This window comes from Falco cherrug, chromosome 16, assembly GCF_023634085.1.
Source record: "Falco cherrug isolate bFalChe1 chromosome 16, bFalChe1.pri, whole genome shotgun sequence".
NCBI classification, from domain to species: domain Eukaryota; kingdom Metazoa; phylum Chordata; class Aves; order Falconiformes; family Falconidae; genus Falco; species Falco cherrug.
This window is the reverse complement of record NC_073712.1, coordinates 9,753,489-9,823,314: the sequence shown is the minus strand read 5'-3', so window position 1 is coordinate 9,823,314 and position 69,826 is coordinate 9,753,489. Positions and strand designations below refer to the sequence as shown.

At 51.0% G+C, this 69,826-nt stretch overlaps 5 protein-coding genes and 1 pseudogene across 5 annotated transcripts; 1 reads left to right on the top strand and 5 right to left on the bottom strand.

Moving 5' to 3' along the window:
* Positions 1 to 9,033: 9,033 nt before the first annotated feature.
* Positions 9,034 to 9,972, bottom strand: LOC129737503 (olfactory receptor 10AG1-like). Its single transcript, XM_055728324.1, has one exon. The coding sequence runs from the start codon at positions 9,970 to 9,972 to the stop codon at positions 9,034 to 9,036; it is 939 nt and encodes a 312-aa protein (XP_055584299.1).
* A 3,097-nt stretch (positions 9,973 to 13,069) lies between these two features.
* Positions 13,070 to 38,780, top strand: LOC129737502 (olfactory receptor 14C36-like; annotated as a pseudogene).
* A 10,055-nt stretch (positions 38,781 to 48,835) lies between these two features.
* On the bottom strand, positions 48,836 to 49,488 carry LOC129737501 (olfactory receptor 14J1-like). The gene is given in 2 exon segments (XM_055728323.1): positions 48,836 to 49,176; positions 49,179 to 49,488. Coding segments are annotated over 2 exon segments (651 nt in total).
* Positions 49,489 to 55,372: 5,884 nt separating this feature from the next.
* On the bottom strand, positions 55,373 to 56,116 carry LOC102059686 (olfactory receptor 14C36-like). The gene has a single exon (XM_027802923.2). It carries the CDS (start codon positions 56,114 to 56,116, stop codon positions 55,373 to 55,375), a length of 744 nt encoding a protein of 247 aa, XP_027658724.2.
* Positions 56,117 to 59,453: 3,337 nt separating this feature from the next.
* LOC129737500 (acrosin-like) lies at positions 59,454 to 61,480 on the bottom strand. Its single transcript, XM_055728322.1, has 4 exons — positions 61,293 to 61,480; positions 60,670 to 60,953; positions 60,252 to 60,391; positions 59,454 to 59,795 (listed from the first exon to the last, which is right to left on the bottom strand). The coding sequence occupies exons 1-4, from the start codon at positions 61,469 to 61,471 to the stop codon at positions 59,454 to 59,456; spliced, it is 945 nt and encodes a 314-aa protein (XP_055584297.1). The 5' UTR covers positions 61,472 to 61,480.
* Positions 61,481 to 66,795: 5,315 nt separating this feature from the next.
* On the bottom strand, positions 66,796 to 68,878 carry LOC129737461 (acrosin-like; the record flags this gene model as incomplete). Its single annotated transcript, XM_055727925.1, has 4 exons — positions 66,796 to 67,268; positions 67,725 to 67,864; positions 68,143 to 68,426; positions 68,766 to 68,878. Coding segments are annotated over 4 exons (885 nt in total), but the record flags the coding sequence as incomplete, so codon positions are not given.
* Between the last annotated feature and the right edge of the window lie 948 nt (positions 68,879 to 69,826).

The following is a 69,826-nucleotide window of genomic DNA, read 5'->3' as shown; positions in this document are numbered from 1 at the left end:
AAAAGCAAGCCCTCTGATCCCATGGGTGGTTCTGGGGTCCAGATTAGGCTCCCACAGATACCACCGGAGAGTCCGCTAGGACTAATGATAAAATTTTGGGATGCGTACCCTTCTAGGCAGGGTAAGAGTAAAGTAAGATTGATACGCTACTGTATGGAAGTTTGGGGTGGGAAACAAATTAGGGGCGACCACCTCTACTGACCAGTCTTCGGGGCATCTGAAGACTGGATATGCCAGGCTTTGAATATATATGTGAATTCAAAAGACCCCTTTTGCCTGGAGGAAAGTGAGTATGCTTCCTTATGGATAGGGTCTGAAACTAGGGCCCTTTTGTTCCCATTAAAAGAAAACAAAGAGGGGAAAAAGAAGAATAATAGAAGTGAGGATGAGATCCCTACCTCCCCCCCTCCGTATATACCTCCCCCGCCCTCCCCCCCCCCCCCCCCCCCGCCCCCTGAGCCCTTACCACCTCCCTCACTCCCCTCCCGCTGCTATCTAGACCCTGTGAAAGTGTTAAAAGTATCGGGGTGAGTTTGTACAAAGCCCCGTCGCCCCTCGAAGGTGCGGCTGAGTCCTGCGGGACGCATGGCAGGGTGTTTGCTGTTTGCCTGTGAAGGCATGGTATGTAAGAACGCAGACTTAAAGCAACAAGGAGCAGATTTGCATTCAGGGTCAGAAAGAGTTAAAACAGAAGTGCTGTAGCAGAGGCAGGCTTGTGTAACCTGCAGAGCAGGAAGAGCATCTCCTGCCCCGAACCCTTCTGATGGTGGGGAGGAGGGGGTTGCTGTTGCTGACAATTGAGCAGAAGGACCTGACAATGTCACCCCGATTGCTGCAGCATTTGCAGCACAACAGGACCGGTAACGGCCCCTCTAGGGCAGGCAGCGGGTCTGAGGAGAGTAAAGGTGAATCTCTGATGGGGAAATTTAGATGTTTGAAAGTTGGTTGTGAATAGGCCTGGATAAAGGTTTGAGTTGATTTTTACTAAGGTAATCGTGATGTAGAAAAGTTGATAGAATAGGGGACGTGTACAGACGGTAAGAGAAGAAGATCTGGGTCGTGCTAAACTGGTAGAGGAGATGAAGCAGAGATGAAGCTGCTCTGCAGCCTCAGGATTTCAGGCAGGGAGAGCAGTTCGCTGCCGCTCCTCTCCTGCCCCTCCAGATGCCTTTGCTCCTGCTGCTCACTGCCTGCTTCCCCGGGAGGATGGGGGCGGGGGCGGGGGGGTGGTGATGGCTCACTCCCACCCATTGCCCTGCAGGACAGAGACATCCACCGCATCACAGACAGGGTCGGCCCGGCGAGTCGCTGCCTCCTCTTTCATGAGGGCAAGGGTATCACATAGTAAGTTTTCACGGTATTAACATTTCTCTTAACACAGGAGATAGGACTTCAGTAAGTTCCATGCTACTGCCAACAGTGTTGCACTGCAATTAATTTGAGAGAAATCTCAAATAATATCCTGCAGTAGGAGAGAAATTATTTTAAAATTTGTTTTGATTGTGCTCAGCTTATTTATTCAAGATTTTGTCAGCAAGCAAGCATTGCTGTTTTTCAGTCCTTGACAAAGCGGAGCTCTCCTATTACCATTCCTCTGTCAGAACTCCAAGCAAGGATTACAAAGTTGGGGAGAGAAAAAATCCTTTAATAGACTGAATTGACAGGATTTTTTTTTAATGTTTTCTCTTAAAATATAGATATACAGTGAAGGCCTGATGAAAAGGCATATAATAAAAGGATTACCAAAATTAGCATGACATTCAAAAAACAATCAAACTCTTTTCTCTTTCTCTAAGCATTAGTTCATATAGCTGCACTACTTTGAATAAAAATGAATCTTGACAGTAGTAATACTATAAACACTGGAAATGCTTATTATTTTTCTTGTGCTCACTGGAATCCGTATATAATACAAAACACTAACAGTCAGACCACAGAGGATGCCAAGTGATTTGACACAATGAGTAACTGCTTTATCTGTCTTTGTCCAGGTGTTACTGTACAAAACAAAATTTTCATGTGAGTCCAAAGAACAGCAGATGTTGATGTTGGGATGCTGCATATTCAGTTGTTACACTTCAATAATGACCTAAGTGGATGTCAGGAAGAATTTCTCTGGATAAAACCTTAAATTTACCAGAGGAGGGACCTAATTTGGCAGACTTTTAGTTACCACTCATCCTTTGTTTTTTTCTGTGTTCCCAAAGCCTTGCTGATGTTACAGATTTTTTGCACTTGAACATGATTGTGAACAAGAGTTGGCCATCAGGCCACAGATCAATAGGCAGTACTAATGAGAGCAAGAGTCAAGTTGATGTTGGTTCAGTCAGATTAAGCTTGCTCTTTGCTTAGCATGGTAAATGTTGATCTGCATCGATCATCAAGTTGTGTTCAGCAATCTCTCAATTCCTCAGGACCGCTACATTCAAACAGACTTTGTGCAGGAATCTTCAAACAAACAAACCCAAAACCTCCAATCCAAACAAAACAAAACTTTCATCAGTTCCAACTCCCTAACGTTTGGAGATTGTGTTAAAATATTTTTAGATCTGTGGGTGAAAAATTGGCACAGTGGCGCAGAGCGTCATCACAGATGAATTATCTTATATGTCTGTTTTTGGTTTTTTTTTGTCTGCTTGCAATTTCAGATTTTCTGGAAAGGAAATTGGTTCAGTATCTCTTCCAAACATTCTTGACACAGTGCTTTGCAAAGAATGACGAAAACACAGTCTATGCCATAGGGGGCAGATGATTAAAAAGAAAAGAAGCTTTGATCTGTTACTTCTGTGTCATTCAAGAGTAATACCACTGTAAATACTACTAAGATGTTACAAAAGTGTATATGAAATCAGAATATGCTACAAATATCAGAGGCAGAGACACAATAAAACATCAAAGAGCAATGAGAAAAAGGGAAAGAGATAAATGTAAAAAGAACTTTTGAGATAGACTAATGTTAGCACAAAGCAGATTAGTAGTTCTTAAGGTGGTGGGAGAAAAGATTCTGTTTAGTAGTATAGCATGTTCCAAAATAGAAATATTTTTGTGGCTACAATTTAAACTCGGTAAAATAGATTCGTTAGAGCTATTTGTTCATCTATGTAAGTGCTTTGTGAGCCACGTAATTTTAAAAAAAAAGCTTGATAGATATCAAATATATCTTGAACCTATGAGTTAGTAAGATCTATCCTATAAGTCACGTGTACCTAATTGCATACCTGTAGTTTAAACCAAGCCTCATCATTGCTGTTGGGGCAATGCACAGGACCTTAACGAGCTGCAGGTGAAACCCCAGGATGAGTTGTGGAGTTTGTGTTTGCTTTACAGAGTCCATGCTGACTACCCAAACATCCCGGCTGTTTCTGCAAAGCAGTGTTGGGGTACGCTTCCAACAGAAACCAGCCTAATGGGTTTTTTTCTAGGGTAACAGAGAGAGCGGCATGTGATAATCAGCCGCCACTTTCTGAAACTCATTATAGTTTAAAAGCTACGTTGGTGACTGATTCCAAATCTTTAGCTGCTGCTTCTGAAATGCTGAACTGCATTTCAATCTTTTGCACCTTGTTAGCAGCTCCATCTTCATCGTGGTACAGGCCAACAAATGCCCAGATACAAAGTTAAATTTCCACTAGTAGATAAGGGAAGCATCCTTTCTTTTTCTTTTTTAAATCTGCCGATCCATTTTTCCAGAAAATACGGTTCTTGATTTTTTATTCCTAATCCTATTAATCAAGTGAAATATTTTCCCCACTCCTTATTCCAACAATGTAAGGAAGTGATCATGAATAATTTTTGCTGGCAACACACGTTCCTTGAAAACAGATATTACTGTCCATATGCCTTTGCAGTAAAGTATGTCTACCTTACAGAAAACAGGAAATTAATCTTTTTCATCTTCTCACATTGAGCAAATATCACATAACAAAATATTTAAAGAGGTACATTGGGAAAGGATCTTGTTGAAGTAATCCCTTCCAGGAGGAAGTGATCATTACCTGGAGGCCACCCCCTTTATAGAAAAACCTATATAGATTTCCGCATATATATATATGTGGAATACATACATATATATTACACACACACACACATATATATTTCCTCAAAGAAATCTACAGGTACATACGGCTTATATCACAAGCACATATAGGCACAAAAGTTCAAGGGGACAAGGCACTCCCTCAGATTACAATAGCAATGATGGTAGTGAACCTGATTCTAAATATGTTATACTTCCTGCATACTCTAACTTTTTGTAAAACTCCATCCTCGTACACGCTTAGGCAATGTTGGCTGCTCTAAGCGACATAGTTTAACATTAGCAAATGTATGCAGGCAGAGTATGAAATTATGAAGGGGATTCAAGGCAAGAATGGGCTATACTATGCACAAAATGTGGAGAAGTAGGGGAAACATGCAGAATTATTCACAAGGTGAAAAGGGGAAGCTATTTCAGGCACTCTGTTTCAGAGACAATTCAGAGAAATATTTTAACAGTCTGCTTTGATAAATAACATCAAGCATACACACATAAAAAGCACACTGAAAAAACATACTCAAACATACTCCTGGAAGAGGATGTATTTTGGACTTTCATACCTCAAACAGCCACACATACGTTAGTAATTACATATGCATTCTCAAGTTCATATGCGTTCTGCTGTGTTTTGGAGGTTTATCTGATGAACTCACTATGAAAAAAAGGTATCATATAGGGGCTGGGATCGGATCTTTATTGTTTATTGTGATAACATAGTGTATTTTCACAGGGGTGTCTGGTTTTGCACTTACTTAAAGAAAGTCTCCAAACTATTTCGACTAATTTTGTTTTTCTAATCATCCTTTGTTACGGCTTGTAAACAGATCCCTAGCTCCAAACATAATTTAAATATATTGGGCTGCAAGTTCAAAATAATCATAATAAAAAAAAAAAACAAAACCAAACCAAAAAACCCCCAAAAACCCAAAACTGCAAGGAAGGAAAATTGAATTTCAGATAGTCTTTACTTACTACTAGACAAGGACTGTTCATCCAGCTTTGAGCAGAATAGTGGAGTAGATGGCCTACTGCAGTTCCTTCAAACCTGAATTACCCTATAGTCTTACAAGATTCTTGGTTTTGGGTATGTTTTCAGAAGTCCCTTATGATTTAATTTACATGGAATATCTTATTACTGGCTTCCTTCAGACTGAGTGGAAAGTCAATTGCTTTGTGACCTGTAAAATCACTCTCAATGTATTGTTGGAAATGATTCTAATCAGTTCTCTGGGATGTACATCTTATTTTTCTTGGATGAAAGCCCATGATTAGGAAAAAAAAAAAAAAAGACATGGACCTGGAGGAATAAAGACTCAAAGTCTAAAACTCATAATAGAAGAATGAGAACTCTTAGCCTGTACAGACTACTCTTCAAGTGTGGTTCTCAAAGGATATGGCAATGAGAATTCTTTAACCACTGTGCCTGAAGCCAAAAAACCCCCACAACAAAACAGGTTTATTAATATGCAGACTTCCCTCAAACACTGCATTTTGATGCAGTTTACACTGTATACAGAAAAGTTATTTAAGCTATTATTAGCAGCAGAACATATGTTAGTGCAATTGTATATGACTTTACCTTATCAGGAAGTGCATAACTAAAAGCAGCAAAAGCTATAGTTCAGATGGCTACTTAATTACTTGCTATGAATAGATCAATAAACAGCTTTGATTATGATTTGTTTGAATATGTTAATTAAGCAATTTATCCCTGAGCAGGAATGATTTTGCAAAATGCCATTATCCCCAAGAGACAAAAAGGTGCAAAAAGTTGAGTTGCACTATTTTCTGAATTTTCTGTTCTCTCTGATGCAATTTTATACAAAAGGGCTAGTCTATTCTAAGTGGTTGGTTGGTCATCTGAAAGTTGTAACAGAAATGTTTCAACCTAGAAAAGCACCGGTGGTCAAGGCCACAAATGCTATCCTGACCCCAGGAAATCTGTAGAGGTTTTACCACTGGCTTCAATACAACCAGGATTCTGCTTCCTAAGGAATACAAAAATGTAGATTTTATTTGATTTGATTTTATTTTTTTCATTTGCTTGTGTGGGCACCATAATGGAAAAATTTATATAGAAAGCTTTGTGGTGGAAGAAGCCATATGAGCACTTGGAGCGGGACTGTGAGATGAATAAGGTGTCATATTTAGCAAATAAGGCAATCCTCCGGGGTGGGGAAAAAAAAAAAAAACAAAAACAACCAGGTATGAAAAATTAGTTCCTTAGCTTAGAAGCTATAGACTGAAACCAAGAATACGTAGATTAGAAAGAAAATGTATTGGCCTCTTCCCTATGAACACACAAGTCATTGCTGTACTATATGTACAAACCATTACAGGTGTTATGCAAACACTGCGGTGCAATTTTTTATTACTGTCTAGCTTAAAATGCTTTGTTGTTTCTTTCTCTCACTTAAAGAAAAAAAAAAAAGAAAAAAAAAAAAACCAAAACCCACAAACAACCCATCTCAGAATGTCTCCAGAAACCTACTTTCCAGCCCAAAAAGCTGGCTTAGAAGGAGTTTCTAAGACAATTTATCTTTCCATATAAAAGGTGAAAATGTGGAAAGGTATCTGCAAAATACACCCAACCATTTCTAAGAAGCTTAAAAATGCAAATAGCTGGAACTGACTATTCCTTAAAGAAATCTTCAGTAAGTTATTATTTTGTGTGCTGCTTAATTGGTCTTTTAAATCCAGAAGCTAGGGCAAACACCTGCAATTACAGTATATATTTCCTTTATTATAATATAAATACATACTAACAAGTACAATTTGGTCCTGAAATAATAGCTTATACATTTAGAGGAGAATCTAGAATCTAACCCTGTACTCTGTGCAAACGACCAGCTTTCTGTGAAAATTATCTCCAGCTCTGTCCCCAGGTGAATTCAACTTCTAAATACCTGCCAAAGATACATCCATATACTACTTTTTTGAAACATATGTAAGAGGGGATCTTGTATCCATCAGCAGAATCTAATCACAATACTTCTAGTTTATTAACATGATTCAGGATCCTATATGTTAAGGCCCAAGAAAGAAGAAATCATTTTCCACTTGCAGAGTCTCTGTGCTACGCTAAATTAAGCAAAATAATAACAACAGAGACAAACCATGCATTAGAAATAGTCCACAAACAGCAGGGAGGAGGGAGAGGAGTAACAAGCATTACAGTACCTATTAACTAACGGAATGCTTATGGAAATAGGGATAAGAGGCACATGCATGCACTCTGCTGAAAGGGAAAAGAGAAATAGAAAGAGCTGTGCAGCACATCCTGCACAGGCGATGTCCCTGGTGTCCCAGAGGGAGTTGGCCATGGCTTTGGGTAGAGTGGTGGAGATGGAGCCCAGGTCGAGCAGTGAGAGGCTGAAAAGAAAAAAATACATGGGGGTGTAGAGGTGGTGGTCACAGCTTACAGTGGTGATGATGAGGCTGTTGGCCAGGAGGGCAGCCATGTAGATGCCCAGAAAGAGCCAGAAGGTCAAAAGCTGCAGCTCCCATGTATCTCCAAAAGCCAGGAGGAGGAACTGGGTGGCGCAACTCGTATTGGACATCTGCTGCCTCCAACCATAGGGTCCTGTTCAAGGAGCAAACATAGTGACAAGTCAGGAAAGACTACCGTGAGCCAAGGTAAAGCCCTTTCTCCTAGATCTGCCCCCACTGCCCCATGTCCCCGCCTCTGCCGTTCCTAGGAGAGCTCCCTTCAGAGCCGTGGCTGGAGCTGTGCTGAGTGCTGGCCGAGTGTGCTGTGAGGAGCAGGGGCTGTGCCCGCTGGCTGCCCAGCAGTGAGCCCTGCTCTGCAGCATGGGAACCGTGGGGGCAGGGGCCAGTCCTGGCCTTGGACTTGGTCAGACCCAACTGCTCCCAGCGCAGAAGGGCCTGTCAGCATCTGCTCTGCCCATGCTGAGCAACGGTCATGGCCAGAGTCAGGTCAGGAGGGTTTTGTGCTGTGCTCAGGGACAGCAGGGTGAGTGCTGAGAGGCAAGGGGACTGTCTGTGCCTTAGGGCAGTGTGAGGGAATCTGGTGTGTCCCTCCAGCTCCTTCTCAGCTGCCCAGCTCTGCTGGATGAGGAGGTACCAAGGAGCCTGGAACTTATGAGCTAAAGGCTGTGATAGCTTATAGAGAGAAAACTTGTATATTTTCAGGGAAGGCATCTGCATGGTAGGGCACAGTGGGTGGTGCCCCATCTACCCTGTGTTAGTGTTCTCCTCAGCATTCCTCCACTGCCCCAAGCCCCCTCTGTCCCTATGTCTCCATCCTGCAGCTTTCCCTGCCAGTAGCTCTTTCTCTGGCCCCATGGTTCTTCCCTGCCAGCGCTCACAGAGCCCAGCTCAGCCCCTGTGTACCCAGTTCTGCCCTGCAGCCGCTCCCTGTCTGAACACCTGAAAAAACAACAGGTCACCCAAACCCTGATGGAAAAGGAAAGGATATTTTGATGTGGAAGCTAGTGGGGAGTGAAGGCACTTGCTGAAATTCCTGGTAAACCTGTGTAATGCTTTAATAGTCTGTGCCCCTGGTCTTACCTCCACAGCTGAATTTCCATTCCTAACAAGCCAAGACACAGAGAAGTGGACGCACAGATTCAGGAAAGCACAGAGTGAAGCAGGGAACCCCTGCAATGAACATGCTCATGACGCGTCCCCTTGGAAATGACCTGGACCTGAGCTGGAGTTGTGAGTACCTCTGACCCATGCAGCACCCGATCACCAGCACAAGGACCTTGCCCTCAGTAGGGTTGCTCCTTCCACCCACAGCTTCTCCCCACAGCCCCATGGGAGCTCCTGGGCAGGGTGAGAGCTGCCCCTGGCAGACGGCAGAGCCCCTGCCCCAGCACACAGCCCCCTGGGCTGCAGGGACCCTGCTGGCAAGGACAGCCCTGGGCACCCCTGCCTGCACAGCCACCTTCACAGCCCTGCAGCCAGCCCTGGCACAAGGCAGCCCCAGTGGGACTTCTGGTACCATTTAGGAATATTTTACATACCCTGTGGTTTCACTTTGTCCGTAGGAGTCTCTTCAAGGCAATTCTCACTTCCTTATTCCTCAGGCTATAGATGACAGGGTTGAACATGGGAGTCACAATTGTGTAAAACAGGGCAAAGTATTTATCAGTGTCTATGGAATCCTTTGACCGTCGCTTTAAGTAGACGACTGTGGCTGAGCCATAGAAGAGCATCACCACCCCGAGGTGTGAAGAGCAGGTGGAGAAAGCTTTGTGTCTGCCCAGAACTGAAGGCATTTTCAGAATTGCCCTGATAATTGCAATGTAAGAAATAAATATGAAGGAGGCAGGAAGGACTGCAAATACCACGATGATGGTGTACAGCATCACATGGTTCCAGAAAGTGTCTGCACAAGCCAGTTCTAGCAGGGGGGGGACATCACAGAAAAAGTGGTTAAGGTCATGGGATGCACAGAAGGGTAAAGTGAACACCTGGTAGGTCTGTCCTACTTGCACTGGTACGACAGCCACCCATGACCCCACCACCAGTCTGATGCAGAGCACCCTGCTCATGGTCAGGGTATAGTGCAGGGAGTCACATATGGCTATGTAGCGGTCGTAGGCCATGGCAGCCAGGAGTAGGCATTCGATGCTGCCCAGCAAAACCAGGAAATACAGCTGGGCAGCACAGCCAAGGAAGGAGATCCTGCCATCTTCCCTCAGGAAACCCACCAGCATTTTTGGCAGAGTGACCGACGTGTAGCAGATCTCCAGAAAGGACAAGTTCCTCAGAAAGAAATACATGGGGCTGTGAAGGCTTGAGTCCACCACTGTGATGAGAGCAGTCAGGCTGTTCCCTATGAGGACCACAAGGTAGATTACCAGGAGGACTGTGAAGCACAGGCCCTGCAGGCCGGGCAGGTCAGAAAACCCCACAAGAATGAATCCAGATCCAACAGTGTGATTCTCCAAGCCTTTTCTTCGGGGCATTTTCCCTATACGAGCAATCCAAACAACAGGCTCTTAGAGGATGATGATGGCCTGTCCACCATCACATACGCTTCAAGCCTAGAGAAAGACTCCAAACACCAGCATACACGTGATTGCGGGATTAGGTGAGGTTGACCAAGGCCTGCATGAATGTTAGGGAATCTAACAGGGGTTGCTTGATGCAGGGAGCTTTGTAAAGAGAGGGGAGAATGGAATCCTTGAGCCTCAATGACTGGGTTTTGTCATCAGGAAAAAAGAATCTTGACTTCTTTTTAAAGGTGATTTTATTAAATAGAAGACCTGGTGACTGATGAGAAGAAAGGAATTAAATAGATATATACTAGCCCCTTCAAGAACAGTCTTTCTTACACTCCTTGTCCAGGTCTTGTAAGAGCTGCATTTAACATCAGAACATGCAGAAGAGATAGGGTGAAAAGGAGGATGGGGAGGAAAAGGGGGAAGATAAAGCAAGGCAAGGCTGGGTAAGGAGAAGCCATCAAAACAAAGCAAGGCAGAGTATGACTTGATTCTTAGACCTGAGTGAGAGACATGAATCCCAGCTCTCCTCACATGTAAGGGCTCATCCCCTGATGGCGTGTCCACACACTCAAATATCTGGGATACTCTTTTAAATCTGAATCATTCCTTTTTGCATGGTGACATGTGAATCTCCTCAGAAGTAAAACACAGTTCTATCTGCCAATGAATCCAGTGACATCGATGCATCCGCAGAACATCTTAGGTAGGTAGAGAAGCAGCAGCTGATGCATACATCACAAGTTTTCAGGGTGCTTAAAGACATTTTTTGCAATCAGTCAAAATGCTTCATGCAGTTTTCAGTCATACAGAAAAGAGATTAAAAGTGGGTGACCTCCCCACAACACCCAGTTTTTCCTGAGTAGGTCATGCTTTTAGAACTTCTGGAGTCCTGAATCATTTTAAATTTGCTGCTCTGTCTCCTGGATTTACGACAGCTTACAAAACCAACTGAGGACCCATTTGCTCCAATCCCAGCCCTGCAATGCTTCCCAGTCCCCTGCAAGCTCTCGTGGAAGCAGAGCGATGCTCTTGTTGTCTGAGGAACGGAGCCTTCCCTTTGTGTGTCCCACCTTTCCCAGAGCGTAGACTTCTCACTGGGCACACTTGAAGGGTGTGAGCTACAAGTGAGCAGCACCACAACCGCAGATTGCCTCTTACGAAGCAGAGACTCAGCTGAAAGATGTTGAAGTATCTCAGTTGGACATGGGGAACGAATATCCTCTTCCAGGCAGAAGACTGAGGATGCTGGCTGTGTCTCTCCAGCTGTCACTAACACCCTTTGAGAAGTCGTCTTAAACTCTGACGTATTAATGATGAGAACAGCTGGTCAGAACACACGTAATAAAAGCATTCAAAACAGCCAAGTGAAAAACACGGGGTGGTTTTCTCCAGAGAAGATTTTCATTTCACAAAAGCATGTCATCCTAAGAGTTTGATTCTCTTTCCAAGGTATTCCTGCCTTTTCCCTCTGGGTTGTATCTATCTCACAGAGGTGCCATTCAAAATTTCCCGGATAAAATTAGAGTTCACATGAGAGAAATGTCACCATAATTGTTTTCTAATCTAACTCCTTCTATAAATGCACAGAAAAATGCAATGCTTTTCTTAAAAAACAAACAAACAACACCCCCCCCCCAACAACTAACAAACCAACAAACAAACCAAACAAGACCTGTGAGATACCAACATCTATTTTAAACAAATGCTTTAATTCAAAGCAACCCTTCACAGGCAGATTATCCACATACCAGCATGTCCGGCTTGTTTCCAAAGTCCTCAAACATACAGACTATTCTTTTCAATTCTCAGATGTCTCAATGCTTCTCAAGATCACAGTTCAGGAGAGCTTTGCTCATAGGAAACTGGCAGAGTACTTCTTCCATGGTGATTGTCTCACGGGCAGCATTTGTCAAAGGTGAAGGAAGCCCATTCCAGTGAGCCCAGCCATGCTGGACAGATTCCTGTGGCTGCTTTTCGTGCTGTCTGTGCTGCCCCACTCTCTCAGCACTTCAGGGCATGCCCAAAGGGATTTAACATGGTCAGGAGCCAAGGGGTAGGAGCACAACTCTCAGTACATGATGCTGCAGGAGGCAGTGAGTGACCTTTTTCTCTCTAGCATTCCCCTGGAAACCATCTGGAGAAGGTTCTCTGGACACCTCTCTGTCACTCTCACCTCTTATAAGACAGTTAGTAAGCAGCCTCAGGAGAGAAGGTGGGGATGCTGGTGCTGCCGCTGCTCCCCCCTGGATGCTCACAGCACCATGAATGATTTTTAAAAGGCTGTCAGAATCATGTTCATTAGCCTGACTGGCAACTTCCAGTATAATTACATAATTTCAGGACTTTAAAAAGTAGAAAAAAAAAAAAGAGACATGAAGTTTAGGTGCTAAAAGTGCCAAACCTGTGGAAGGAAGTTAAACCAAACCAAAGAGAAGGGAAGCAGAAAATAAATCCATTCAATCTGTGCAGGAACAGAAAAGGCTTCCCTGTACCTCCACCTCCCTGGCTCCAAACCCGTGACTGTGCCCCATGTTATCCTCGAGACTGAGTTGGCCATGAGATGCTGAACTTTGTTCTACAGGAGAAATGAAGATGTTCTTCAAGAGCGATGCACAAAGGGAAATGAACTGAATTTGCGATGGGCCATGATATTTTTTTCTCTGATGTGAGCAAATCTACGTCTGAAGGGGAGCATGCTAAGCTTCCTGGGCATTTAGCACACTGAGAAAGAAAAGTGAATTTTCTGATTCCCAGTTAACAGAAACCTCTCCACAAAGAAACTCAAATGGTAATGGAAAGGCCCAGCAGGTCACTTAGCTCCTTTTTCCTGATGAGGAGGGTGGCATTCTTGATTAGTTTTAGTATTCCTTCAGCTCATTCTATCATGTTGGATACCTGTCTCAAAAATCAACCCACAACATTCCTTCCATAATGACTGTCCTGCTGCTAAGCCCCACACAGCTCCCCCATGATGGGATGGGGAAAAGAATTGAAAGGCTCAAAGTAAAATGTTCTTGTGGTTAATGCCTGTTTAGCCTTTGCCTGTTTTGTTTTCATCATGCTGTCCTACGTGCAGATCATCAGGGCCATGCTGAGGATCCCATCTGAGCAGGAATGTCACAAAGCCTTTTCCACGTGCCTCCCTCACCTGGCTGTGGTCTCCCTCTTTGTCAGCACAGGCATGTTTGCCTACCTGAACCCCCCCTCCATCTCGTCCCAGTCCCTGGATCTGGTGTTGTCAGTCTTGTACTCAGTGGTGCCTCCAGCAGTGAACCCCCTCAGCATGAGGAACCAGGAGCTCAAGGGTGCAGTGTGCAAACTGATGACTGGATATTATTCCAAACATGAACCCATTGCTCTTCTGCAGAGCTGTCATCATGGAAATCATTACAGACCTGGGTTGTGGTCTGTAATTATTGTTGATGTTGGTGTTGTGTTACCTGTAATGATGTCATGTCCCCTCTTAGTCACTGTTATCAATGGTACAGAATCCTCCATGCAGGCAGTTACTAGCTGCATCCCTCAGTGACCAGCACTTGGACCAACACTATTGAACATCTTTCTGATCCCCCTGTATGCTATGACTGTGTGCGCATTCGGCACCTTTGTGGATGGTACAAAACTGGGTGGAGGTCTTGAGCAACCTCCTCTAGTTCACTATGTCCTGGGCAGGTGAGCCAGACAAACTGTTGTTCAGGACTCCCTTCAAGCATGAGTTACTCTATGGTGCAATGAATCATCCCCTTGAAAGGTTTTTGAAGAAAGACTATGCTGAGGGAAATAATAAAAAATAGAAAAAAAGGAATGAGAGGATATAGAAAATATGTCAATACAAATATAGGATTTTATTTGAGAATATTTCTCCACTCAAATGGTTTCTAGGGATTATATTTGATAAATTTGATAAAACAAACACGCTTTTCTCTGGTCAGGTCCCAGGTCAGAAGGATCATGACGGAGGAGTATGCTGTTAGGAACTCAGTTATGCTTACAGAAACTGCTAATGCAGAGGTCATTTCATTCTTGGGAGGTGCCAGGCCAGCCACAGGAACGTGGCTGGGACAGTCCCTCGGCCACTGTACCCCCTAGGCCTTCTCCAGGAAGATAGGGATGCCATGTCCATTTTCTTGGGGACATGACACGACAGCAGCAGGCATGTGGCTTGGTCATGTCTCTGGGAGAAGCTGAAAGGCCAGAAGCAGTCATGTGGTATAGAAGACCATGTGCAGGTTCCTTCTCAGTGGTGAGGGGAAAGAGCACGAGAATAGGCTAATGGGTTGGGTTCCATGCTTAAAGGAGGGTTTCTGCGATGGACAAACTTTCCTGGGTAGTGGGGAAAAAAAGGAGAGGGAAAAATATGTCACAAAGTACAACTCAGAAGGTGGAGAGTGGCTATCAGCAGGAAGAACTGTCACTCCAAGGGTCCTGCTGTGGTGCAAGAGCTCATCCCAGAGGGAGTCGGGATCAGCCCGTGCCTTTGTGTTTCAAGGAACAGCAAGTGAGAGTGGAGGTACCTCAGTGAACAGATGGAACTGTTGGGGTGAGAGCAAAGCAGGGCAGCGAGATGGTGCCTACAGCCTGCAGGGAAACAGGGACAGGTGTCCAACCATGTAGAACAGCCTGCGGTGGAGATGGAAAAGGATTTTAGCAAGGCTGGAAAGCATGAAGAGAACACAGCTCTTTTTCCCCTTGGCTATGGCAGCTGTTTCTTACACAGAGGCCTGTGACATGACATGTTTTCCTCATGGCACTAGAGCATCGTTGCCTCCTTGCAGCCCCACCGGGAAGCCGGAAGTTGTTGTGCCATTGTTGTCCTTAACACGGCATTGGATGCCCCACCTTCCATGGTCCCCAGGAAGGGCCCTGAGCCCTGTGTGAGGGACAGCACCGACCTTCCCACAGGCTGCAGGCCATGGCTTGGCCTTTCTGTTTCATCAAGCAAGCCAAGGCTTTGCTCAGCAGCAGAGCTGCCTGCACAGCGCCTTTGCCTACCTGCACTCACAGCCTCCAAGGATGGGCTCTAACAAGGCCATGGGGAGGCTTTCTCAGTCATGGCCCTCAGTGGAGCTTGTTAATGCTTCCAGGGACATTGGGGTTTGCTTCTGACTTGGTGTTCTTGAGAGGTTTCTTCAGTCTCCTCTGAAGACCTCAAGTTCACAGCACCAAAGACACCCTGGGCTCATTACAAGGCAGAAAGCCCTGACAAGCCATGTCTCTCCCATCAGGGACATCTGGTCTTCAAGTCTTGCTTGCACAGTTAATGAGATAAGTTTCAGAAGTACAGTGTAAGAGAAAGGCAGGTAATGCTTTTCCAATTGCAATTGATGCAGAGTATCTCGCGAGAAAGTGCGGACAGGTGGGAAAAGCAGTCCCTGGAGATAAAACACTGTGTGGACAGCCTTGCTCCTCAACTCTCCTGCCGCACTATTTCTATCCTTGTCTCCAAGGGACTTACATCACTTTACATGAGACTTCTTCAACCAACTCTGCAGCTGAGTGTAGCAAGTGCTTGGCAGTAATTGTTGCCTGCTTTCCTTAGAGAACGGGGTGTTAAAGACAAATAAATGAGGGATTGCTTATGGAGGGTGTGTGTGTAGGGGAATGGGTTAGAAATTAATAAATAAAAAATATATTGCTCAGCTGTATTATTGTTAGTTCAAGCAGATCCCCATGAAGTCTGTCGCCACAACTGAAGAGTTGCCCATAGGGAATATTAGAGACACTACTGAAAGACAGTCCAGCTTTTCCTCTCTGAACCTTAAAGGAGAAGCTGCATGGGTAAAATAGATTGGGGCGATCACAGAGGAAGAGGAGAAAGGCATCTGGAGATGAACTTCTTAACCCAGAGCTGTAAATCAGGAAACCAGGACATCTGCGCATTCCAAATTTCTGAATTCCATAGAAGGTGTGAACTTTCGGGAACTCATGACAAATATTAGGATGTTTCAGATCTTTTTTACATCTGTAGGTTTTCCCCCACTTTGATCTACATATACGCAACAACTGGCATTAATAACAGTACAGCGTCTGCCTTGAGACGCCAGCTTCATATCTAATGCCATTCCATTTTGCACAGCTATAGGGGCTATTCCTCAAACTCCTTGCTGCAAAGCCTTCATGGCACCTGCAGTGTCCTTGGCCATATCTTCATTCCTGTACATCTCTTTATCACTGCCTTCTCCCATTCAGGAACCACTAACCAAGGAGTAACCGAGGCCACAAGCAGACTGATGATCTGGGCTATCATTATGACATCCATGACATCTGAGAAGCTCATAGGCCACTAGGAGACACGTGGCCATGAAGGCAAGTTTGAGGTCCCTGGAGTCTCCAGTTTCCTTCGGGGACTGGCCATCAGCAGCCCAGCTGGTTATGGCTGCAGTAAGAAAGGCACTTGGACTCTGAGACAAAGTGTCATTTCAAATGGCCTTGGTTAGAGCAAACTCTCCTCACACGGAGACAACCGTGTCAGCTGTATGCCGTCCCTTCCGACGCCGGGAACACGGAGTTTACAGTGTTGGGAGAGTGGTGCAGCAAGTTGTGCAGATCCTGCCTGCAGAAGGCTTATCCCACATTGTCTCCTGTGAGACCTTGAAGTGCTTTCTGCCAGGGAAACCCATTCTAGTCATCACTTCTCGTGTTCTAAGAGGAGATGTTCACTTGGGAGTTGGTAACTGCAGTCCCAGGTAAAGGTAAGGGCGAGCGGTTGGCCATTCACCAGCAGCTTCCTGCAGATTTCTTCTTCCAATATGGCTTGTTCTGCAACCCAGGGGCACACTCAGCACAGCTCAGCCTGAAGGCCAAGAGGTACGTGGAGCACAGCACAGGCCTGCTCAGGTTTCCTGTGACACTCATCACTAACTCCTCCATGTACAAAGGTCTTCTGCTCACATTCCCTGAACCTCCTGATGAAGATTAGCAGGGCAGAATTGTGAGCAGAAAGGAGCAGCAGAGGCGTTCTGTGCTATCAGCCCACTCTTCAAATATCCCTCCGGCGCCTCTCAGGGTGTGGGTGATTAGGTGGTTGGGAGCAATGGAGTAATTTGGCCCTGGAAGGACCTGTGAGGGGAATGGTCATATAATACTCTGGACATTGTTTCTCGTAATCAAAATCTGTTTGAATTGGCAATAAAAGAAATTGACCTTTGGCAAGACAACATCTAATTGGTCATTACAGGGATAGGTAAGTAATCTCTCTGTCTTTATCTTGACCCATGAGCATTGCTGGTTTATTTCCTCCCTTGTCCTGTTGAGTCAGGGAAGTGAATGAGCAGCTGGGGCGCTGGCAGGCTTCGGGCCAAGGTTAACCCACCACAGGACCACATCAGGACTGCTGTGCCCAGAATGTGGCTCCCCAACACCAGAACGACCCCGAAAGATTGGAGCAGGTCCTGAAGAGGTGAGAAGGACGGGTGGGACCTGGAGCACATTATGGACAAGGAGAGGCTGAGAGAGTTGGGGTTTTATTTGAGGAATCGTTTAGAGTGAAAGGCCAGAGCGCTGGGCCCAGGGCTGCTGCTGGATGGCAATCCTTGGCCTGTTTCAGTATTTGTCAAAACAAGGCCATGAGCACATGATCTGGCTGGAAGTCTCTGACCATGGCCTTGGCTGAATGACCAACTGTGGCAAGAGCTATGGGACACTTGTGTGTAAGAAGGGTCAGTAGGAAAATGAATCACTTTATATTGAAAATGGCAAAGGAGTTTGGTCTCACTAAGCCACCAAGAAGGACAGAGGTGACAATGCAGCAAAGGTCCCTTGCTGGGGCTGGGACCACACAGGGAAATGTGAGGTGATTGGGACTTCTTGGGGAAATTTTCCCTGCTGAATCCTCCCTGGGGTCTCCAAGGAACATGAAACAGTGCAGGCCCTCTCCTTTGGTGCCTTGCTTCATTCACCCTGGGTCTGCACCAGGACCACCCTGCTCTGTACCCCACCATGCACACTCACACAGCTGAGCTCTACACTGGTGTTTGCCTCTCCCAGGCCCTTCCCAGCCCAGCCCCACCCCCCGCCTCCATGCTTTGCCCCCCTCCCCTGCCCTCTCCCCAGCCCAGGCAGACACAGCAGCCCACGCTGGGCTGGCCCCATGCAATTGCCCACCCAAAGGGGGATGCAGAGCTCTGGGCACTCATCCCAAAGACTCTCACAAGGGCACAGCAGATGCTGGTGGGCAGAGAGGGGTCTCATCCTGCCAGTCAGCCCCAGGGCTGGCACCAGCCATGGCATGAGGGGACAGAGGCCAGTGTCTCCTTCTGTCTGCTGCTCTTCTCTCACACAGACCCTGATTGCCCACTCCTGGCAGCCCCTCTGGGCCAGTCCCTGTCCCCAGGGACTGTTGCCATCTGGCCTTGGCCACTGCAGCCTTTGCTCTCATGCTGGGAACCTCGTTCCTCCTTCTGCTGCCCCCTGCCATCCCCTCCAGCATCCTCTGCTGGGCAGCAAACCCTTCCCACACAAGGGCTCCCATCCCTGGGTACCCAGTTTCTGTGTGACAAGCCTGCCCTTGGCCCTGGTGCCACACCTGAGGTGCTGCAGCCCACATGGGCCCCAGAGCTCACCGCCTCGGGCGTGGGCAGCAGGAGCCCCCTGTGCCACCACAGAGCTGTGACATCAGGGCCATAAGTCCTAGAGGAGGGGCAGGACAGCTCCCACGCCTTTGGTGGTGGGTCGAGATACAAGGTCTGTAGGGGAGACCTACGGGAAAGATGAGGAGTGGGGGATGCTCTGTGTGATGTCAGGGCAGCTCAGATACATGGGGCTCTGGTATTGGACAGGCAAAGAGGTTGAGTGAGAGCTTGTGTGTGGATCAAAGGAGAGACCAGAAAGAATGACAGTGTGGTAGGAATTAGTTGTGGTTTGACCCTGGCCATAGCCTAAATGTAGAAGAATGGCTGCAGAAGCATGGCCATAGAATCTTTGAAGATCTGCACAGTCCAGGCCTGGTATTAGAATAGGCCTGTAATCAGAATTGTACTGAAGTTGCTGGGCTGAAGTTAACAAGAAAGGTAGCCTTGAGCTATTCTTGAATCCTGAGACCAAGTAATTATGGTTGGCCAACAGGCCGTGGCTGTAACAAGCTACAGCTGCTGGGAAAGCAGGTGCAGGGCCAAGAAAGATGGGGAGTGATATGGGAATATAGGGAGTAACAAACTACAAGGCTGAAGCATAGCAACACAATTAGCTACATGGATAGAATTTTTATTTTAATCATGATAATTAGGGGTGTGAGAACCGCGTGTGCTTAGAGACTAATGCCGCCATGAAAGGGCTGACCATGTCTACTTGGAAAACCTCTGAGGTCACAATTTCCAAATCCCAGTGTTTTGGAAGGTGCTACTTGGACCAGCTTTTGAAATGTGCATGGACATGGCTCACCCTGCCCTGTGGTGCCTCTGGCAAGGTAACAGCATAAGGAACTGCAGGACGCCACAGATAATGAAGGGAGGCAGCTCTTTAGTGCTATTGCTGACCATGGTAGTCATTCCCATGGTGAACAACTTAGAATCACCAAAGGAAGACAGACAATGTCTAGGGAGGAAAGGGAAAGGAGAGGCAGGCTGCTTGCATGGGAGGATACAAGGGTGGTCAAGGAGAATCAATTGTGCATGGGAAAAGAGCTACAGCAAAAGTCAAGGATGAAGAATAGGAATCAGTCAGGGCTGTTTGGGGGTACCTTCCAAGGAGCCCTGCATCTGACCTAAAAAGCTTGGAGTGGGTAGAGAAAGTCACATGTCATCTTACCAACTTTCTATTTGGCTTCAACAGCCACTGGGAACCTAAATGGTTTCCATCCCATCATGAAGGCAAGATCCATGCTGGATGGAGATGCAGAATCATTCATGCTGGAAGGGACCTCAGGAGGTGTCCAGGCCAATGTGCTGCTCAAAGCAGGATCAGCGATAGGGTCAGGGTGAGTAGCTCAGGCTTTCCTTCAAGTAGGGCCTGAAAAGCTCCAAGGATGGACAAGGCACAAGGTCTCTGGGACATCTGTTCCAGTGCTCGACTGTCCTCATGGGAGAAAGATTGTCTTCCCTTGATGATGCCCCTCCCATCATGCACTAGAGGCATAAACCTGTTTGCCTTTTCTTGCTTATAAGTCCCCAGACGACATGGGAATGCTATCATTAGGCGTCTCCAAAACCTTCTCTTCTCCTGGCTTTGCACCTTTCAAACAAGGCCAACGGCATCCGGGACTGCATTAGGAAGACCACTGGAGGTGATCTTTCCTCTCTACTCAGCCCTGCTACAATTTGTCTTGCTGTCTTCCCTTGCTTTCTACCCTACCACTTCACCCATACTTAACTCAAAGTTGTCATCCAGAATTTTCACCACCTCTGCCATCTTTTTGTTCAAAATAAGTCCATGCGAGCATTTGCGCCATGTCGGTGAGGGATCACCTTCCACTTTCCCTTTAAACCAAGGCCTTCAAGTAAAGATCCCTTTCTCTAGCAGTCTAAATGAGATGTCATTCTCCTAACCTTCATCAGGAGGTTCAGAGAATGTGAACAGAAGACCTTTGTACATGGAGGAGTTAGTGATGAGCGTCACAGGAAACCTGAGCAGGCCTGTGCTGTGCTCCACGTACCTCTTGGCCTTCAGGCTGAGCTGTGCTGAGTGTGCCCCTGGGTTGCAGAACAAGCCATATTGGAAGAAGAAATCTGCAGGAAGCTGCTGGTGAATGGCCAACCGCTCGCCCTTACCTTTACCTGGGACTGCAGTTACCAACTCCCAAGTGAACATCTCCTCTTAGAACACGAGAAGTGATGACTAGAATGGGTTTCCCTGGCAGAAAGCACTTCAAGGTCTCACAGGAGACAATGTGGGATAAGCCTTCTGCAGGCAGGATCTGCACAACTTGCTGCACCACTCTCCCAACACTGTAAACTCCGTGTTCCCGGCGTCGGAAGGGACGGCATACAGCTGACACGGTTGTCTCCGTGTGAGGAGAGTTTGCTCTAACCAAGGCCATTTGAAATGACACTTTGTCTCAGAGTCCAAGTGCCTTTCTTACTGCAGCCATAACCAGCTGGGCTGCTGATGGCCAGTCCCCGAAGGAAACTGGAGACTCCAGGGACCTCAAACTTGCCTTCATGGCCACGTGTCTCCTAGTGGCCTATGAGCTTCTCAGATGTCATGGATGTCATAATGATAGCCCAGATCATCAGTCTGCTTGTGGCCTCGGTTACTCCTTGGTTAGTGGTTCCTGAATGGGAGAAGGCAGTGATAAAGAGATGTACAGGAATGAAGATATGGCCAAGGACACTGCAGGTGCCATGAAGGCTTTGCAGCAAGGAGTTTGAGGAATAGCCCCTATAGCTGTGCAAAATGGAATGGCATTAGATATGAAGCTGGCGTCTCAAGGCAGACGCTGTACTGTTATTAATGCCAGTTGTTGCGTATATGTAGATCAAAGTGGGGGAAAACCTACAGATGTAAAAAAGATCTGAAACATCCTAATATTTGTCATGAGTTCCCGAAAGTTCACACCTTCTATGGAATTCAGAAATTTGGAATGCGCAGATGTCCTGGTTTCCTGATTTACAGCTCTGGGTTAAGAAGTTCATCTCCAGATGCCTTTCTCCTCTTCCTCTGTGATCGCCCCAATCTATTTTACCCATGCAGCTTCTCCTTTAAGGTTCAGAGAGGAAAAGCTGGACTGTCTTTCAGTAGTGTCTCTAATATTCCCTATGGGCAACTCTTCAGTTGTGGCGACAGACTTCATGGGGATCTGCTTGAACTAACAATAATACAGCTGAGCAATATATTTTTTATTTATTAATTTCTAACCCATTCCCCTACACACACACCCTCCATAAGCAATCCCTCATTTATTTGTCTTTAACACCCCGTTCTCTAAGGAAAGCAGGCAACAATTACTGCCAAGCACTTGCTACACTCAGCTGCAGAGTTGGTTGAAGAAGTCTCATGTAAAGTGATGTAAGTCCCTTGGAGACAAGGATAGAAATAGTGCGGCAGGAGAGTTGAGGAGCAAGGCTGTCCACACAGTGTTTTATCTCCAGGGACTGCTTTTCCCACCTGTCCGCACTTTCTCGCGAGATACTCTGCATCAATTGCAATTGGAAAAGCATTACCTGCCTTTCTCTTACACTGTACTTCTGAAACTTATCTCATTAACTGTGCAAGCAAGACTTGAAGACCAGATGTCCCTGATGGGAGAGACATGGCTTGTCAGGGCTTTCTGCCTTGTAATGAGCCCAGGGTGTCTTTGGTGCTGTGAACTTGAGGTCTTCAGAGGAGACTGAAGAAACCTCTCAAGAACACCAAGTCAGAAGCAAACCCCAATGTCCCTGGAAGCATTAACAAGCTCCACTGAGGGCCATGACTGAGAAAGCCTCCCCATGGCCTTGTTAGAGCCCATCCTTGGAGGCTGTGAGTGCAGGTAGGCAAAGGCGCTGTGCAGGCAGCTCTGCTGCTGAGCAAAGCCTTGGCTTGCTTGATGAAACAGAAAGGCCAAGCCATGGCCTGCAGCCTGTGGGAAGGTCGGTGCTGTCCCTCACACAGGGCTCAGGGCCCTTCCTGGGGACCATGGAAGGTGGGGCATCCAATGCCGTGTTAAGGACAACAATGGCACAACAACTTCCGGCTTCCCGGTGGGGCTGCAAGGAGGCAACGATGCTCTAGTGCCATGAGGAAAACATGTCATGTCACAGGCCTCTGTGTAAGAAACAGCTGCCATAGCCAAGGGGAAAAAGAGCTGTGTTCTCTTCATGCTTTCCAGCCTTGCTAAAATCCTTTTCCATCTCCACCGCAGGCTGTTCTACATGGTTGGACACCTGTCCCTGTTTCCGTGCAGGCCGTAGGCACCATCTCGCTGCCCTGCCTTGCTCTCACCACAGTGTTTCCATACTTTCACTGATGGATGTCACCTAAATCCTACCCATTTGGGAAGGATTGAACTGGCCCAGGTAGATTTGGATAGGCAACATAAAGGTGAATTCTTTATAGCTCGGTGGGCTCATGACACTTCAGGTCATCAAGGAGGAGATGCAACATACAGATGGGCCCGAGACTGAGGGGTGGACTTAACCATGGACACTATTGCACAGGTAGTTAATGAATGTGAAGCATGCACTGCAATTAAGGAAGCCAAATGGTTAAAGGCTCTGTGGTATTGGGGATGATGGCTGAAATATAAATACGGTGAGGCCTGGCAAATTGAGTGTATCACACTTCCACAGACTTGCCAAGGCGAGCGACACATGCTTACAATGGTGGAAGCAGCCACCATTTGCTGGAAACATACCCTGTGCCCCATGCAAGTGCCCAGAACGCTATCCTAGGCCTTTAAAGACAGGTCTTGTGGGGAGATGGCACCCCGGGAAGAACTGAATCAGGCAACGGAACTCATTTCTGAAACAGTCTCAGACACGTGGGCCAAAGACCATGGTATTGAGTGGGTATATCACATTCCCTATCATGCACCAGCCTTTGGGAAAATTGAACAATGTAACGAACTGTTAAAGACTACACTGAGAGCAATGGGTGGTGGAACTTTCAAACGTTGGCATAAACATCTAGCAAAGGCTACCTGGTTGGTTAATACCAGAGGATCTGCTACCCAAGCTGGTCCTGCCCAGCCAAAGCTTTTGCGTACTGTAGAGGGGGATAAAGGTCCTGTAGTGCACTTTACAAATATGCTTGAGAAAACAGTCGGGGTCATTCCTGCCTCAGGCAAAGGCAAACCCATTCGTGGGACTGTTTTTGCTCAAGGGCCTGGGAGCACTTGGTGGGTAGTGCGGGAAGGTGGGGAAGTTCGACGTGCGCATCAAGGGGAATTGATTATGGGTGAAAACAGTCAATAAATTAAGTGATGTTAATTGTTACGTAATGCTGTATATTGTTTGGTGATGATGGTAGAATCTGAAGCCACACCGTGGAGAGACTGGATAAATCTTGTGGCATCCATTTCTACCATCTTTAGATGGGAAGATTTGAACCTTACTTCTTCTTCGACTGCCACACCAGCGAAGATTGACTGGTGAAACCAGATCAGCGTAGCTGTAGTAGGATTAGAACTGGCTTCAACGTGGAATAATTCAACACCTCATACCATCCTCCTTGCCCAGAAAGACTGTTATAACAGATGGAGCCTTACATCATGGACTAAATGAACTCAATGGATTTTATAGGGAGGGTCCATAGACTAAGGGGTGATATCTGTGTATTTATATAAAGTACAGGAGGAGTGATGAGGATGATGTTTGGGAAAATGTAGCATGACATACATGGTATGGAGTAAGGAGTGGATACTATCCTGGTTTCATCTGGGATGGAGTTTATCTTCTTCTTAGTAGCTAGTACAGTGTTGTGTTTTGGCTGTGATGTGAGAACAATGTTGATAACCGCACAGATATTTTCAGTTGTTGCTGGGTAATGTTTATACTAGAGTCGAGGACTTGTTGGTTTCTTGGGCCTTGCCAGCCAGAATGCTGGAGGGGCACAAGAGACTGGGAAGGGACACAGCCAGGTCAGCTGCCCTGAAGCAGCCGAAGAGGTATTCCATACCATGGGACGGCACGCTTGCTATGTAAACTTGGAGGGTTAGCTGGGGGGATTGTTGCTTGGGAACTGGCTGGGCATCGGTCAGCAGGTGGTGAGCAGTTGTACTGTGCATCACGTGATGTTTATTTTTTTCCTTTTCCCTTCCTTTGGATTTTACCTTTTTTCCCCACCTTTCCATTCCTAGTTGTTGTTGTTGTTGTTGTTATCATCATCATCATCATTATGGCTATTATTATTGTTATTACTGTTGTTCTTATCGCTTAACAATTTAATTATTAAATTCTTCATATCTCAACCCTCAAGTTTTACATTCCTTTCTGATTCTCCTCCTCACCCCTCCGGGTGGGGGGGGAGTGAGCAAGTGGCTGTGTGGTGTTTGGTTGCTGGTAGTCTTCTGTTGCCGGCCGGGGTTAAACCAGGACACCTTCCTGGACATCAGCTTCACCTGAACCACAGGTCCTCTGCGGCTGCAGAGACATCACAGCAGCAATGCCCTCTCCTGCCAGCACTGCACAGTCCAGCCCTGCATGTCTCTGGTCCCAAGGACAGCATGGTTTGCTCCCCTTAGGGACATCTCATTTCACCTTTACAATGCCACCTGCCAACCAGCCCAGCATGCTCCGCCGCAAAACTTGTGCTTTCATGGGACCTTGGGCACTTGGTACCTGCTTTTTTTTGTGACACATCTGATTTTGGCCCTGATGACACAGGTGTGGTCCAGCGCATCTCTGCTCTGAAATAACCTAGATCAGGGAGGGGAAGGGGGAAAAGTCTTATTTAACCAGCGTGAGGAAGCCTTAGGATCAATAACCTGACATCTTATTGGGGAATTTAGAGATCCTGTGGGTTTACATGGCAAGGGTTTGGGAGCGGTTTGAAGGTGTTTGTAGGTCTGGCAAAGGTGAGAAGAGATCAAGAGCTGACTCCATGGGCATAAGAGACACTTTCATTTGACTCCAAAATGGACCGGCCACTGACCAATGCTGAACTAATAGACTATTCTGGTGGTACGTCTCTGATAACCTATGGGAGAAAGGATAAAACCCAATGTACAGCATCTATGAGACGAGTTGGAAACGTGTGAGCTAAACAACCCTACCGACACCAAGGTGAGTGAAGGAGGGGATCTGTGAGAGTGAGGCTTGGTGGGTTCCTACAAGACAATGGTCAGGCCACCACCCCTTGACAGTCACAGGACAGCACAGTGACAATGCTCCTTTAGGTGTCTGCAGGTTCTTTGCATCAGCCTTTTAGCATAGCCACCAGATGTGCCAACAGCTGTGATGCTCAGCTGGATCTGAAACCCTGTGTCATCCATGTCTACCTTGGCTCTAGGAGCAAGAAATGGTGGAGTGTCATCTCCCAGGGGGAGGGAGGCAGGGGAGCAGCAGAGTGCAGGTGCCAGGAATCAGGGTGGCAGGCTGTGGCCAATGCTGGGAACTTTCACTGTGCAGTATCGCTCAAGGGGAGAAGAGTGTTCTGCAAGTGGTTGCAAGGAGGCCATGAGGCCCCAGGGCCTTAGGACAACTTATATCCTCATACGCCTCGGTGGCAGAGACAATGCCTGTAACCACAGGGACAAAGCCTTTGGTTCTCTCGGTGACTTCCAGCCTTACCAGTGCCTTTTGCCATGTCCATCACAGGGTGTCCTACGCTGTCCCACAGCTGCTGCTTTTTCACTGAAGGCTGCAGACACCCAACTGGTTTCCCCACCTTGCTCTTACCTTGGCGTTTCCACACGTGCACTGGTGTCTGTCCAGCCTCACACTCTGTTCCTCAGATCTCATACTCCTTCTGGAGGACTTCTCTTACCACAGCCTTAGTCCTTGAGTGACATTTCCTCCTGATCTCCACTCTCAGCATTCTAAGCTGCACTGTGTGACACTGTTTCTCTCTCCCGCTCTTTCCTACCTCCAAGGAAAGCTCCAACACCTGGGAAACCACTCTTCAGGCAGGCATCCCAACCCAGCACCCTTCTTATGACCCAGTACCTGAGCAGATAAAGGGAAGATTCTTTCATGGATCTTTCAATCTAAATAGATTTCCTACTCATGTTTTGAGTGGAGAAGTGCTCCTCAGAAGAACTGCGGTATTTCTGTCGGTACTTTTTATACCTCCACTTCTTTCTTCCGGTTTTTCCTTCTTCCTCCTGCTATTCTGTCTTGAAGAGCTCTCTAAGAAAACGCTTCATGAAACTGTAGAATAACTCATGTTGGAAGAGACCCTTGAACGTCATCTTGTCCAGCTATCCTGCTCAAGGCAGGGTGAAGCAGAGGAGGTAGATAAAAGGCTCTACACAGCTTGGTGTCATCCAAAAAGGAGCTGAAAAGGCACACCATCACAGTATACAGTGCCTTAATAAATACATTCCATACATTTGGCCAAGGTTCTTATCTCGAGGGATGCCGCTAGTGAGCCCTTCCCTGGCACGTGCGGAGGCAGAGCACTGCAGCGGGCACAGTGAGTGCCTGGCCTCCTACTGCCCCTGCCAGAGGCTGGCAGCACCTCAGCCCGGGGGTGTAGCGCCCTGCTCGGCACCTCTCGGAGATGGCCCTCGTCATGAGCAGTGGAGACAGGCACCTCGGTTCAACGGAGCACATCCCAGGGCTGCATTCAGGTGGTTCCTGTCAATCCAGAACATTTTATGGAGGCCAGCTGTGTCACAGAGGTGCCACTGCCTGTCCCTGCCTGCAGTCACAGCACTGCCACGCAGCATGGCTGTGACCAGGCTGCCAGCGCACTCAGGCCTGACAGCAACGCAAGGGATCAGAAGGAGCGTGGAAGTGGAAGGAGGACAGTATTGCAGAGCCAAGTGCGGCCATGCCAGGACTCTTCCCCTCCAGCTCTGCATACAGAAACTGTCCCTGCAGCCCCAAATAGGCCTTGGAGGAAGGATCTCAGGGGAAAATAGTGACTGAAGGGCCCTTTATTTTGTTCAAACAGGCAGAGAGCAGGGCTTTTCATTTACACAGCCGCTGGGGCAGAAAAGCAAAGCTGAGACTGAATTACAAATGCAATGACAACATTATCGTAAGCAAAAACAAACCCAATAATCAAAAAATAGAGGAGACAGTCTGGGTCTGTAATGAATTACTTTATAATTGCTGAAGAGGGTCCCCCGTGGAGAGTTGGCCAAGTCACGACAATCACACCAATATGGCTACACTACATGCTCACTTTATTGAGCAAACAGGTCATATTTATAACTTAAACCAACTGCTCACACGACTTTACACACAGTTGATTGGATAAGAGTCTCTGGCCACATGGGTGTCCATGTCGCTGGTTGGTGAGCATGCTGCAGGAGCCTGATCAGAGTTTGCTCAGGAGAGTCTGTTGATTTCACGGTTCCCATGACTTGCTCTGCACCTGGCTTCTTGTTTGTGCATAGCTTGTTTTCTTTCTCTCACTCCTTGTTCCCAGGACAATTTAAAGTTGCTCTGCAGCTTCAACTAACAGGCCTGGGTTGTCCAGTCTGGACAATGGTAACATATGTCCTCGGTCCTTTAAAAATCCCTATACATATCCCCCTTTTTCTTTTTGGACAACCTATTTCTGGTTCACAATAGATGTTAAAACTTTCTTCAAACAAGAAAGTAAACAGCTAAAAATTAAAAACATTACAACAATGATTATAACAAAGTGTATTCCTTCCATCAATAAAGTCTTTAACCAACCTGTTATCCCCAATCCTCATCGAAGGGATTATCATCAGCAAGAATATGCTTCATGTTTCCATGCAGTTGTGACAACGTCTTGTGCTTCTATATGGAATGATCGGAAAGGTTCATAAAACACATCCCTCAAAAAATCCTCACAACCGTGTCCATGTGCTAATAGCAAAAAATCTGTTGCAGCTCTATTTTGTAACGTAGCATGCCTAAGACTATCTACATCAAGCAATAACGAATTTGAAATATGTGATGTAAGATTAAATTGTTTCTCTCCCCAGCATGCTAACCTTCATATATTCTTAGCATTTAATGCTGCCGTTGCCCCCAGCATAAATATAGAGGCTAGGACATTTGCTGTTTGGGAATACCAATTAAACAATTTCTAACGGGGTTGTCTGCCTGTTGCAGACTTAAACAAAAGTCTGTTACTCCCATGATATTTGCCCATGTCACCCATATGTTTGTCCTAGGCAAGATGGCAAAATACTTTGGCCAATGGTTAAAAAATTCATCAAGACCGTAAACCAAGTCCACCACTCAAATATGTTTAGTCCTACAATTTGCACTTTTTTTTTTTTTTTTAACATTCCACCACAATCCACAAATGCTTCCACAGATTCTGATGATGTACACTGTCTCCAATCAGCATGGTATTACACTAGTCATATGTTTTCTCTTGCTTCATGCCCGGTTACTAATCTAAACACATACACTCTTTACACCATTTACGTTACAGCTTTGGCTTACAGAACAGTTTTACCCCACATAGCATACCTTGGCACAATACCCGCAGGTTACATCCCGTACAACATAGACAGTTTATTCCATCTGCTCGCTCTGCGTCTTCTCTTCCGTCTTCTGATTTTGACATACAGATCGCACAAACTTGCTAGGGACCCATATAGGTCCTTTATCTGTGGAGATACAAAAATAACCTCTACCGATAAATAACACCAGATCAGGTCCTTCCCATACACCTGAAGCCATATTTTTTTACAGAACATTCAAACCAGGAACTGTAGTTGTTTGGTTCCCTCGTACTGTTTGGTGATGTATAACAACAGGTGGTCCCTCTCCATGCTCCATAAGGGAGAGATAGTTTAAGGTAAACAACACCTTAGTCAACCGTTTAGTTACATCTATGTCCTGCGATACTTCCTGTCTCTGGAGATAATCCTTCAGGGTACGGTTTGATCTTTTAAAAACTTCTTGGCCCGTTGGGGAGTGAAGAATCCCTTTGATGTGTTTAATTCCCCAAGTTGTCATAAACCTTGCGACTCGTTGACTACACTGGACCATTGTCTGTCTTTATTTCTACAGGTACTCCCATGACAGCAGAACAAGACATTAAGTGTCTCTCCACATGTAATGCCTTTTCACTGGTTTGTGCAGTGGCCCATATAAAATGAGAAAATGTGTCAATTGTGACATTCACATACTTAAGCTTCCCAAAGTCAGGTACATGTGTTACATCCATTTGCCAAACCTGAAGTGCCTTCAGACCTTTTGGGTTAGTGCCCACCCCTAAACCAGGTCCATGATGACTACACTGAGGACAGGAGCGGACAATACTCTTTGCATCTGCTATGGGTATTTGATACTGTCAATGTAAAGACTTTGCATTCTGATGAAACATCTCGTGGCTGTTACGAGCTTCTTCAAACTTATTTGTTGGAGAAGTTATTGCCAGACAGCTGACTGCTTCATCAGCTCTAGCATTGCTTTGCCCAACCCAATGGTCCACTGATGACTTCTAATATGCATAATACAAAAACCATGTTTTCTCTGTTGAAGAGTACTACGCAGTTGTAGAAATATTCCACCAAGGTGTTGGTTCTTTGTCTCTCTCAACAAGGCATCTTCAATGCGCTCTACTACACCAACTACGTACAATGAGTCTGATACTATGTTTACAGGTGTACCGTTCAAGCTTCCCAATGCCCAGCACACTGCTTTCAGCTCTAAGGTTTGAAGGTTGTCCCATGGTTCACCGGTGATCACGTGTTTCTGCCACTGATTATCAGATTGCCAAACACACGCAGCCTTCTTCATCTTTCGTCCTACATCTGTAAACACCGTTGGCTTGTCAACTGGTCTTTTTGAGCATAACGGTCTTGCAATCCACTGGTAATGTTCTAACATCTTCCAGAGAGGTCCTTTTGGCCGGTTGTTGTGTACAACACCTGTATAACCCATCAAGGCTTCCTGTATGGCTGTTGAAAGTCTCAGGAGCCACTCATAATCATCACCACGGACTGGAATACTGATAACTGCTGGTTCAGTCCCATCAGTTTCAACAATCCTGTCTCTTCCTTTTCTCACCAAGGCCGCTACTGCTTCAAGGCAACTTAAAATATGATGTCTGAGTTGCAATGGCAAAAACAACCACTCTAAAATGATGGCCGAATTTTCCCCCTTTTTCTTTTGCCATTGCAAAATAAGGGCAAAAGGTGAAGTGGCAACATTCCAAACCAAGAAAGATAACGGATGATTCACCATTCGGTGACCACACCAGCCAGTCTGAGTCTTGTGGGACACAACTTCTAGGGCAGCCCACTGTTCTGGTGAATAAGTTCGAGGACTGTTGGCTTCAGTGCCATGCAACCAGGATCGGAACGTTTGCAAACCTTCGTTAGTGAGGCTCTTTGTGTGTCATCAGGGTGTAAGGGAATCATAAAGAAACAGTCTTTCAAGTCTATCACAACAATTTGCCAAATCTGAGGGATCATCATCAAAGGTGGAACAGCTGATTGCAACACACCCATCGCTAAAATCTGATCATTAACCTTTCATAAATCATGTCCCAGTGATGTGCATCAAGATTATTAACCACCTCAGGACAAGCTAATGAGCTGGTCACCTGCCAGTCACCCTCCAAAAAAGCATCACAAACAGCACCGGACCATTGCTGTAGAATTGGATCTTTTCCTGAGTTCAGCATCAGAGGGGTAGTTGCATTAACTAGAGGAACTACAGGTATTGAAGTAGTAGGCAGGTTCATTTCAACTCGCTTTTCCAGGTTTCTTTATTTATCTATTACCTCCTTTAAGGATTTCTCTGTATTGTTATCACAAGGCTTCTCCCCGCTATCCTCCTCAAATTTGTCCGATTATGTTTCAGGAAGAGGAGGAAACGTCATTGGATGCCGCTTTTGCCTGCCCTGACGAGACCTACTAGCTGTTGCCACCCTCTGTTTTGGCCTTGCTCCACCCACAGCTTCGATTGGTGCAGCAGGACTCGCTGCCCTGCCCTCCTGAAATGGCCTTGCTCCACCCACAGCTCCGATTGGTGCAGCAGGACTCGCTGCCCCGCCCTCCTGAAATGGCCTTGCTCCACCCACAGCTCCGATTGGTGCAGCAGGACTCGCTGCCCCGCCCTCCTGAAATGGCCTTGCTCCGCCCACAGCTCCGATTGGTGCAGCAGGACTCGCTGCCCCGCCCTCCTGAAATGGCCTTGCTCCACCCACAGCTCCGATTGGTGCAGCAGGACTCGCTGCCCCGCCCTCCTGAAATGGCCTTGCTCCACCCACAGCTCCGATTGGTGCAGCAGGACTCGCTGCCCCGCCCTCCTGAAATGGCCTTGCTCCACCCACAGCTCCGATTGGTGCAGCAGGACTCGCTGCCCCGCCCTCCTGGGGAGGCTCGGCCGCCTCTTCCAGGTTCGGCTCAGTTACCGCAGGCTCCCAAGGAGTAACTTCCGGTCTGTCCACTGTCTTATCTAAAAGCTCCTGCATTGTTGAACACGCAGGGGCGGACATATCCTTCATAGCATGAGTATGCCCAACTCCAAAAAATGTAGCCAAGAGAGAAGGCTTAGGTGAATCACCCTTCTGCTCTACCGGCTTTTCTACCACACCTCCCCGCAACGCTTCTATAGCTGCTGCCGCTACTTTTTTTTCCACCTTCATAGTTTCCAGAGTGTTAACTATCAACCGCCACATAGCTCCTAATGCTCTAGCTTCTTTTCCTTCCTTACCTCCCTCAATTGTACTATTCCAGAGGCAATTTCCCACTTCTCTCCACTCAGTAACACTAAACAATAACGCGGGCTCGGGAATCTTATCCTTTTTTCGTGCCCAGCGAACTAAAGCCTCCACTTCTGTTTCTTTAGTGCTCTCACCTCTCTTAAAGAGGATACTAGTTAAAAGTTTAATTGACACATATAATTCCATTTATAACTTAAACCAACCGCTCACATGACTTTACACACAGGTGATTGGATAAAAGTTTCTGGTCATGCGGGCGTCTGTGTCCCTGGTTGGTGGGCATGCTGCAGGCGCCTGATCAGAGTGTGCCGATGAGAGTGTGTTCATTTTGCAGTTCCCAGGACTTGCTCTGCACCTGGCTTCTTGTTTGTGCATAGCTTGTTTTCTTTCTCACACTGCTTGTTTCAAGGACAATTTAAAGTTGCTCTGCAGCTTCAACTAACAGGCTTGGGTTGTCCAGTCTGGACAATGGTAACATATGTCCTCGGTCCTTTAAAAATCCTTCTACACAACATCATTCAGGCTGGCAAGGACCTGGGCGTGTTTCTCTACCAATCGCTTATAAAAACCAGGGCCAGACCAGATGACTCAAAATTTTATCCAAAGGCACCTTGGTTACTTTCTTGGATACAGCTTGGATACAGCTTTGTTACTTTCTTGGATATGCACTTGACTATCGTCATGATGGAAAAGCTTCTCCCTGTATATACTTTGACCATGTCTTCCTCCAGCCCATGGCATCTTGTCCTTGTTCCTTGCAGCATGGAAAAGAGCCTGAGTGTGTCCTCCTGGGGACACTGCCATGCTGCTGCATGTTCCCCCAAGACATTCCTTTCTCCAGGCTGGACAAGCCCAGCTGTCTCAACTTCTTCTGACATTGCAAGTGCTCCACCTGTGACCACCATGGTGGGCCTCCACTGAACTGAGTCCATGTTGCCAATGTCTCTGGTATTCTGGATTCCACATAATCTGCATCTATTGTATGATGTGCTGACTAGAGGGGGATAACCATTTCCAGTGTCCCTGCTCCTTCTCATAGAGCCCAGGATGCTGTTGGCTGCCTTTGCTGATGGCTTATGCTTTGCCTGATGACATCCAAGGACCACCAGAGCCTTTCCTACAGAGCTCCTTCAAAGTCATACAGACCCCAGCCTCTGCCATTGCAGGGGCTTAGTCCATTCTGGAGATGAGTCTCTGGATTTTTCTTCATTGCATACAATGAGGTTACTTTTGGCACATCCCTGTGACCCGCCTATGTCCTTTAGGACGGCAACCCTGCCTTCCAGTGCAGTGTCTGTTATCTTGAGTGTCGTGACATCTACAAATGCTATGAAAAATCACCCTCTCATCTCCTCCAGGTCATACACACTAGGTTCAACAAGGCAGATGACAGGAAAGACCCCAGCAGGATCTTGCTAAATGGATGCCTCCAGGCAGAGTACCTTGTACTGATCACGTATTTAAGAGACTGACCATCCAGGTATTTTTTCCAATCTAGTTCTCTACCCATGCAGTCCACAATATCAGAATTTGGACATTAGATTATTGCTGGCGATGAATGTGAAAGCTTTGCTGACCTCCACTGAAAGGCCACCACTGCTCTCTTTAAGGGCAGAAATCCTGTCCTTTCCTCACAGAAAGCAAAAAGGATGTCCAGGCACAATCTCCCCTGCATCAACCCACTCAACTTCTCTTTCATACACCATGAAATATTATCTCAGTGGACACACTCTGGGGCACAGCCTTTAAGTCCCCTGGTCATACATTGGCCATCTTTTAAAAGGGCGTGCCATGGGTGGGTGCTGCCACACCTCCCACAGCTCTCCCAGTCTCCATGGCCTTTCCCAGAGGATGGAGAGTGGCCTCCCTGTGACAGCAGCCTGCTCTCTCAGCTCCCTGGGATAACGCCCCTGTGCTCCCACGGACTGCTCAAGACTCCCTGAGTTCAAGAGACTTGATCCCCTCCCAGTGCTGGTTGTTCTCCTCCAGAGACCTGCCTGCAGCCACAGAGGCCTGGGAGAACTGGCCAGGGAAGGCAGAGGAGAAGAGGACAGAGACAACCTCAGCTGTACCCACACCTGCCCTTGCTCAATTCAGCAGCGGCCACACAGTATCTCTGTGTCTTCTGTGACTGCTCCCAAATAAGGGAACACTCCTTCGGGTGCCCTGAAATTGCCTCACTGGTCTAAACTGCGTGGTGGACGCCTGGGCTGTTGGAGGCTGCTGCCCTTGCAGAGCAGCTGTGCTGAGCTCTGACACCTGCCTTGGCACTTGGTTCCATCAGTGCCACAGCTCTGTCTGCAACAGGACGGGCTCCAGCTGCCTCTGCGTGGGCCCCTGGCTGAGGGCACTGCTGCACATGTGGGCTGAAGCCCCCCAGCTGTGGCACCAGCCCAGCTCTGCCATGAGGAGACCTGGAACCAAGTGTCCCCGAGCCCGCGGGTGCAAAGGCTTTGCTTCAGAGCAGAGGCGTGGCCTGGGCAAAGGAGCTGAGTCTTAGTAGCCCTGAGACTACAAACCCAGACTTACATGCCTACCTTGTGTGAGAGTAACTGAAGACATCACACACCAAAACCCCACACTGGAGACCTGAGATGCTTTCCTGTAAATTTCCTTCTGTCCTGTCTACTGAAGGGTTAACAAAAGCTGATTCTGATGCTGAAATCTTTTTTCTAATCAGAGAAATGCCATTGCTAGGAAAAATGTGTCTCTGCAGAGCTGAGATACAAAACATCCGTGATTGCATCAGGCTGTTCCCCAGCAGGTTCCCCTGCAGCCCCAGGGGCACCTGGAGGGAGCCCAGAGGGGCAGAGGAGGGAGGCAGGGAGAGCTCAAAAGCAGACCTTGGTGGGAGGATGCTCCGAGCTCACTGTTGGAGAAATCTGCACAGCCCCTGAGCCGGTGAGTCTGTGGCTGCAGGGCAATGCCTCTGCAGTTCCTAGCCGGGTCTGCAGCAGCTGGGGCACCCCCAGCCTGTGGGACCGTGTGGGAGCCTTTTGCTGTGGAGGAGGCCAGTGTGCTGCAGAGCAGGGCTTCCCTGCTGCAGCGTGGTAGGGCCAGGGCATGTGGGCTGCCTTGTGCCAGGGCCGGCTGCAGGGCTGTGAAGGTGGCTGTGCAGGCAGGGGTGCCCAGGGCTGTCCTTGCCAGCAGGGTCCCTGCAGCCCAGGGGGCTGTGTGCTGGGGCAGGGTCTCTGCCGCCTGCCAGGGGCAGCTCTCAGCCTGCCGGGGGGCTCCCGTGGGGCTGTGGGGAGAAGGTTGGGGTGCAAGGAGTGATCCCCATTAGGAAAAGTTCCCTGTGCTTTTGAGTGGGTGCTGCATGTGACAGGGTTGCTCACAGCTCCAGATCATTTCTAGGGAGACTTTTCACGACAAAGTTCATGACAGGGGTGTCCAGCTAGTCTCTGTGCTTGCCTGAATCTCTGCTGCCACTTTTCTCTGGCTCCACTTGGTAGCAATGGAAACTGAGCTGTGCAGGTCAGAGCAGGAGGTGAGATGCTGAAAGCATCACAGGGAGGTTGATGAGGAAGCTGAGCAAGTGCCTTCCCTCCCCAGCACGCTGCAGGGGAAACCAGCATCAGCTCTCCTTTTCCCTCCAGCTTTGGGGGAGCTGTTCTTCCAGCTGTGCAGACAGAGAGCGGCTGCAGGGCAGAGCTGGGCACACAGGGGCTGAGCTGGGCTCTGTGAGCGCTGGCAGGGAAGAGCCCTGGGGCCAGAGAAAGAGCTACTGGCAGGGACAGCTGCAGGCAGCAGAGCCCTGGGCAGGGAGGGGGGAGATGCTGAGGGGAACCCTGATGCAGGGGAGATAGGGGCACCTCCTGGCCATGCCCTTATGAGCAGGTGCCTTCCCTGAGTAACACACCTCTGCTCTCCTCTCCCACCCAGCACAGCTTTTGGACTGTTGGTTTCATCTTTTTCAACACCTCCTGGTCCAGCAGAGCAGCAGAAGGGATGAAGTGCATCTCTCCTTCTGCCACGGTCCCATTTCTCGCTGAGCAGAGCCTGAGGGTGACTGTCCTGCACTGCTGCTGTGTGGGAGGTGGTGTGCCGGGCTAGGCAAGGGGAAGGAATTCCCGAGTGTCCCTTTGTCTCTCTCCTGGCCTTGCTCAGATGCTATTGGGATTGCAGACAGGCTCTCTGGCAATAAGGGTTTCAGCTGCAGGCTGAGGCTTAGACCTTGTGGGTCCTCCTGTGCAGACATGTCCTCTAGCATGGAGGTGTCCCAGCTTTCCCCTAACACGTGATGCTGTGGGCAATGCAGTCTGTGAGGCAGGGGAAGGAGCTGACTGTCTTTTTCAAGATTGCCATGGTCACAACCCTTGTCCACCTACTTCGGGTGTCCACCTGAGCTGTGCCTTCCAGGTCACACAGTGAGTCCTGGGTGTTCTTGGATAGAAGTGTAGTGCTGAGCCTTCAAGAAAGGATGAGGCCTTTTGTTCAGTGCAGTGGATTGCTCTGCTCTCAGCAGTGCCTGGCTGCTTGTCAGGGTAACATGGCAGTGTGATCACTCTCCATCTGAGAAAGGAGCAATTGCTGGGCAGCTGGGAAGGAGAGGGAAGGAGAGAGCAGAGTGCCTGCCTCTGCCCTAAGGAGCCCTTTTCTCTGGCTCCACTTGGCGGCAATTGAAACTGAGCTGTGCAGGTCAGAGTAGGGACTGAGACAGTTCAGGAATCAGTCAGGTTGATGAGGAAGCTCAGCAAGTGCCTTCCCTCCCCACCATCCTGCAGATCAAACCAGCATCAGCTTTCCTTTTCCATCAGGGTTTGGGTGACCTGTTGTTCTTTCAGGCATGCAGACAGAGAGCGGCTGCAGGGCAGAACTGGGCACACAGGGGCTGAGCTGGGCTCTGTGAGCGCTGGCAGGGAAGAGCCCTGGGGCCAGAGAAAGAGCTGCTGGCAGGGACAGCTCCAGGCCGGTGAGGTACAGACAGAGGGGGCCAGGGGCAGTGGAGGAATGCTGAGGGTAAAACTTAAGTGGGGGAGATGGATCACCACCCAGCTGTGCCGTACATTGCAGATGCCTTCCCTGAACAGCACAAGTCTTCTCTCCTCTCCCACCCATCACAGCCCTTAGCCCATAGGGTCCGGGCTGTTCGGTACCTCCTCATCCAGCAGAGCTGGGCAGCTGAGAAGGAGCTGGAGGGACACACCAGATTCCCTCACACTGCCCTAAGGCACAGACAGTCCCCTTGCCTCTCAGCACTCACCCTGCTCTCCCTGAGCACAGCACAAAACCCTCCTGACCTGACTCTGGCCATGACCGTTGCTCAGCACGGGCAGAGCAGATGCTGACAGGCCCTTCTGTGCTGGGAGCTGTTGGGTCTGACCAAGTCCAAGGCCAGGATTGGCCCCTGCCCCCACGGTTCCCATGAAGCCCCTGCTGCAGAGCAGGGCTCACTGCTGGGCAGCCAGCGGGCACAGCCCCTGCTCCTCACAGCACACTCGGCCAGCACTCAGCACAGCTCCAGCCACGGCTCTGAAGGGAGCTCTCCTAGGAATGGCAGAGGCGGGGACATGGGGCAGTGGGGGGGGAACAAGGAGAAAGGCTTTCACTTGGCTCAGAGAAGTCTCTCCTAAAGTGTCCCTGTCTTTCCTCCTTGAACAGGTCCCCATGTTCAGAAGCAGCAGATGTTCAACAGCAGCTCCATCACCCAGTTCCTCCTCCTGGCATTGGCAGACACGCGGGAGCTGCAGCTCTCGACCTTCTGGCTGTTGCTGGGCATCTACCTGGCTACCCTCATTTCCAATGGCCTCATCATCACTGCTGTAGCGTGTAACCACCACCTCCACACCCCCATGTACTTCTTCCTCCTCAACCTCTCCCTCCTTGACCTGGGCTCCATCTCCACCACTCTCCCCAAAGCCATGGCCAACACACTCTGGGACACCAGGATCATCACCTACTCAGAATGTGCTGCCCAAGCCTTTCTCTTTGTATTTTTCATTTCAGCAGAATATTTTCTCCTCGCCGTCATGGCGTATGACCGCTACATGGCCATCTGCCAACCCCTGCACTATGGGACCCTGCTGGGCAGCAGACCTTGTGTCCACATGGCAGTAGCTCTCTAAGGCAGTGATGTTCTCTACGCTTTACTGCACACGGCCAATACACTTTCACTGCCACTCTGCCACGGCAATGCCCTGGACCAGTTCTTCTGTGAAATCCCTCAGATCCTCAAGCTCTCCTGCTCACGGGCCTACTTCAGGGAACTTGGGCTTCTTGTGGTTAGTTTCTTATTAGCATTTGGCTGTTTTGTTTTCATTGTTCTGTCCTATATGCAGATCTTCAGGGCTGTGCTGAGGATCCCCTCTGAGCAGGGAAGGCACAAAGCCTTTTGCACGTGCCTCCCTCACCTGGCCGTGGTCTCCCTCTTTCTCAGCACTGCCATGTTTGCCTACCTGAAGCCCATCTCAGTCTCCTTCCCATCCCTCAATCCAATAATGTCAGTCCTGTACTCGGTGGTGCCTCCAGTAGCGAACCCCCTCATCTACAGCATGAGGAACCAGGAGCTGAAGAATGCAGTAAAGAAGCTGATGCAGTCAGATGCTCTCAGCAGCCATAAGCTACCCATGGCTCTTCACAAGTAATTTCCAAGTCACCTCTGGAACCTCCTGTGCATTTATTTTTCTGTCTGTGACAAGCCTCTTTGTCCCCGTATGGCAGCATCCACTGCCATTACTCAAAGACATGAACCCAGCCTGTTTGACCCAGAGCTCTTTGCACATGTGCCTGCGAGGATTGTAAAGTTGGCCTGCGCTGATGATGATGAAAAGGCTGCGGATGCTGTCTACCTGGACCTTAAAAAAGCCTTTGACACTGTCTCCCACAGCATTGTCCTGCAGAACGTGGCTGCTCATGGCTTCGATGGGTGTTCTCCATGCTGGGTTAGAGCTGGCTGGACAGCCAAGCCCCAGGAGTGGTAGTAAATGGAGTGACATCCAGGTGACGGCCCATAAGGAGTGGTGTTCCCCAGGGCTCAGTGTTGGGGCCAGTCCTGCTTCAGAACTTTATCAATGATGCAGCCAGGGGGATTGCGTGCACCCTCAGTGAGTCTGCATACAACAACAATTTGGGTGGGAGGGCTGATCTCCTTCAGGGCAGGAAGGTTCTGCAGAGGGATCTGCACAGGCTGGGCTGCTGAGTGAGTAAAATTGTATGAAGTTCAAGCAGGAGAAGTGCCAGTTCTGCACTTGGGTCACAACAACCCCACACAATGCTACAGGCTCGGGGGAGAGTTTCTGGAGTGCTGCCTGGTGGGAAAGTGCCCTGAGGGTACAAACCTGAGGTTGACAGATGGTTGAGCATGAGCCATCAGTGTGCCCAGGTGGCCAAGAAGGCCAATATCATCCTGTCTGGTATCAGAAACAGTGTGGCCAGCAGGACCAGGGCAGTGATTGACCCCCTGTACTCGGCACTGCTGAAGCCACACCTTGAACACTGTATTTCCATTTTGGGCCCCTCACTTCAGGAGAAACTTTCAGGTGCTGGAGTATGTCAGGAAAAGGGCAACAAAGCTGGTGAGGGTCTGGAGCCCTGGTCTGTTGAAGAGCAGCTGAGGAGACTTGGATTCCTTAGTGTGGAGAAGAGGAGGCTCAGGGGGATCTTACTGCTCTCTAAAACTAGTTGAAAGTCAGTTGTAGATGGGTGAGGGTAGGTCTCTTCTCTCACATAACAAGAGACAGGACAAGAGGAATCTGCCTCAAGTTACACCAGGAGAGGTTTACATTGGGCATGAGGCTAATCATCTTCACTGCAAGGGTGGTCAAGCATTGGAACAGGCTGCCCAGGGAGCTGGTGGAATCACCAGCCCTGGAGATGTTTCAGAAATACACAGACGCACTGCTTCGGGACATGATTTAGTGATGGAATTGGCTGTCCTGAGATTACTTTTGGATTTTATGATCTTTAAGGTCTTTTCCAACCTAAATGATTCTCTGCTTCTATGCTTCTATGATATCGCAAGCCTACCTAGACAAGCTGCTGAGAAAGCTGGTCTAGCTCACCCTGCCTCAGTTGGAGGAGTGGACTCAATGATCTCCAGAGGTCTGTCCAACCTGAAAAAACGCCATGGAGGTAGAAGATCATACATAAATTGTGTCAACGCAACCCAAGGAGTTCATGTGGAGATTGTTTCTCCTCTCAAATGGCTTGTGTGAAATACATTTGATAAATCTGAAAGAAAAAAGACTGCTTTTCTGTTGTCAGGTCATGGGGCACAAGGAGGGTGTTGAAGGGTTATGGTATTAGGAGAGCAATCGAGTCTCAGGAACTACTAATGCAGGAGTACAGAAGTCGACACTGCCTCCTTGTCAGGTAGAAATATAGGGAGGATGAGATAAATTAAGGATGTGGTATATCTGTAATAATAATGGTGGTGAAGTTCTGTTATAAAATCAATATTTCTTTGAAATATCCCTTTTGAAAGCTCCATGAATTGACAGAAGTTACTTGTGAGGAAGGACAAGCATTGTTGCGATGTCTTAGAAGGAGTCCATAAGTGCAACTCAGGGAACCAGAGGCTGCACAAACCCCCACTGGCGAGGGGTGTGCCACCAGTTAGAGTCCTCCTAGGTGACATCCCTGGCACCTGAGAAGGTAACTGTCCAGGTGGATTTTCCAAGGGTAAATCACACCTCGCCAACCTGACAGCCTGCAGTTGTGCGTGAGGAGCTACAAAGTGGATGTCATTTCCCTCGGCTTCAGCAAAACTCTGGCCATGGTCTCCCTCAGTGTTCTGCCCCAGTGAGGCCATGACACTCTGGGTGCGAACGGAAAGAGATGGGTAAAACACCAGCGGGATGGTCAGGCTGAGAGAGCAGTGGTGAGGGGCTCACACCCCACCTGGAGGCCACTGGGACATACTGGGGCATTGTGGGCAGCACAGTGGACTCTCCTGTGCCCTGTGCAGTTTAGAAGCTGTATACATGACCCAGTGGAGGCAACTGCCACAATGTCTGGTGATGGTCCTGAACTCAGAGGACCATTCCTGTGCCCTAGGGATGCCATTGAGGGAAAACCTGGCAGGTGGGATGGCTGCCCTGTCAGGAGCTGCACAGATGCAGGACGGACCAAGGGCAGAGCCTGCACCTCCCTCGGATGGACTAACACCCTGCAGCTGCAGGGCCTGGGACCTGCCTGGCTGGGGAGTGTCTGTGCAGAAAAGGCCCTGGTGGTGCTGGGGGACAGAAGGCAAAACACAATCCCACCCCGTGACCTGGTAGCAGAGGCAGCCGGCAGTGTCCTGGAGCGTATGAAGAGGTGCCTTGACAAGAGAGTGAGGGAAGTGATTGTGTCCCCATGCTATCGCCCGGTACACCATGTGTAGACTGCTGTGTTAATTTTGGGCCTTGACTGGGGAGGGAAGGAGGGATGGACAGGCCTGGTGGCTCGAGCAACAATCCGTGACAGCATGGAAGATGTGTATGACTGGGAGTGAGTTCAGTGAAGAGTCACTGAGATGCTCAGGGGCTGGAACACTATCCTGGGAGGGGAAACTGAGGGCAAGGCCCTTGTTCTGCCTGCACAAGGGAAGGCCTTGGGAGCCTCCTAGTGACCTGCCAGTCCCAACGGGGAGGTGGTCAGGATGATGAAGCCGGTCTTGGAGCTGTGGTGCCTGGCAGGAATGTGATAGGCAATCCTCAGGTGTGGAAATAAGAATGTTCTTGGCAGGAGAAAATACAATGACCAACCTCCACATCATGGGGTGCTTGAAGCTGTAAACAGAATGGAAACAAATGCTCTGCTTGGGAACTCTCAACTTCTTTGCTAAAGGTGGTGGTCATGGAAGAATGTCAGTGCTTTCCAGTTCTATGGAAGATTTTAGGCTTTTGGGAAAGAGCTGAAGGTAACAGGTTTTTATCCCCCCTTTCAGTCCGTGACACCCTGAAGCCTGACCTGCCCTTCCTTCCCCTCTTCCCATCAACTGATGTAGGGATGAGAAGAAAGGAAGCAGAAAGGCCCTAGGACTTTGAGGGCCATAAAGTCCTTTCATTGGCCACCCCATCAAGAATCAAACTGGGATGTGAGCCTTAATATTTTCGATTTGACAAGGTCCGTGGACAGGCAAGACTTTGTCTATGGTTGTGCCTAGAGACCCACACACCTACAGCGTAGATGATGCTGGACCTGAAACTCCTGCCTGGCTTTAGTGAACTCCTGGAGCCATGGACAAAGCTTTGGGTGGAGGCCCCACTTAATCTGATCAGGGCCAGGAAGGCATAGGGATATCCTCAGGGTCCTGCCCTCATGGGATATCACCTGCCAGGGCCCTCAAATGCCAGGTTCTCATTCCCTCCTGTCTCAGGTCTGTGCTTTACTGATCTCTTTCCGCACATAACTGGGGATCAGGGTCACCACAACTTCACACTCACTACGACCAACACTGGCACTGGTCTTCACATCCCTGAGCAGCTCTTCCTTTTTGGAGTGCCAGGTCCAGGCAGGCATCAGAATGGGTGGGCTGTTGGGCATGGGGAACTTGCCCACAAGGCCCTGGACCCTTGGTATTCTTGCTTACCTGTGCAGTGAATACCAAGGAGACTGCTTCCTCCAGAAAAGCCAGACCCTGTCATCCACAGATTGCCTCAGAGCATGTGAAGAAGACATTGTCCATTCCTCACCCTGACTGTATGACCTGTCACTCTGTCCTGGCTCTGGCTTGCATGGAGTGCATGTTCTTCACAGCATGCCTTCTTGTGCTGAGCTTTGTGTCTCTTCCTAAGACAGTGCTGCCCACACACCAGTGTTTTGGCTACTGCTGCAGAGTAGTCGCCATGGCTTTCTGTTTTCCACACTCTGCCTCTGCTCAAGGAGACTGGGGGGAAGCAAGAAGCTGGGACAACTGACCCCAAATGTCCAAAGGGCTATTGCATATCACAGGACATTGTGCTCATAATAACAGTACAAGGAAAGCAGGATGAAAAGAGGACGCTTGTGGTCATGGTGTTTATCTTCCCATGTCACTGATAGATGTGCAGAAGCCCGGCTCTTCTGGAAATGACTGAAACCCTGCCTGCCCATGGCGGGGAGTGAGTGAATTGCTCAAGCTGCTTTGCTTGCACACACAGCTTTTGCTTCTCCTGTTGAACTGTCTTTTTCCTGATCTGTGAATTTTCTTTGGAGCCTCTCCGCCATCATGCTGAGCATGTAAGGGGTCAGTGAGCAACTGATTCTGGGTGATTAGGTGCTGGCCAGGGTCAAACCACAACTAATTCCTACCACACTGTCATTCTTTCTGGTCTCTCCTTTGATCCACACACAAGCTCTCACTCAACCTCTTTGCCTGTCCAATACCAGAGCCCCATGTATCTGAGCTGCCCTGACATCACACAGAGCATCCGCCACTCCTCATCTGTTGGGGCTCTTGCTGTATTGAATGATTATACTGAACTCTGAAGCAAGTGGAAAAATACTGAAGAGATAAGACGAGGTTACGGCCAGAACAGTGGGATGAAGAAAAAGGAGCAAATTGCAGATGTTTGCACAAAACCAAGGCCAACGGGACGTGATAAGAGGAGCTGGGAAACCGCAGAAAGGAGCCTACATGCTAGAACAAGCAGAAAACAGAAATCTTCCCAGTAAACAATTGTTAACCAATCATATTATTATACGCTTGTAAAATAGCCAACCACATTATTGCACGCTTATAGAATGCCTTATAAAAGTCTACCTGGTTTGTACAAAAAACGGATCAGATCTTGAACTCTGTGAGTATTTGAATCTGACTCCCGCTCGCCCGAAATGCCCGCAGCATCTGGTGACCCCCGACGTGATCCGATGAGGGTCGACAGGATCGGTTAAAAGGTCAGGAGGATTCATTAAGGATCGTGTTACGAGCTGCGGAGCCGGCGAGGATCCTGCTGCCAGCGGAGAGAGAGCTGGGCACCCGAAGAAAGGCGGAACGTGCACGGCTGACCGGTGAGTCAGGAAATTTAAGCAGGATGGGAATCACTGCGTCAGTGGTGGAAAAAGCAATCGTAGACAGTTTGATGAAACTGGCAGAAAAAACTGAAACGCCAGTCTCACGGCAGGCAGTAGTTGATCTGCTATGTTGGAGTCGCCGCCGTGGTTACCTTGCTTCTACGCAAGATATATATAATAATGAAACATGGAAGAAAGTAGGAGAGGACTTATGGGAATCTGTGCAAGTTGGGACTAAGGGGGTAAAGACTTTGGCTTGCACGTATCGAGCTGTACGGGGTATGGTCGCACAATTACCACCCTGGTGTCCTGAAAAGGAACAAGCGGCGAGCGGCGGCGTGCGGCCCGGCAGGCCCCGTCCCGGCCGCAGTTTCTCTCCAAGGCGGCACCCCCCCCCCCCCTCCGATCGGCGCCATGGCGATGCAAGCGGCCAAGCGAGCTAACATCTGGCTGCCCCCAGAGGTCAATCGGATCCTTTATATTCGGAACCTGCCGTATAAAATCACAGCGGAGGAAACGTATGATATTTTTGGGAAATACGGACCTATTCGACAAATCAGAGTTGGAAACTCTCCTGAAACAAGAGGAACAGCTTAAGCTTCTCAAGGAAAAATACGGACTTGATTACAAACACCCCCCGCCCCCCCCCCAAAAAAAAAAAAAAAAAAAAAAAAAAAGAAAAAAAAAGAGAAAGAAAAAAAAAGAAAGAAAAAAGCAAAAAAAAAGAAAAAAGAAAAAAAAAGAAAGAAAAAAAGAAAGAAAAAAAAAGGGAAAAAAAGAAAAAAGAAAAAAAAAAGAAAAAAAAAAGTGCTTCAGATGTCACCTACAAGAAATGCGTTTCTGCTTTGAACTAGCTTTTGAGCCTTTGGGAGTAAACTATACGGCTATAAATCAATCATATTGGGGTTGGTTAGATAAGAAGTATAATGACACGAATTTTGGCTTTAGTGATAACTGTACCTGGTGGAATACTACACTTGTTAAAAATACGTATATTTTGCAACAGTTGATTTACCGTTTAAATGTATCAATTTATTTACCTCAACAAGAATTGAGGGTGGTTGAGGGATTTATTGAAACAAGGTCTGTCTATGTTGTTGTTTGTTATTCTTTTGTTACTTTTAGTGCCTTGCCTTTTACAATGTTTTCAGAGCTGTGTGGAACGCAGTATTAATGCTGTATTTAAAAAGAAAGGGGGAGGTGTTGGGGCTCTTGCTGTATTGAATGATTATACTGAACTCTGAAGCAAGTGGAAAAATACTGAAGAGATAAGACGAGGTTACGGCCAGAACAGTGGGATGAAGAAAAAGGAGCAAATTGCAGATGTTTGCACAAAACCAAGGCCAACGGGACGTGATAAGAGGAGCTGGGAAACCGCAGAAAGGAGCCTACATGCTAGAACAAGCAGAAAACAGAAATCTTCCCAGTAAACAACTGTTAACCAATCATATTATTATACGCTTGTAAAATAGCCAACCACATTATTGCACGCTTATAGAATGCCTTATAAAAGTCTACCTGGTTTGTACAATAAACGGATCAGATCTTGAACTCTGTGAGTATTTGAATCTGACTCCCGCTCGCCCGAAATGCCCGCAGCACTCATCTTTCCTGTAGGTCGCCCCTACAGACCTTGTGTCTCCATCCACCACCAAAGGCGTGGGAGCTGTCCTGCCCCTCCTCTAGGACTTATGGCCCTGATGTCACAGCTCTGTGGTGGCACAGGGGGCTGCTGCTGCCCACACCCGAGGCGGTGGGCTCTGGGGCCCATGTGGGCTGCAGCACCTCAGGTGTGGCACCAGGGCCAAGGGCAGGCTTGTCACACAGAAACTGGGTACCCAGGGATGGGAGCCCTTGTGTGGGAAGGGTTTGCTGCCCAGCAGAGGATGCTGGAGGGGATGGCAGGGGGCAGCAGAAGGAGGAACGAGGTTCCCAGCATGAGAGCAAAGGCTGCAGTGGCCAAGGCCAGAGGGCAACAGGCCTGGGCTGTGCAGCCCTGGCAGGAGAGGGCTTTGCTCTCCCAGGTGACTCTGTAGCACCGTGCTGCCTTTGCCAGAGGTGAAGCTCATCTCCAAGAATGACTAGCTTCTGCTGCTGCTGCTGCTGGTTCTGAGCAAGTCCCTGGGGGAGGCCAGGCTGTGATCCAGCCCTCCTGTGGCTATCCTGCTGGTGGCAGGGCAGCTAGAGAGCAGCTCTGCAGAGAAGGACCTTTGGGTGCCAGAGGATAAGCAGCTGAGATTGAATGATTGATGCACCTTCATGGCAAATGCCAACAGCTGTGGTGGCTGCATTAGGAAAAGCATCGCTGGCTGATGGATGGAGGTGACCCTTCCCTCATCTTAGCATTGCTGAGGCCACATCTGCAGTGCTGTGTCCAGGATGGGCTTCCCAGGGCAAGAATGTTGTTGACCTACTAAAGCAAGAGTTGCAACGGGCCATCAAATTGTTTGAAGAGACTGGAGCATCTTTCCCAGGAAGAAAGGGAGACAGATCTGTGCCTCTTCAGTCTGGAGAATAAAAGCCTTGTGAGGTTCTTACGAATGTATATAAAATTTCACAAGATCCCAAGAAAACACTTTTTGACTTTGCAGGTGATCAATCACTGGATCTACTTGCCAGGAGAGTTTGTGGAATGTCCATCCATGGAGATATTCCAAAACCAACTAGACGAGGCCATGATTAACTTGCTTAAGCTGACCTGTCTCAGATGCGTTTTGAAATAGAAGATGTCCAGAGACTCTTCCAATCTTCTCTTGTCTCTCATTCTCTGAGTATCAAGAGAAGTTAGACACAAAGAAATGAACAACACATTGCCTTTGACTACAAAGACGGTCGGGTCTATGGAGAGGACCTATGCTGAGGAAGGGCAGAAGTGTGAGGAGGAAGGAGCAGCAGAGAAGTTCTGTACCATCAACCCCCTCTTCACTATCCCCCTAGTGCCTCCATGGCTGTGGGTGTGTAGATGAATTGGGAGCAATGGAGTAATTTGGTCCTGGGAGAAACTGTGAGGGGGAATGGTCATTCATGTGTTGGTCGTTATTCCTCACAATCCAAACTGTTTTTAATTGTCACAAAATGACATTGGTCTATAGGAAGACAACACATCTTTGGCCTTAACGGGGATCGGTTACTATCCCGCTGTCTTTATCCTTACCCAGGAGCATTGGTGGTTGATTTTCTCTATTTATCTAGTTGAGTCAAGCAAGAGGATGAGCAGCTGAGGGGCTGGCTGCCCCATGGCCAAGGTTAACCCACCAGCGGACCACATCACAAATGCTGCCCCCAGCATCAGAAAGACCCTGACAGATTGGAACAAGTCCTGCAGAAGCCAGAAGGATGGTTGAGACCTGGATCATATTTTGAACAAGGAGAAGCTGAGAGAGATTTTGGGGGTTTTGTGAAATTATTTGAGTGATAGACTTGAGCATTGGACCCAGGCCAGTTGGCGGGATCTCAGTCAATTCCCTGTCTCAGTATTTGTCAAAACAAGTCCATGAGGACATGATGTGGCTGGAGGTGTCCTTCGGTGGGCTTGGGTAAGAGACCAACTGTGGCAAGAGCTGTAGGACTTGGTGTAACAAGTGGCAGTGGGAAACTGGTTGTCATCTTATTTAAAACTGGTGATGGATTTATGTGTCACTGAGTCATAGAGGAAGACAGAGGTGACCACATAGGAAAGATCCCTCACTGGGGCTTGGGTGTATGACCAGACATGGAAATGAGCAGTTTTGGGAATTCGTGGGGAAAATTTCCCTGCAGCAATTCCTGCTAGGTGTCCAGGGAACATGGCACAGTGCAGGCACCTCAGTCCCACTCCATTGGTGCCATGGTTTGTTCACCATGACCCCTGGGTCAGCAGAAGGTCCACCCTGCTCTGTGCCCCCACCCTGCAAACTCACACAGCTGAGCCCTACACCCGTGTTTGCCTCACCCAGGACCTTTCCAGAACAGCCCACCCCCAGCTCTACCCCCCTCCCCTGCCCTCTCCCCAGCCCAGGCAGACACAGCAGCCCACGCTGGGCTGGCCCCATGCAATTGCCCACCCAAAGGGGGCTGCAGAGCTCTGGGCACTCACCTCAAAGACCCAGCCTCTCTGAAAGGCACAGCAGATGCTGGTGATCAGAGAGGGATCTCATCCTGCCAGTCAGCCCCAGGGCTGGCACCAGCCATGGCATGAGGGGACAGAGGCCAGTGTCCCCCTCTGTCTGCTGCTCTTCTCTCACACAGACCCTGATGGCCCACTCCTGGCAGCCCCTCTGGGCCAGTCCCTGTCCCCAGCACCAGGCTGCTGGCCTGGGGGCTCCCCAGGCACCTCCTGCTGCACCAGGGACACAGCAGCCTGCCCCAGCTGGGGCGTGCAGAGAGACACCTGCTCTTGCCCAGGGATGTGGTCTCAGGCATGGCCCTGAGCAGGCGGTGCTGCTGTGCAGGGCAGTGGTGCCTGAAAGCCCAGGGAGATGGTCCCAGGTACATCCCTGTTGGTCACCCACCATTCCCATGGGCACTGGGCACCCACACGGGAAGGCTCAACACAGGCCCATCATGCTCACAGAAATGCTACAAAGGCCTCTGGGTCAGACAGGCAGGGTTCCTGCACTTGAGTATATTAAGTGTATGAAGAGATGTATTGTAGGAGAAACAGGATTGTCACAGAGAAATCCACTAAACCCACAGGATGTTTCAAAGATGATGTGTAAATCCTTTGTGAATATATATGGAGAGTTTATTGCTGCTGAGAGATTACTGACTGTATCAGCTTCTTCAGTGCATCCTTGAGCTCCTGGTTCCTCATGCTGTAGATGAGGGGGTTCGCTACTGGAGGCACCACCGAGTACCGGACTGACACCACCAGATTCAGAGATGGGGAAGACATGGAGGGGGGTTTCAGGTGGGCAAACATGGCAGTGCTGAGAAAGAGGGAGACCACGGCCAGGTGAGGGAGGCACGTGGAAAGGAATTTGTTCCGTTCCTGTTCAGAGTTGTTCCTCAGCACAGCCTTGAAGATGTGCATGTAGGAAAGCACAATGTAAAGAAAATAACCAAATCCTATACAAGCACTAAAAAGAAGAAGCCCAGCTTCCTGAGGTAGGCCCGTGAGCAGGAGAGCTTGAGGATCTGGGAGATTTCACAGAAGAACTGTCCCACAGCATTGCCGTGGCAGAGCGGCAGTGACAGTGTATTGGCCGTGTGCAGCGCAGCATTGAGAAACCCACTGGCCCAGGCAGCTGCTGCCATGTGGACACAAGCTCTGCTGCCCAGCAGGGTCCCGTAGTGCAGGGGCTGGCAGATGGCCACGTAGCGGTCATAGGCCACGATGGTGAGGAGAGAATACTCTGCTGATATAAAAAGAAAAAGAAAAAGAGCTGTGTAGCGCATCCTGCATAGGAGATGTCCCTGGTGTCCCACAAGGGGTTGGCCATGGCTTTGCAAAGAGTGGTTGAGATGGAGCCCAGGTCGAGGAGGGAGAGGTTGAGGAGGAAGAAGTACGTGGGGGTATTGAGGTGGTGGTCACTCACTGTGGTGGTGATGTTGAGGAATAGTAGGAAAATACGGGGAATGAGAGAGAATGGTGTGCTTTATGGAGTTGCTACCCAAGGTGGACAATTCCCACAGCAAGCATCTTGAAAATATGGAAGAGATATACATCAAGAAAAGCATGGTCAATGGGGATTGACAGGTTAGGCTGTTCTTGTTGCATGATGTGAGGAGAGTACCAGAGAAGACCTTGTATCAGGGAAAGGATGGGCTGAGGGAAGGTGACATCTTGTGGGCACCTGTGAAGCAGCCCCGCACCTGCTGTGAGTTTCTTCAGTGCTCAGGGAGCAGCCGAGTGCTTTCCCTAATTGGAGAACAGTTTTGGGAAGAAGGGACAGCATCCTTCAGGCTGGCAGGGACCTTTGCAGGATTCTTGACCAACGTCCTGCACAGAGCAGGGCCAGACCCCATTTGTCAAGGCTTTACCTAAATGCATATTGGTCCCTTTCTGGGAAAGAGGCAGCACACAATCTCTGGGAAACCAATTCCAGCATTTGGCTATTGTCACGTTGGAAGAGTTTCTCAGTTGATGTCCTCTGACCATGTCTGCTTTCAGCCCATTCTCTCATGTCCTTTTTCCTTGCAGCATGGACATGAGCCTGACTGTGTCTTCCTGGGACCAGAGCCATGCTGATGCATGTTCCCCCAAGATCTTCCTTTCTCCAGCCATGACAAAACCAGCTGTCTTAAATTGTGATGCTGCAAGTGCTCCACCTCTGACCCTTGTGGTGGGCCTCCAGAGATCTGAGTCCAGTTTACCAATGTCTCTGGTATCCTGGATTCTAGATGTGCTGGATCTATTGTATAACGTGATGAGCAGACAAGCAATAATCATTTGGACTGTCTCTGCGTAGCACAGGATTCTGTTGGCTGCTTTTCCTGACAGCTCATGCTTTGCCTTATGACACCCCAGGACCACCAAAGCCTATCCCACAGAGCTACTACCCAGCGACACAGCCCCCAGCCTCACTCAGTGCAGGGGCTTAGTCCACTCTAAGGAAAAGACTTTGGAATCTTTTTTTATTGTTGGACACCTTTTAAGTACCTTTTCAAACACCCCTGCAGCATGTCTGTCCTTTACATTGGCAACCATTCCTTCAGCACAGTGTCTGCTGTTTTGAATGTGGTGTCATCTACAAATGCTATGAAAAATACCCCTCTCATCTCCTCCAGGTCATCCAAACCAGGCTCAACAGGGCAGGTGGCAGGACAGACCCCAGCAGGACGCTGCTAGCTGGGTGCCTCCAGGCAGAGAACCATGCACTCAACACTTATTTCAGAGACCGACCATCCAGCTGTTTTTATACCCATCCACTTCTGTACCCATGCAGGACACAATATCCTAATGTGGGCACTAGAATGTTGTGGGTCATGATTTCTTAAGCTTTGCTGACTCCCAGTTGAAGACCACCACTGCTCTAAGTCCAGCAATCCTGTCCTTTCCTCGCAGAAAGCAAAGAGGATGTCCAGGCACAATGTCCCCATGGTCAATCCGCTCACCTTCTCTTTCATACACCATGAAATATTATCTCAGTGGACACACTCTGGGGCCTTAATTTCCCCTGCTCATCCTTTGGTCATGTTTTAAAAGCCTGCACCATCGGTGGGTGATGCCACCCCTCCCGCAGCTCTCCCAGTCTCCATGGCCTTTCCCAGAGGATAGAGAGTGGCCTCCCTGTGACAGCAGCCTGCTCTCTCAGCTCCCTGGGATAACGCCCCTGTGCTCCCACGGACTGCTCAAGACTCCCTGAGTTCAAGAGACTTGATCCCCTCCCAGTGCTGGTTGTTCTCCTCCAGAGACCTGCCTGCAGCCACAGAGGCCTGGGAGAACTGGCCGGGGAAGTCAGAGGAGAAGAGGACAGAGACAACCTCAGCTGTACCCACACCTGCCCTTACTCAATTCAGCAGCGGCCACACAGCATCGTTGTTTCTCCCTTACCTGTTTATAGAGAAATAAATATTATGTAGGGTTCCCTTGAATTGCCTCACAGTTTTCAACTCTGTTTTGGATCTCTGAGCAACTGGAAGCTGCTGCCCTTGCAGAGCAGCTCTGCTGAGCTCTGCCACCTGCCTTAGTACTTGGCTCCATCAGTGTCACAGCTCTGTCTGCAACAGCACCAGCTCCACTTGCCTCTGCATGTGCCCCTGGCTGAGGGCACTGCTGACCATCTGGGCTGAAGCCCCCCAGCTGTGGCACCAGCCCAGCTCTGCCATGAGGAGACCTGGAACCAAGTGTCCCCGAGCCCGCGGGTGCAAAGGCTTTGCTTCAGAGCAGAGACCTGGCCTGGGCAAAGGAGAGCTGAGTCTTTGTACCCCTAGGACTATGCAGTGAGGTGCTTCAATTGACTCTGCAATGCTTACTGAAGCACTGAAGACATCCTCCCCGCCCCTGCCTGTAGAACCACCAGACACACACATACACAGACGCTGTTTAGGAGTATGCAGTCTTCCTGGTGTCCTGTCTCATAATGGGTTAACAAAAGTTGATACTGATACACAAAAGTTTTTTTTCCTCAGAGAAATGCCACTGCTGGACAGAAGTGTCTCTACCCAGCTGAGGCAGGGAGCATCAGTGATTGCATCAGGCTGTTCCCCAGCAGGTTCCCCTGCAGCCCCAGGGACACCTGGAGGGAGCCCAGAGGGGCAGAGCAAGGGCTGCCTTGGGCTGCTCCCTGCTGCTGAGCTGGGCCGGGCTCCTGCCATGGAGGGAGCTCATGGCAAGCGGGCAGCACTCCAGAGAGACAGCTCTGCCCACCAGCAGCTCCTCTGCAAAGCACAGCAGGGCTGAGGCACTGCCTGCAGGCACCCAGGGCAGAGGAACCAGGCACCCAGAGCTTCAAGGCAGTCTGGGCTGGGACGATGCTGAGAGCTCACCGTTGGAGAAATCTGCACAGCCCCTGAGCCGGTGAGTCTGTGGCTGCAGGGCAATGCCTCTGCAGTTCCTAGCCGGGTCTGCAGCAGCTGGGGCACCCCCAGCCTGTGGGACCGTGTGGGAGCCTTTTGCTGTGGAGGAGGCCAGTGTGCTGCAGAGCAGGGCTTCCCTGCTGCAGCGTGGGAGGGCCAGGGCATGTGGGCTGCCTTGTGCCAGGGCCGGCTGCAGGGCTGTGAAGGTGGCTGTGCAGGCAGGGGTGCCCAGGGCTGTCCTTGCCAGCAGGGTCCCTGCAGCCCAGGGGGCTGTGTGCTGGGGCAGGGGCTCTGCCGCCTGTCAGGGGCACCTCTCAGCCTGCTCGGGAGGTTCCAGCTGCTTTGTGGGGTATACATTGATACCCAATAGGGAAGGGTCTCTCTGCTGTTGAGAGTGTGCTGATGTGTGAGCGCTGCTTACAAGTGTAGATTACCCTGAGGATAACTCTGGATGAGATTTTTTCATAAGGTAGTTTAGGGCAGAGATCGCTATCGTAATACAGGGCTGTCCTCAGTCTGTTTTCCATTTCCTGCTCTTGGGAGCAGGACAGGGAAGGGAGAGATGGAAACGGAGATCTCTAGTTGGAAGAAGTCACTGAGACTCTTCGCTGGAATTGGGAGTGATGAGGAGGTCTGCCAGGAGCCTTCTGATGTGCCCTCAGCCACTCTTCTGCCTATGAACAGCAGCAGCAGCACCTTTGCTGGAGCCATCAGGGTTGTTCTGACCTGCCCTTTCCCCCTGCGGACAGGACCATGCGCCCAGCCAGTGCCATGCAGACAGGGAGGTTTGTGTGGGGCCAGTGCACAGAGGCTGGGATGGGGTCTGTGAGCACCAACAGGGAAAGACCTGGCACAGGGAAACACCTCCCAGGAGGAAAATCCTGTGGCATCCGATATAAAATCAAGACTTAAAGGAAACTCAAAGCAGAAATGTTGTGGGTGGGAGAATTCAGCAAGCTCTGTATGACCCCCTGCAGTGCAGAGCCTTTCCTCTGAGGCATCCCCCTGGCCTGCTCTCCCCCCAGCAAAGCCTCTGTCCTCAGGGCTGGGGGTCCCGAGGAATGAGCCACCCCCCCTGCAGCCAGAGCTCCAGCAGAGTCGCGGGGCAGCTCTCCAGCCACGTGCCCCGGTCCCTCTGCAGAGCACAGGGGCTGAGAGCAGCTGCCCGGCAATGTTGGTGTGTGGGAGATGGCGAGCAGAGCTGGGCAAGGGCAATGCTGCCCTCAGTGCCCGGCACACTCGTCCTGGCCTCTCTCAGACGCACCCTCACTCTGTTTTGCCTCCTTTCTCCATTGTCTCTGTTATTTGTTACTGTTCCCTTGCTCTTGCTGTCAGGCTCTCTGGGGATGGGTGTTTCAGCTGCAGAGTCACACACTGATCTTGTGGGTCCATTCCTGCAGCTGTGTCCATGGGAACAAGTGTCCCAGTTTTCCTGCCACCTGGGGGGCTGTGGGCAATGCCCTCTGTGGGGATGGGCAATGAGCTGGTTCTCCCTGAATTAGATGCTATATTTAGGGTCCTTTTGTACCTCCCTGACATTTGCTTCCAGGCAGTGAGTTGCCCTGCAGAATGCAAACCTTTCCCCTCGCACCCTTCATGATCTGAAAGCCTCACAGAGAATTGCAGGGATGCTGTGACAGAGAAAATGCTGTTGGGTGGGTGAAATGAGCCCTGTGTGTCCTTGGCTGCAAGTGGGGTGCTGAGACCTCAAGAAATGGTGAGGTGTCTGTGGTGGGTCAGGCTGCTCTCAGCGGTGCCTGGTGGATTTTCAGGGTGACATGGCAGTGTGGTCACCCTCCACCTTAGGAAGGTACAAGCCCAGAGACACTGGGAACCAGATGGACAGACCACCTCCCCGCACAGGCACTCACCCACAGGCAATCCTCTTGCCTCGCAGAGCTCACTGTGTTCCTCCTGAGGGCAGCAGCAATGCTGAGAGTTTCTGACGTATGAGAATACTCCCCACAGGACATCAGAGGGAGCTGTTAAAAGAACTAGAGCTCTTTCAAACTGCCTTCACCCCTCTCATTCCGTAGCCCTTGCAGTGCAGATGCAGACATGGCATGAAGGGACAGAGGCCAGTGTCCCCCTCTGTCTGCTGCTCTTCTCTCACACAGACCCTGATGGCCCACTCCTGGCAGCCCCTCTGGGCCAGTCCCTGTCCCCAGCACCAGGCTGCTGGCCTGGGGGCTCCCCAGGCACCTCCTGCTGCACCAGGGACACAGCAGCCTGCCCCAGCTGGGGCGTGCAGAGAGACACCTGCTCTTGCCCAGGGATGTGGTCTCAGGCGTGGCCCTGAGCAGGCGGTGCTGCTGTGCAGGGCAGCGGTGCCTGAAAGCCCAGGGAGATGGTCCCAGGCACATCCCTGTTGGTCACCCACCATTCTCATGGGCACTGGGCACCCACACGGGAAGGCTCAACACAGGCCCATTCCCTAACGCATTGACCCATGCCCTCCTCCCCTGAGCCATGGGGAACCCAAGCCCAGCAGCACGCTCCTGGGGGCAATTCCTTCAGCCTGTTCCTGAGCTCAGCTTTGGAAGAAGAGCCCAACCTCCAGACATAGGCACTGAGAAAACTCGCTTTTATTACAGAGATGCCACACTGAAGGCCAGCTGCACCATCCTCCCAGGGCCACATACAAAAACCTCTAAGTCACACAGCCTGTGTTCATCCTTTAGGAAAGTGGAGTAGGTGTAGACATTGCAGGACCAAAAGGACTTACACAGATGGAATGATAATAGAACGGGAGGTTCCAGAGATGATGTGGAAATAGCTTGTGAGGGAACATGGCAGCTGATTGCTGCTGAGAGACTACTGATTACATGAGCTTCTTCAGTGCATCCTTGAGCTCCTTGTTCCTCATGCTGTAGATGAGGGGGTTCGCTACTGGAGGCACCACCGAGTACAGGACTGACACCACCAGATTCAGAGATGGGGAAGACATGGAGGGGGGTTTCAGGTGGGCAAACATGGCAGTGCTGAGAAAGATGGAGACCACGGCCAGGTGAGGGAGGCACGTAGAAAAGGCTTTGTGCCGTCCCTGCTCAGAGGGGATCCTCAGCACAGCCCTGAAGATCTGCATATAGGACAGAACAATGAAAACAAAACAGCCAAAGAATAAACAGGCACTAACTACAATAAGCCCAGCTTCCCTGAGGTAGGCATGTGAGCAGGAGAGCTTGAGGATCTGAGGGATTTCCCAGGAGAACTGGTCCAGGGCATTGCCGTGGCAGAGTGGCAGTGAAAGTGTATTGGCCGTGTGCAGTAAAGCGTAGAGAACATCACTGCCATAGAGAGCTACTGCCATGTGGACACAAGGTCTGCTGCCCAGCAGGGTCCCATAGTGCAGGGGTTGGCAGATGGCCATGTAGCGGTCATACGCCATGACGGCGAGGAGAAAATATTCTGCTGAAATGAAAAATACAAAGAGAAAGGCTTGGGCAGCACATTCTGAGTAGGTGATGATCCTGGTGTCCCAGAGTGTGTTGGCCATGGCTTTGGGGAGAGTGGTGGAGATGGATCCCAAGTCGAGGAAGGAGAGATTGAGGAGGAAGAAGTACATGGGGGTGTGGAGGTGTTGGGGTCTGCAGCGGGTCTGCAGATAAGTTAGTTGACTTCAAAGACTTAGTCGTGTACCTTTAAGATGGCCACAAATTGTCAGGTATGTAAACAGGATGGGAAGAATTGGAACTTAGAACCACAGCATACGGGCACCTACAGCAACAGCAAATAGCAAGCAAGAAGAAGGACAGAAAAACCTATCAGGGTTTAACACCTGCACTGTCTAAGATATATAAATAGTTTGTATAAACAATAAAGGCCATTTTGTCTGAACCCAGCCACGCAGACATAGTGTTTCTTTTAAGTCTGCCTTGACTTGCGTCACCACATGGAGGTGTTGGTTACCCGCTACAGCAGTGATGATGACGCTGTTAGCCAGGAGGGCAGCCAGGTAAATGCCCAGCAAAAGCAAGAAGGTCAAGAGCTGCAGCTCCCGTGTGTCTGCCAATGCCAGGAGAAGGAACTGGGTGACCCAGCTGCTATTTGACATCAGCTTCCTCTGGGCATGGGGACCTGTTCAAAGAGGAAAGACTGGGTACAACTTAGAAGACACTTCTCTGAGCCAAGTGAAAGCCCTTTCTCCTAGATCTGCCCCCACTGCCCCATGTCCCCGCCTCTGCCGTTCCTAGGAGAGCTCCCTTCAGAGCCGTGGCTGGAGCTGTGCTGAGTGCTGGCCGAGTGTGCTGTGAGGAGCAGGGGCTGTGCCCGCTGGCTGCCCAGCAGTGAGCCCTGCTCTGCAGCAGGGGCTTCATGGGAACCGTGGGGGCAGGGGCCAATCCTGGCCTTGGACTTGGTCAGACCCAACAGCTCCCAGCACAGAAGGGCCTGTCAGCATCTGCTCTGCCCGTGCTGAGCAACGGTCATGGCCAGAGTCAGGTCAGGAGGGTTTTGTGCTGTGCTCAGGGAGAGCAGGGTGAGTGCTGAGAGGCAAGGGGACTGTCTGTGCCTTAGGGCAGTGTGAGGGAATCTGGTGTGTCCCTCCAGCTCCTTCTCAGCTGCCCAGCTCTGCTGGATGAGGAGGTACCGAACAGCCCGGACCCTATGGGCTAAGGGCTGTGATGGGTGGGAGAGGAGAGAAGACTTGTGCTGTTCAGGGAAGGCATCTGCAATGTACGGCACAGCTGGGTGGTGATCCATCTCCCCCACTTAAGTTTTACCCTCAGCATTCCTCCACTGCCCCTGGCCCCCTCTGTCTGTACCTCACCGGCCTGGAGCTGTCCCTGCCAGCAGCTCTTTCTCTGGCCCCAGGGCTCTTCCCTGCCAGCGCTCACAGAGCCCAGCTCAGCCCCTGTGTGCCCAGTTCTGCCCTGCAGCCACTCTCTGTTTGCATGCCTAAAAGAACAACAGGTCACCCAAACCCTGATGGAAAAGGAAAGCTGATGCTGGTTTGATCTGCAGGATGGTGGGGAGGGAAGGCACTTGCTGAGCTTCCTCATCAACCTGACTGATTCCTGAACTGTCTCAGTCCCTACTCTGACCTGCACAGCTCAGTTTCAATTGCCGCCAAGTGGAGCCAGAGAAAAGTTGCAGCAGAGATTCAGGCAAGCACAGATCCAAACAGGAATCTCCTACAATGAACGAGCTCATGAAAATTCCCCTTGGAAATAACCTGGGCATGAGCTGGAAATATGAGATAATCTGACCATGCAGCACCTGCTGAATACCACAAGGACCCAGTCCTAATGGGCATCATTCTATCCACCCACAGCTTCTCCCCACAGCACCATGGGGAGCTCCCGAGCAGGCTAAGAGGTGCCCCTGACAGGCGGCAGAGCCCCTGCCCCAGCACACAGCCCCCTGGGCTGCAGGGACCCTGCTGGCAAGGACAGCCCTGGGCTCGCCCTGCAGTAGAGGACGGGGAAGAGAGAGAAGGCTGCTGCCCTGCAGCGCTCATGCACATGTGCAAGCCCACGTGTGCAGGTCCAACTTCTGTTAGTGAGGACTGGCAGGTTTCTTGGACAGGCACTGGGAAGGCAGTCAGGTGTCGGGTGGCCTGAGGGTCCTGACCTCTTCTTCCTCAGCCAAAGTGCCACGAGTCCCAGAATCACACAATGGTCGTTGTTGGAGGGAACCTCTGGAGGTTATCTAGTCCAACGCCCTGCAAAAGCAGGCTGTGCTAGAGCAGGTTGCACAAACTCCTGTGCAGGTGGTGCTGGAATGTTTCCAGAGGCCTCTCTGGGCAGCCGGTGCCAGTGATCTTAAGCTGGAGTGCTGTGCAAGGGTCCCTGTGCTGGTGGGGGGCAGTGCCTGGACTAGCTGCAACATCAAGGCACTGCAAAGGGGCAAGGAGATGATGAGCACAACAGGCCCATGCCACGCTCCCTGCCTCCCCACATGACAGTGCCTGTGCCCAGGTCCCTGATGGCTGTGGAGGCCACCTGGCACTGGGCACCCTTTCCCCTGGCTACCCGGAGGCTGCCTTAGGCTCTCTCTAGTCCACTCAGGCCCCCTTCTGAGGCCTTCGTTGCACCCCAGACCCCTCTGCAGAGCCTCAAGCCCTCAAAAAGACACCGGACTGGGGGCCCGGTCCCCTAGTCTCGACCATTCCACTCGAGTCCCCGCGGCACCCCTCCATAGGGGTCTGGTATGCCCCAGGCCTCCGGTTGCTCCTCTAGCGTGGCCGCTACTACAGCCAGAAGGCAGCCAGGGAGGGGGGCAACTGCCGAGCAGCAGCAGCAGCAGCCTCTTTGCTCCCACTCAAAGCTCATGGCGCTCCCTGCGGCCACTGCAGCCGTAGGCTTGGGCTTGGAAACGTGGCGCAGCTGTGAAAGCAGAGCAGCCTGGGGAAGCCCAGGAACTCCGTGGCATGAGCAAAGGCCCCAGCTCGTGGATTTGCCCTGAAGCCCAGCTGGCCCTGAGAGGCCACTTTCAAGCTGGCTTGCGCCTCGTACAGAAGCCCACAGGGATGCCAGCAGGAGCCAGCCTAAGGCATCCTCTGCTTCCAACTGCCACCCCCAAGGCTCTGAGCCCTCCAATGACCTGCCTTCCTTCCTTCCGCTGTTCCCTCATGCTTCTCTCGGAGCAGGCAGAGCTTCAGCCCTTTGCGGTGACCCTTTGTGCCCGACTTGGCAGCCTGCCTCCTTCGGCAGGTGCCGGCTCTGGAAGTCCTTGCCTCGCACAGGAGACTGCAGTGCACGGGCGCATGGTTAGCCATGCCAACGGAAAGACTTTATTGCAAGAAGGCAGCCTGCTGAGTTCTGCCGTTGCGAGCAGCGCGGGCAGGACAGAGCAGGCCCTTGTCACTGAGGCTGCCTTTCATCAGCAGGAATTGCCCCAGCAGGAAACGGTCGTCATGCGCTGCAGCCTGCCCTGGATGCTCCTCATGGTGCTGCTCCAAGCTATTTTGCCCTTAGGTACTGCAGGAGCTCCTGCAGCCGAGTAAAGAAGTCCAGCAGCTTCTGGACTGGAAACGGGCAGGGTGGAAACCGGCTCGATTCTGTTGGCCTTGGCCTTGGCCTCTGAACGGGGGTGTATGTGAAGCCTGGCTGTGGCCTTGCAGTAGTGGTTACTGCTGGGCGCAGGCCCATCTGCGCCAGGATCCAGTCGTAGAAGTGCTGGGTGGAGGTGTAGACTCCGGGCTTCCTTCCTCTCGCACAGCCCGTCCCCCAGCTGGTCACGCCAACAAGCCAGAAGTAGTCGGCGCTCTTGTCTTGGCACACGAGAGGCCCACCGCTGTCCCCCTGCAGTGCGGGAGAGAGGATGAAGGGGTTGTTGGGTGGCCACCGTCAGCCCGGTGGCTGGCTCCTTCTCTCTCACGGCACCTGCCAGAGCTGCATTCAGTGGCCAGCCAAGCTGTGTAGAAGCTTGCCTGGCAGGGGGCGGTGGGCCTGTAAGGCAGGGCTCGCTCTCACCGCGGCACGGTGGTGGTGAAGGTGTGTCAGACGGCTGGGATGGTGGAGCTGTGGGCTGCCAAGGGCACCGGGTGGGCCTTCTGGGCAGCGTGCCAGGCCTCTGGGACAAGGCGGGCAGGCCCTGAGCAAGGGCCTGCCCATGGGGAAGGGCGGGTAAGGCCCTCAGCGGTGGGGACCCAGCCATGGGAGTGTGAGTGGCCAGCAAAAGGCCGTGATGGCGCACGTTTGGGCGGTTGTGGCGGGGCTGCCTGTGCTGCCGGGGCTTGGCTTGTAGCACGCTCCTACCTGGCAGGTGTCGATGCCGCCCTGCGGGTAGCCAGCACAGATGTTGTGGCTGTGGATGGCCCCCCTGTACCAGCCGCTGCTGTTACAGACCCTGGCATCAATGAGGTGGACCTGGGCCTCCTGCAGCGCGTATGCCGATCCTCCAGCTGTGAAGAGCACAGAAAGGAATGAACACCCAGCAGCTCATTGCCAGTTCTCCTCCCCCGTCTGGCTGAAGCCCTCCCCCGGGGCTTGGCTTTGCATGCCGACAGGCGCTGGACCGCTCTTGCCTTTCTGCCTTGCTCTGGGTCAATGGCGCCGGCCCCTCTCTGGAAGAGAGAGGCATACGCCCCCACAGCCTGACTCTGGCTTTCGCCTCTGCCACCAGGAAGCGCATCCGGCTTCCCCAAGCTGGCCAAGCTTGCACTGGTGCCGCCACTGTGTTTGGGCCACTCACCTCTTGCTTTCCTGGCACCCCAGCCACTGACGTAGCAGGCCGTCAGCTCTGAGACTCTCAGCGAGGCGTCGGGCACACAGGCAAGCTGTACGTAGCTGTTGCACTGGACAGGCTGGTCCAGTTCCAGCAAGGCAATGTCATTCCTCTGCGTGACGTTCCAGTAGTGCTGGTGAACCAGCAGCCGCCTGACGGCGCGCACCTGAGCCTCAGGTCCCAGCTGAGTCAGCTGGGTGGCACCGAGCACCACGCGCAAGATGGCGATGTGCCTGGAAGGCAGATGGAGAGAGGGCTCAGAGGGAGCGCAGCCACGTGCTGCAGCAGCCCGGCACTTGCCCTGCCTTCTTCTCGACGAGGGAGAGAGGCAAGCAGCGCTAGGGAGGCTGCGACTGCCCTCGCGTGCCTTGGGCTCAAGCAGTGTCGAGCGGGAGGCTGCTGGGAAGCAGTGGCACGAGCCCAGCCTTCTCCTGAGCAGCCCCTCGGCGGGGCTCCGGAGTGCCCAGGCACTGGGCGTACTGCAGGGCAACGGGACGGCAGTAGCACGTGCTGCTGCGCTCAGGGCACCTGCTAGTGTTGTGGGGCTAGCCCCGACCCCTGGTCCTCCTTACCTGACCTCGATGAAGCAGTGGGCTGCTGTGAGGACCCACTGTGGGCTGATGAGGGAGCCCCCGCAGATGTGCGCCGTGCCTCCTTCCACGAGAGCCTGGATGCTGACGATCCAGGGCCAGGCCCCTGGCTGGGCATCTGTGCCACCCACGACGCGCGACATGCCGTAGTGCAAAGCCATGGGACGAAGCCCGCAGCTCCCTCTGTAACCAGAAACTCCTTACTGTGCTGTTGGATGGCTTGCGCCGTTGCGGCTGAAGGCCAGCCGCCTTCCCTCCCCACAAGGCGTGGCCAGAAGGGCCGAGGAAACCCGTGGGGCCAAAACCCACTCCCCTCGCCCCGCTTTCTGCTTCAGCCCGTAGACGAGTTGTGCCGGCAGCCTGGCTGCTGTCAAGGCACTGAGCCTGCCACATGGCTTTCAGAAATCTGGGGGGTGGCCACGGGGGACAAGCAGGCCCCCTCCAGTGAAGCCACCAAGGCTTGCCCAAGCTCCCTCCCAGAGCCTCGGGCCACTTACCCACAGCTGTCCCATGTGCCGTGCACAGGACAGCACGCGGCCAGCAGGACAACGAGGAGACGCAGAAAATCCATCGCTGCCAGCCACATGTGGCAGCTGCAAGGACGAGGGCTTGTCGCCACCAGTACGGCTGCTGACGTACTGGCCGCAGGATTCCCGTTGCCCAGGGTTCCCTTGGACGTGGGACTGATGTCACAGAGTGCCTGGTTCCGGGTGCTGGGCGTGGTGGTGTCGGGGGGGCGGGGGGGGGTGGGGCGGGGGGGTGAGGGTAGGGAGGGGAGGCAATAGGAGGGGCTCCAAGCAGGAGTGGAAGCAGAAGCTGGGATCACTTTGCCTTTGCAGTCTATGAAATCTGCTGGTTTGATGGTACGAACTTGTTACTGAATTGATCATAAAAATCCCCAAAAGATATTCAGAGTTGACTGGAGGTGTTCCACATGTTGTGATAGCCCCTGTACAACACTTTTGTGCTGCATGGGCGCTGTCAGACTCTACTGCCCTTCAAGTGGCTCTTGGCAATTTTCAAGGGCAAGTTCAGTACCATCATCCACCTCATGCACTTTGGACAATGACTGTAGATCTAACTTTGCAGCCACGGCAACTGAGTTGGAGACGACCAATCAAAGGTGATACGGTATTTACAGATGGGTCTGGAAAAGTGGGAAAAGCCGCAGTGGCTTGGAAAAAAATGGGCAATGGCCTTCCCAAATTGTGCATCAGGAGGGATCATCGCAAGTCATGGCGTTGCGGGCTGCGGCCTTGGCATTTCCTTATTTCCCAGGCCCTGTTAATCTCATTACTGATTCAGCCTGTGTGGCAGCCCTCCTTTCCCAGTTGGACATGGCTGTCCATGGCCATATCAACCATCCTAAGCTTTTTGGCAATTTTGACTGTAGTTCGGGAAGGGATTTGGAAACGCCGTTCTCCATTCTATGTTATGCATGTTACTGCCACACTTCCCTACGCGGTTCTGCAATCGATGGCAACGCTGGAGTTGATGCTCCAGTTTCTGTGGCTCTGTCGGTGCCTGTTCCTGAGGCCCACCTGCAGGTCGTGTTAGCCCACCAATCTTATCATCAGAATTGGCGATGCTTGTATCAACAGATTGGCCAAAAGAGTCTCTCTCAGGCTGCTGCACGCAGCATTGTTGCAGCCTGTCCAGACTGTCCAAACGGTATCCCCGTGCCCAGTTTTGGAGTTAATGCCAGAGGCCTTCAAGCTTTCCAGCGCTGGTGTTACAACCGATGTAACTCGTTGCAATGCCGGCGGGGGATCCCCAGCAATTTGGTATTCCCCATTCCCCTGCGGGCCAAGCCATCGATGAATGCATGAATGATACTCTTAAACGCCTGCTTGAAAAACAGAAAAGGGGAATGAGGGGAATGACCCAGAGGAACGTTCAGAGAAAGCATGCTATATTTTGAACTTTTTGACAATCTCTGTCGACCATGCGGTGCCTCCCATTGTACGATATTTTGTGTCAATTGGTGACAAGCAGCAAAAGCACCAAGGTGTCTTAGTACGCGTGAAAGACCCTCATACCAGGCATTGGTCAGGACCGCATGGATTGTTAACTTGGGGGAGAGGTGATGCTTGTGTTTCTACAGATGAAGGCACGCGATGGATACCTGCTCGCTGTGTGCGGCCTGAGCTTAGCGTGCCGGACTGTGGGAGCGTGGGAGCGCTGCCGCCGCCAGTCAACCTAACAACTGATGTGTGGGTCTCCTTAGCACAGCAACCGAGCACATCCTGGCTTGGTGTGCCCTTCCTGACTTGCAAACATTGTTGCAAAAAAGTGAATGTATGTGGGGAATGAAGAATCTTACTGAAAGCCTTGATATCGGGGATGAGTGATTACCTCTGTATAATGTTAATCCAAAAGAAGCTGATATTGTTTGCACTTTGAGTGTCGATAGTTGTCTTTATGTAGATGCAATGTAGTAGGAGGCTATGATGGGACCATGACACCCACATAAATCAACACGTGAACATGTTGATAAGCACAATGCACTTAAATGCAATATAGCTTTGGATGAAGCAGGTAATGATGTAGTTGATTTATGGAACTGGCGGGAACGTATTGCAGTGGTTCTTCTCTTCTCCGGAGTAACAGCAGGGAAAGCATTCAAGAGTTAAATCACCTTGTTTGTTAGGCAGTTAAGAACGCGAGTCAAATTGGCCACTGTTGCATACAAAACAGAGCAAGTATTGGCTTTTTGTTGTTGGCTCAAGGACATGGCTGTGAGGATTTTGATGGTACATGCTGCGTGGATTTTAGGCGCCCCATTGCAGCAACATGTTATCAAAACCTGAGAAAATGTCAGCCTTTTTGGCATCCATTCACTCAGTTGGCAGTATCGTTTCTTTGCTATTGCCTTGGTTGCCGTCATGTTTGCAAGGGCCCTGCAGAACACGGAAAACCTGGTACTAGCTGTTCAAAAAACAAACAAAAAAAAAAGGGGGTGTGTGTGTGTGTGTCGGTAATTGTAGAATCGTACTGAACGGAGACAGTGGGTTGTTTTGACATTGATAACGTGCAGTTTTGGCCTTGCTTTGGCGATGTGCAGCTGAGATCCTGCAGAAGAGTTCAATAACTTTGAGGGAGTATGAGAAGAAACTAGGATGCGACAGAAACAAAGGAGGAATGCGATCTCACCTCTAGAAGATAAGGAACCAGCATGAACAGTAGAGAGTAGCCTAGAGTGAACAGCGCTAAGGAACGTGTTGTATGAATTTGACTGATCACTCAAACTCTGTTCATAAGCAGCTTGCAGAGTTGAGAAAAAACGTACAGGCCATAAAGGTTGAGAACGGGTTAACGGACTGGCTGCAGAGTTTAGGAATTACTGGAGGGTTAAAAGACTTGTTTCTGCACAGGATAACGATGTTAATTGCCATTGTAATCTCTTTAGTGATAATGGGCTGCGTGTGGAATTGCTTTATGAGAATGGTGAACAGATTGATAAAAGGGGTCTGGATCGCTCAACAACAAAAAGGGGGATTTGTGGAGTGGCTGGAAGGCAACGGACGTATTATGAGCAATGCAGACCACGTAACTTTGTTGTAATAGCAGGCCGAGCAGGCCGCAGCTGTAACAAGCTGCAGGTGTTGTGAAGGACATATGCAAGGCCAAGAGAGACAAAGAGACTGTGTATTCGCAGAGAGATAAGAGATCTGGACAGAGAGGTGAGGAAAAACCGGATGCCTGCACAAGGGGGGAGCAGCGTGTGGGCACCACACCGGGACCAATCCTAGGGGAGGTGGAAGCGTGTGAACGAGTCGTTTTAAGCTATGACCTTTTACATAACAAAGCCTGCGTAGCGTGTGTATTTTGAGCTGGGGGTATGAATTGCTGTGAGTCTGTTAATAGCGCCGGTAGAGTATAAGTTGCTGTGTATCCCTTAATAACGTGGCACGAACTTGATCACATTGGTCGTATCAGTTGTGTCCGAGCCTTCTGCGTCAACAGGGTAGTGCCACTGGCTCTGCCGTCACACCAGGCCAGTGGTGTGGGACACAGTAGAGGGAGCCCGGGGGTAGGAGAGCCGCTACATGGCAGCGACAGCGGCAGGGCCTGTGCAGGCTGGTGCTCCCTTGGCAGAACATCTGCGCTCGCCCTGCAGTAGAGGACGGGGAAGAGAGAGAAGGCTGCTGCCCTGCAGCGCTCATGCACATGTGCAAGCCCACGTGTGCAGGTCCAACTTCTGTTAGTGAGGACTGGCAGGTTTCTTGGACAGGCACTGGGAAGGCAGTCAGGTGTCGGGTGGCCTGAGGGTCCTGACCTCTTCTTCCTCAGCCAAAGTGCCACGAGTCCCAGAATCACACAATGGTCGTTGTTGGAGGGAACCTCTGGAGGTTATCTAGTCCAACGCCCTGCAAAAGCAGGCTGTGCTAGAGCAGGTTGCACAAACTCCTGTGCAGGTGGTGCTGGAATGTTTCCAGAGGCCTCTCTGGGCAGCCGGTGCCAGTGATCTTAAGCTGGAGTGCTGTGCAAGGGTCCCTGTGCTGGTGGGGGGCAGTGCCTGGACTAGCTGCAACATCAAGGCACTGCAAAGGGGCAAGGAGATGATGAGCACAACAGGCCCATGCCACGCTCCCTGCCTCCCCACATGACAGTGCCTGTGCCCAGGTCCCTGATGGCTGTGGAGGCCACCTGGCACTGGGCACCCTTTCCCCTGGCTACCCGGAGGCTGCCTTAGGCTCTCTCTAGTCCACTCAGGCCCCCTTCTGAGGCCTTCGTTGCACCCCAGACCCCTCTGCAGAGCCTCAAGCCCTCAAAAAGACACCGGACTGGGGGCCCGGTCCCCTAGTCTCGACCATTCCACTCGAGTCCCCGCGGCACCCCTCCATAGGGGTCTGGTATGCCCCAGGCCTCCGGTTGCTCCTCTAGCGTGGCCGCTACTACAGCCAGTAGGCAGCCAGGGAGGGGGGCAACTGCCGAGCAGCAGCAGCAGCAGCCTCTTTGCTCCCACTCAAAGCTCATGGCGCTCCCTGCGGCCACTGCAGCCGTAGGCTTGGGCTTGGAAACGTGGCGCAGCTGTGAAAGCAGAGCAGCCTGGGGAAGCCCAGGAACTCCGTGGCATGAGCAAAGGCCCCAGCTCGTGGATTTGCCCTGAAGCCCAGCTGGCCCTGAGAGGCCACTTTCAAGCTGGCTTGCGCCTCGTACAGAAGCCCACAGGGATGCCAGCAGGAGCCAGCCTAAGGCATCCTCTGCTTCCAACTGCCACCCCCAAGGCTCTGAGCCCTCCAATGACCTGCCTTCCTTCCTTCTGCTGTTCCCTCATGCTTCTCTCGGAGCAGGCAGAGCTTCAGCCCTTTGCGGTGACCCTTTGTGCCCGACTTGGCAGCCTGCCTCCTTCGGCAGGTGCCGGCTCTGGAAGTCCTTGCCTCGCACAGGAGACTGCAGTGCACGGGCGCATGGTTAGCCATGCCAACGGAAAGACTTTATTGCAAGAAGGCAGCCTGCTGAGTTCTGCCGTTGCGAGCAGCGCGGGCAGGACAGAGCAGGCCTTTGTCACTGAGGCTGCCTTTCATCAGCAGGAATTGCCCCAGCAGGAAACGGTCGTCGTGCGCTGCAGCCTGCCCTGGATGCTCCTCATGGTGCTGCTCCAAGCTATTTTGCCCTTAGGTACTGCAGGAGCTCCTGCAGCCGAGTAAAGAAGTCCAGCAGCTTCTGGACTGGAAACGGGCAGGGTGGAAACCGGCTCGATTCTGTTGGCCTTGGCCTTGGCCTTGGCCTCTGAACGGGGGTGTATGTGAAGCCTGGCTGTGGCCTTGCAGTAGTGGTTACTGCTGGGCGCAGGCCCATCTGCGCCAGGATCCAGTCGTAGAAGTGCTGGGTGGAGGTGTAGACTCCGGGCTTCCTTGCTCTCGCACAGCCCGTCCCCCAGCTGGTCACGCCAACAAGCCAGAAGTAGTCGGCGCTCTTGTCTTGGCACACGAGAGGCCCACCGCTGTCCCCCTGCAGTGCGGGAGAGAGGATGAAGGGGTTGTTGGGTGGCCACCGTCAGCCCGGTGGCTGGCTCCTTCTCTCTCACGGCACCTGCCAGAGCTGCATTCAGTGGCCAGCCAAGCTGTGTAGAAGCTTGCCTGGCAGGGGGCGGTGGGCCTGTAAGGCAGGGCTCGCTCTCACCGCGGCACGGTGGTGGTGAAGGTGTGTCAGACGGCTGGGATGGTGGAGCTGTGGGCTGCCAAGGGCACCGGGTGGGCCTTCTGGGCAGCGTGCCAGGCCTCTGGGACAAGGCGGGCAGGCCCTGAGCAAGGGCCTGCCCATGGGGAAGGGCGGGTAAGGCCCTCAGCGGTGGGGACCCAGCCATGGGAGTGTGAGTGGCCAGCAAAAGGCCGTGATGGCGCACGTTTGGGCGGTTGTGGCGGGGCTGCCTGTGCTGCCGGGGCTTGGCTTGTAGCACGCTCCTACCTGGCAGGTGTCGATGCCGCCCTGCGGGTAGCCAGCACAGATGTTGTGGCTGTGGATGGCCCCCCTGTACCAGCCGCTGCTGTTACAGACCCTGGCATCAATGAGGTGGACCTGGGCCTCCTGCAGCGCGTATGCCGATCCTCCAGCTGTGAAGAGCACAGAAAGGAATGAACACCCAGCAGCTCATTGCCAGTTCTCCTCCCCCGTCTGGCTGAAGCCCTCCCCCGGGGCTTGGCTTTGCATGCCGACAGGCGCTGGACCGCTCTTGCCTTTCTGCCTTGCTCTGGGTCAATGGCGCCGGCCCCTCTCTGGAAGAGAGAGGCATACGCCCCCACAGCCTGACTCTGGCTTTCGCCTCTGCCACCAGGAAGCGCACCCGGCTTCCCCAAGCTGGCCAAGCTTGCACTGGTGCCGCCACTGCGTTTGGGCCACTCACCTCTTGCTTTCCTGGCACCCCAGCCACTGACGTAGCAGGCTGTCAGCTCTGAGACTCTCAGCGAGGCGTCGGGCACACAGGCAAGCTGTACGTAGCTGTTGCACTGGACAGGCTGGTCCAGTTCCAGCAAGGCAATGTCATTCCTCTGCGTGACGTTCCAGTAGTGCTGGTGAACCAGCAGCCGCCTGACGGCGCGCACCTGAGCCTCAGGTCCCAGCTGAGTCAGCTGGGTGGCACCGAGCACCACGCGCAAGACGGTGATGTGCCTGGAAGGCAGATGGAGAGAGGGCTCAGAGGGAGCGCAGCCACGTGCTGCAGCAGCCCGGCACTTGCCCTGCCTACTGCTGGACGAGGGAGAGAGGCAAGCAGCGCTAGGGAGGCTGCGACTGCCCTCGCGTGCCTTGGGCTCAAGCAGTGTCGAGCGGGAGGCTGCTGGGAAGCAGTGGCACGAGCCCAGCCTTCTCCTGAGCAGCCCCTCGGCGGGGCTCCGGAGTGCCCAGGCACTGGGCGTACTGCAGGGCAACGGGACGGCAGTAGCACGTGCTGCTGCGCTCAGGGCACCTGCTAGTGTTGTGGGGCTAGCCCCGACCCCTGGTCCTCCTTACCTGACCTCGATGAAGCAGTGGGCTGCTGTGAGGACCCACCGTGGGCTGATGAGGGAGCCCCCGCAGATGTGCGCCGTGCCTCCTTCCACGAGAGCCTGGATGCTGACGATCCAGGGCCAGGCCCCTGGCTGGGCATCTGTGCCACCCACGACACGCGACAAGCCGTAGTGCAAAGCCATGGGACGAAGCCCGCAGCTCCCTCTGTAACCAGAAACTCCTTACTGTGCTGTTGGATGGCTTGCGCCGTTGCGGCTGAAGGCCAGCCGCCTTCCCTCCCCACAAGGCGTGGCCAGAAGGGCCGAGGAAACCCGTGGGGCCAAAACCCGCTCCCCTCGCCCCGCTTTCTGCTTCAGCCCGTAGACGAGTTGTGCCGGCAGCCTGGCTGCTGTCAAGGCACTGAGCCTGCCACATGGCTTTCAGAAATCTGGGGGGTGGCCACGGGGGACAAGCAGGCCCCCTCCAGTGAAGCCACCAAGGCTTGCCCAAGCTCCCTCCCAGAGCCTCGGGCCACTTACCCACAGCTGTCCATTGTGCCGTGCACAGGACAGCACGCGGCCAGCAGGACAACGAGGAGACGCAGAAAATCCATCGCTGCCAGCCACATGTGGCAGCTGCAAGGACGAGGGCTTGTCGCCACCAGTACGGCTGCTGACGTACTGGCCGCAGGATTCCTGTTGCCCAGGGTTCCCTTGGACGTGGGACTGATGTCACAGAGTGCCTGGTTCCGGGTGCTGGGCGTGGTGGTGTCGGGGGGGCGGGGGGGGGGTGGGGCGGGGGGGTGAGGGTAGGGAGGGGAGGCAATAGGAGGGGCTCCAAGCAGGAGTGGAAGCAGAAGCTGGGATCACTTTGCCTTTGCAGTCTATGAAATCTGCTGGTTTGATGGTACGAACTTGTTACTGAATTGATCATAAAAATCCCCAAAAGATATTCAGAGTTGACTGGAGGTGTTCCACATGTTGTGATAGCCCCTGTACAACACTTTTGTGCTGCATGGGCGCTGTCAGACTCTACTGCCCTTCAAGTGGCTCTTGGCAATTTTCAAGGGCAAGTTCAGTACCATC

What these genes read in the sequence shown, in the direction of transcription:
- LOC129737503 (XM_055728324.1), bottom strand. Translation starts at nt 9,972, where the DNA reads ATGCCCCGAAGAAAAGGCTTGGAGAATCACACTGTTGGATCTGGATTC.
- LOC102059686 (XM_027802923.2), bottom strand. Translation starts at nt 56,116, where the DNA reads ATGTACTTCTTCCTCCTCAATCTCTCCTTCCTCGACTTGGGATCCATC.
- LOC129737500 (XM_055728322.1), bottom strand. Translation starts at nt 61,471, where the DNA reads ATGGCTTTGCACTACGGCATGTCGCGCGTCGTGGGTGGCACAGATGCC. An exon ending in CACTGCTTCATCGAGGTCAG is followed by an intron (nt 60,954 to 61,292) that starts GTAAGGAGGACC and finishes TCTGCCTTCCAG; the next exon opens with GCACATCGCCATCTTGCGCG. An exon ending in AGGTGAGTGGCCCAAACACA is followed by an intron (nt 60,392 to 60,669) that starts GTGGCGGCACCA and finishes TCACAGCTGGAG; the next exon opens with GATCGGCATACGCGCTGCAG.